Here is a 72089-nt window from a genome sequence, read left to right on the forward strand (position 1 = left end):
TTGGTACAGGTGAGACACAGGAAACTGATGTAAAACTGTCTATATATTTTGTGTCACTTCCTCTCTCTGGTCTCTTCCCCCAGAGAGGTGGCTATGACTGGCAGCATGCTAAGTGTTCCAGCATCTTGGCGTGGCTGGAGCTAATTTCCATTTTGGCGGTGAGTTTTCCTTGATACTATACTGGGAGAAGCTGAGTAGCCTAATTCAGGTGAGGCATCTTTGCTGAGCTCTATCAGAGTTTAGGATGATTCTTTCTCCTTTACCTTCCAAACACCATCCTCTTAAAAAGCCACTAATCTTCTTCAGGGACCTCATGGTGGAGGACTTTGAACTCCCCCTGGCACAGACCAGGCAGGAGAAATCCTACACCTTTTTCCTCTCCCTTCTCCTTAATTCCTTTCCTCTATATTAATTAAAATCACCATAAATTTCCAGTTGACTTGAGTATTTTATTTGGGATATTCCCTGGTGACCAAAATTAATTTAGATTAGGTCACAACCCTATAAATTATCATCATGGGGGGAAATAGACATTCAATAAGAAAGTAGATTTCCAAGCATTCCTGAAGAGTAAGCCAGACATAAACAAACAAACAAAATTGAAGACCAAATACAAAACACAAGAAAAGATTCAAAAGGTAAATAAGAAAGATAAATTTAAGGGACTTCTTACGGTCAAGAAGTTTGTATGTCAACATGGAAAGAGGATTTCTGTAATTCTCAAAATAACACTTAATAGTAGAGAAGATAGAAAGTATATAATCAGAAAGAGGATGGAGGAGTAAGTTGATTATGATGATATGATATATATGTAAATGTGATGATATGGAATGATATGTATGTATGAAATGATATGTATACATATGAATAATATGAAAAAATCAAAGGCTGAAAGAGAAGGTTGCACTGAGAGAAAAGGGAAGATCTCTGAGGAAGGAAGGAATTTAAGATGAAGAAAGAGAGAAAGATCATTATAAAATGTAAAATGAATGACTTTGATTATATCAAATTAAAAGGTTTTTGTACAAACAAAACCAATGCAAACAAAATTAAAAGGAAAGCAACAAACTGGGAGAATATTTTTATAACAATACTCTCTGACAAAGGTTTAATCTCCAAAATATATAGGGAATTTAGTCAATTATACAAAAAATCAAGTGATTCCCCAATTGATAAATGAGCAAGGGCCACAAATAGGCAATTTTTTGATAAAGAAATCAAAACTATCAATAAGCATATGAAAAAGTGTTCTAAATCTTTTCTAATTAGAGAAATGCAAATCAAAACAATTCTGAGGTACCACCTCACACCTAGCAGATTGACCAATATGACAGTAAAAGAAAAGAATAAATGTTGGAGAAGTAGCAAAATTGGGACACTAATACTCTGCTGTTGGAGTTGTGAATTGATCCAACCATTCTGGAAGGCAATTTGGAATTATGTGTGAAGGGCTTTAAAAGACTGCCTGCCCTTTGATCCAGCCACACCACTGCTAGGTTTGTACCTTAAAGAGATAACAGTGTAAATAAAATATTTTTGCAAAAATATTTATAGTCACACTCTTTGTGGTGGCAAAAAAAAACTGAAAAATGAAGGGGTGTCCCTCAATTGGGAAATGGCTGAATAAATTGTGGTATCTGATGGTGATGGAATACTATTGTGCTGAAATGAATAATGAACTGGAACAATTCTGTGTGAACTGGAAATACTTTCAGGAACTGATGCAGAGCAAAAGGAGCAGAAGCAGTAGAACATTGTACACAGAGACTGATGCATTATGACACAATAGAATGTAATAGATTTTTCTACTAGCAGCAATGCAATGATCCTGGAAAATTCAGATGAACTTATGAAAAAGAATGCTATCCAGATCCAGAGGAAGAACTGCAGGAATAGAAATGCAGGAAAAAAACAACATGATTGATCATGAAATTCAATAGGGATATGATTGGGGTTCTGATGTTAAAAGATCACTCTACTGCAAATATAAATAACATGGAAATAGGTTTTGAACATGTAACCATGGCAAAATATTCTAAATGATAAAAAAAACTCCTTGGACTAATTTTTGGATCTGTGTTTCTTATCAACATAACCTAAGTACTTCATTAAGGTTCCCTAAACAGCAGGGACAATTGTTCCAGTTTCCCAACTATACAGGGTTAAGTTTTAATAATCCAGTGAACCACTCCTTTGTAGGTCTCATGTCTGCAACAGAAAAGTATGATTTCTCATATCTTTTTGGGGAATTGTTTATTCTTTGTAAATTTTCAACATTAACTTTGTTTTGTGGTTGTTTTTTCCAATTAAATTGCTGTTTTCATTCTCTTAATTGTTCTCTTCTTAGTTCTGCTTACTTCACTCTGTATCAAATCATGTGAATCTTTCTGTACTTTTCTACATTTATTGTATTTGGGTTTTTTTTCTTAGAATACTGATAATCCATTATATTCCTTTGTCAAAATGTGTTTAGTCCAGTCCCCAGTTGATGGGTATCTAATTTGTTTCAAATTCTTTAGTACCACAAAGAGTACTGCTCAAGATCACAAATTAAGAAAATAATGTAGATTTCAGTCACAGAAAATGTGACTTCAGCTCCAGCACTATCCATTGCATCAATCTATCTCTTATCTCTGGGCTGAAATTTTAATCTAGTATTTTTACCTCTACATTGAACATTTTTTCCCATGAAAACATGTCATTTAAGATAACTTCACAGATTCTATTTCCCTAGGTCTAAGTATTTCTTGATGAAGAATGAAGGAGCAATACCCCTAACCTATAAACCTTTGGTTTATTTTGATGGCAAGAATTTAAGTTTAAAGATATTGGTGGAAGTGATATTTTGGGGCAAGTAGGAATTTGGGACTTCTTCACATCAAGATATGTATTCACTTTTAATTTACCCAGATGTAATCTTAGCCCCAACAAAGAGATATTTTAATATAGATGGCTAAAATGCTATTAAATTTGAAATCAGATAAATATTTCATAGGTTCATCAATATTCACAATTAGAATGAAACTCAAAAGTCATCTGATAAAAACTTTACATGAATACTATTCTTTATAAATCACTTAATATAGGTTCTGTTTGAAGACCCCCAAAATTAAGGAATTCACTGCCTTATTGAATCAGTCCATTCTACTCTTTGGCATTCCTAATTATTAGGGTATTTTGTCATACATCCAGCTAAAATCTTCATGCACAAAACTGTCCATCATTCCTAGTTCTGTCATCTAGGGTGAAAATGACCAAATCTTATCCATTTAACAATACCCCCTCCCTCATCATTGCTAGACACCTACTTACTTTAAAGAATTTTATGCTCCCTACACATGGCATCATTCTCCACACACTTCACTCCATCAAACCTCTCCAATATTATCAGTATTCTTCCCAACTCCATTTGATGTATTATCTTCTCCCCAAAGAATACCACCTCCTTGAGTATAGAAATTATTGTATACTTATATTTTTGTCACCAGAGCTTGGCACTGTGCTTGACACATAGGAATTCTCTTAATAAAAAGTTCTATCTATCTATTTATCTATCTATCTATCTATCTATCTACCTATCTATCATCTCTCTATCAATCATATATACCCCCATTCTGTCCTTTAATTTATATTTTTTAAATAGAAGTATAGGGAGCAATTAGGTGGGTCAGCAGGTTGAGAGCAACGCCTGGAGAAAGGAGTTCTTGGGATTAAATATGACCTTAGACATTTCCTAGCTATGTGATCCTAAACAAGTCACCTAATCTCCATTGCCTACCCTTATTGTTCTTCTTCCTTGGAAACAATATACAGTATTGATTTAAAGATAGAAAGTAAGGATTTAGAAAATAATATTTTTGAATAAATGTAATTTATTTATATAATATAGTAATATTAATATAATAATGTATAGTAAAATAATAAAATATAATTATAAAAATAATTTCAAAAATACAAATAATAAATTAAAATATAGTATATGTATTCCTGTTAAATACTATCCAATGAAATTCAGGCCATTGTTTCTAGACCATGGCTGGTGAAGGTTTTCAAGTTCATATGCCCAAACTGCAACTTCAAGCTGCCTCACCCTCCCAGTTCCACCCCCCATACCCTAGAGAGTGGAGGGAGGAAGTGTTCACCTTCAGAGGCTGTACAGAGAGGAGGGGCATGCAAAATAAAATGTCCTCAGTTGCTGGGAAGTGGGGGAACAGAGCAGCTCCCCCATGCCATCTGAGTATATATGCCAACACTTTGCCAACATTATTCTAAACTATGGAAATTGTGGTTCTTTTATCCAATGTTTTAACAATCTCTCCCATCTTCCAATCATCTTCAAATTTTATATGGTCAGCCATATCTTATCTAAATCAATGATAAAAATGTCAAACTAAGTAGAGACAATTGCAGATTCATGTATCTTGCCATTCAGCCAGCTCCAAATCCAACTACTGATACTATCATATAGCCCACATCTCCTTTCACAAATCTATCAAAAGAGACATAATCAAGTGTCATTAAAATACCAATATGCAACCCATATAATACCATTAGGAATTCTTTGACCTACTGATCTAGTCTACCAGTCAAGAGGAAATGAGGTCAGTCTCACTGACCTATTTTTAATAAACTTAGGTTGCCTCAACAATCTCTGCATCCTTTTTAAAAATGGTCATAAAACATCTTTTTAATAAAACATCACAGATTTTCTCAGGAATTAGAAGTGAAACTCATTGGTCTATGGTTTTAAGAAAACATTTTCTCTGTTTTTGAAAAAATTGGGTCATTTATCTGTCTCCTGTCCTGTGGCACCTCATCTGTTTTTCATAATCTTTTAAAGTTCACAAACTGCAACTAAGTGATCACATCCACGAATACTTTCCAATTGGCTAGGCTATCATTCATCAGTATGGCATGGTGCATAAAGTGCTAGATTTGAGAATCAGGAAGATTCTTAGATCTCTCCTTAGATCTCTCCTCAATCACCTACTAGCTATTTGGTCTTGGATAACTCACTTAACTCTGAGGTTTATCAGTAAAATAGAACATTTCACTCAGTACAGTAGACATCCTTTCATGAAATAAACTAATTAATTAATTAATTAATTAATGTATGGATAGATAGATGAATGAAAAAAATAAATTAGTGAATGAATGAATAATCTAAGAAAGTGAAACATTCCTTTGTCTATCTCTGAGAACGCTCATCTCATTTTTCAAATCTAGTTCATCACCTCTCTATCAAGAGGTTGGGGTCTATTTCATCAGTCTTTTATAGTCACTATTGTTCATTTCTTAGACCAAAATTTAGTGATACAGTGATCCCTCATCTATCATGGGAATTATGTTCCAGAGACCCCTGTAATGGGTGAAAATCCGCAAAGTAGCAGGAGAACAAACAGACTGATGCTACAGTCACTAAGCCAATCAGTACCCAGGATACAGAACACAGAGCTGTTGTCACATTTCATTCCATCAGCCAATAGTAAGTTGTACAATATCACACTGGAAACTTGCATGAATGGTAGTGGCATACTGCATTTCCATTGTGCACAATATGGTATTCATCCACAAAATCCTGTAATATAGCAAAAACTCTGCAATACAGAATTATATGTGTGTGTGTGTGTGTGTGTGTGTGTGTGTGTGTGTATTAAACCTTGATACAGTGAAACTGCAATAAGTGAACTGCGATATAGCAAGGGATGAATGTATTTCAAATTCGTTTTTTTATCTGAGTTTTGAGAATTTTTTGTCCTGGTCCTCTTTGTTACATTCCATATTAATTCAAATAAGTTTTCCCTCATTTTTTCTTAAATAATCATATTTATAATTTCTTTTGGCACAATAATATTCTACTTATTTAATATATGATGATTTTTCAGCCAATCCCAAATTGATGAGTATCTATATTATTACATATTTTTGCTACTACAATAATGCTTCTATAAATATACAAACACACACATATGTCTACCTTCATTTTCTATTTATCTCATCTATGGATCCTTGCTATCCTTGATTTCTTTTAGGATACAAATGAAAAAGTAGAACTGGGTTAAAGGATAGACAGAGATTAATGATGTTTGTTATATGGTTCCAATTTTTTTTCCCAAGTAGACTGAACAAATTCACAGCTCCACTAATCATTAATTCATTTATCTGTTCTCACACAACTCCTATGATTTCCCTTTTACTTTTCCATCATATTTGCCAATCTGATGGTTAAGTGAAATTACAGAGTTGTTTTAACTCACATCTCTATGTATTAATGGGTTTTAAGCATCATGCATTTTTCATCTATCTGTTAATAGTTTTCATTTATTTCTTCATTTGATAATTGTCTTTCATGTTCTCTGACTATTTTTGTATTGGGGAATTATTTTTGTTCTTACATCTTTGTATTCTTAGCTTTTATCAAAGAAATTTACTGTGAAAGTTTTTTTTATATTTTCCATTTCTAATTCATTGGTAAGTTTAGCAATGGCAAAAGGTTTTCTTCTTACGTAATTTAAATATTACATTTTCTCTTTTTTGATGGTCTCTATCCCTTGTTTAAATAAGAATGTTCTCTTTATCCACCACCATGAAAGACAGGGCTTTCCTTTCTTTTCTAGTTTTTTAATGATATACTTTTGTACTTAGATCACATATTCATTTAGGGATTATTTTGGTATGTGGTATGAGATGTTTGTCTAACTTATTTTCAGTCAGACTAATGTCTAGTTTTCCCAACAGTGTGTCATATAGAGTATATACCCCATTAGTTAGTCACACTGAGTTTATCAAATGCTATGATAGTATGTTCAATTATTTCTTAGTTATATCTACTAATCTGTTTGATGGATCAACTTTTCTATTTTTTTAAACAGCAACAAAGAGACTTTTTATGTCTTTTTAGTATAATTAAGATTTGGCACGGCTAGACTAGCTTAATTTTTATGGTTTTTCATTATTTCTTTTTCAATTATTCAGTTGGTTTCTACAGATCAATTTTGTTACTATTGTATATATAGGTCCATAAAGAATTCATTGATATTTTGATATATGAACCACTAAATCTGTAAATTAAATTAAGTGGGTTTGTCATTCATCATTTAAGATGTATTTGAATGACTCAGACATGAAGAATTAATATTTCTAAAATTATTTAACTCTTCTGTATCTATTTCTGTAAAGACTATTTTATGATGTTTATAAATCCTGAGGTAGATAAAGGACCATATATTTTATATATTCTATAATTACTTTGAAAGGATTTTCTTTTTCTACCTCCTCCTGCTGTGTTTTGTAATAAAAAGAAATGCTAGTGATTTTACATTTAATGTATATCTCCCTACCTTACTAAAGTTATTTATTGTTTATATGCTTTTCTTAAAATCCTCTCATTTCAGCTGTTCACAGTTCCCTGTGAAGTACTTTTCTTCTGTCTTAATTGATATCTGCCTGATTCCCTATAAAAATATACTTTCAGAAAACTTTTTTGAAACACAAAAGTTGAGGGACTCTGAATCTTTGTAATATCTAAAATAGACTGATCTCCTTAGGGCTAAGCTGGAGTTTAACTTAGCTGGCTCCATCCTGAGCTTCAAATGTGGAAGGGCAAAAGGCCCTGGAATTTCAGCCTTTGAGCAGCATGCCTGTTTATTCCTCCCCAGAGAGAACTGTCAGAGGGTATTCCGGGTGATAAAAAATGATCTTCTTCCTGGGGACTAGATTATTTCACCTGGAAAATGAAAGTGTCTCTTATTCCTTAAAGCATGTATTAGTGGAACTAGAACTGTTTACTCTCAGTGGTGGAATTGGATGGGGTCTTAGTGACCAATTCTGCATCCTCTTGGAGATTTGCACTTTAAACAGGTTCCCAGAATCCCTGGAAGACACATAAAGCATCTAGTCCCTGTTCTTGGCAGCTACTAATATGCAAAGACCAAGCACCCTGAAAGCAATGGCCCATGCATGGAATCTCAGAATTACAGGGGGCCTAAGAAATCAGCTGTCCATAACAGGAATCTTTCTATATTATTCCAAACATGTAATTTAACATTTTTTTCCAAAGTCCTCTTGAGACAGTCATTTTCATTTTTAAAGAGTTCTTTTTGTTAACTAATTTTTCCTTATATTAGTAACATAAAAATCTGTACAACTTTTACCCATTGTTCTTCCTTCTAGCCTCTGGGGTCAAATGTGATAAGTCTATTCCTTCTTCCCCAAATGATTGCCCACAATCTTCTTCATAATAGCTATATTCCTATTGAAGCCTTCTTTTCTTCAGGATAAACTTACTTGTTCATTCAAGTAACCACCCTGTAGCATGATTTCTTTTTGCCTTTATGGTTGCCACCCTCTGAATAGGCTCCAACTTTACAAAATCTTTTTTAAAAATATGGTACCTAATATTGGATGTAAGATTCCAGCAGAAAACTTTGGAATGATTATGTCCCTTCCTCTAAATACTGTGTTTCTGGTAGTTCAATCTAAGACCTCTTTGTTCATTTGTTCTTGCCTGTCATGTTAGATAGTTAAATAATACTGAGATTAAAGGGTACGTACAGTTTTATAGCCTCTTATGCATAGTTCCAAATTGCCATATAGAATCGTTGGATCAGCTCACAACTGTACCAACAACTCATCAGTGCTCCAATTTTACCACATCCCTTTCAACATTTATCTCTTTCCTTTTCTTTTAAATTAGTCAGCCTGATAGATGTGAAGTGGTATTTCAGAGTTGTTTTGATCTACATTTTTCTAATCAATAGAGATTTAGAACTTTTTATGTGATTATTGATAGCTTTGATTTCTTCTTCTCAAAACTATGTTCATATATTACAATCATTTGTCAATTGGGGAACTCATAAATTTGACTGAGATCTCTCTATATTTGATAAGTGAGGCCTTTCTCAGTGAAATCTGTTGTAAAACTTTTCCCAGTTTGCTTTTTTTCCCCTCTGATCTTACTTTTCTTATTTTTTTAATTAATTTAGGATATTTTTCCATGGTTACATAATTCACATTCTTTTCCTCTCCTCCTCCCCCTCTCCCATAGCCAACAAGCAATTCAATTGGATTTTACATGTATCATTTATCAAGACTTATTTCCATATTATTAATATTTGCAATAGTGATCATTTAGAGTCTATATCCCCAATCATATCCCCATCGACCATGTGATCAAGGAAATCCTTAAATTGGTTTCATCTGTACACAAATTTTTTAATTTGATATAATCAGAATTATTCATTTTACATGTTGCGATGTTCTCTAGCTCTTATTTGGCCATAAATTCTTCCCTTACATGTGGATCTGACAGGTAAGCTACTTTCTATTCCCCTAATTTGCTCATTATATCAACTTTCATGACTAAATCATATACCAATTTTGACCTTATCTTGCTTTAGGGTATGAGATATTGGTCTATACCTAGTTTCTGTGATACTGTTTTCCAGTTTTCCCAGCAAGTTTTGGCAAATGGTGAATTCTTGTCTCAGAACTTGGGATCTTTTAGTTAATCAAACACTAGATCACTATGGTCATTTAACACCTCTATATTGTGGGGGATATTTTTTCATTTTTGTTTATATTTATATTTCCAATATTTAGCCTAGCATTAGGCCTGTTGTAAGGATTTGTCCCTTGTTATTGACCATATCTGATATTTCTATAATGTGTATCTTCTGAGGATAGTGAGGGAATTCAAAAGGGAAATATGTAAAGATCAGTTGAATGAATTCAGAATAGTTAGCCTAAAGGATAGAAGGCTCCTGATAGTGGGGAAAGAGAAGGCATGATCATTGCCATCAAATATTTATTTTTTTGAATTAATTTATTTAGTCAATATAGAACATTATTCCTTGGTTACTAGAGTTACATTATTTCCCTCCCTCCCCTTTCCCCACCCTTCTTACAGCTGACATGCAATTTCATTAGATATTACATGGGTCCTTGATCAGAACCTGTTTCCATGTTGTTGGTGTTTGCATTAGGATGTTCATTTAGAGTCTGTATCCCCAACCATATCCCTTCTATCCATGTAGTCAAGCAGTTGTTTTTCTTCTGTGTTTCTCCTCCCACAGTTTTTCCTCTGAATGTGGATAGTGGTTTTTCTCATAGATTCCTCCAAGTTGTTCAGGATCACTGCATTGCCACTAATGGAGAAGACCACTACATTCAATTGTACCACAGTGTATCAGTCTCTGTGTACAATGCTCTCCTGGTTCTGCTCCTTTCGCTCTGCATCACATCCTGGAAGGAGACACTTCCAGTCTCCATGGAATTCCTCCACTTTATTATTCCTTTGAGCACAATAGTATTCCATCACCAACATATACCACAATTTGTTCAGCTATTCCCCAATTAAAGAGCATCCCCTCATTTTCCAATTTTTGCCATCACAAAAAGCAAAGCTATAAATATTCTTGTCTTGTCTTTTCCCTTATTATCTCTTTGTGGTACAAACCCAGCAGTGCTATGCCATCAAATATTTAAGATTGTTAGATGTACTAGGAATTAGATTTATTCTAGTTGGTTCTAGAAAGCAGAATTCAAACCAATGGGTGCAAATTATAAGGAGATAGCTAGTGTTTCAATGTAATGACCCATGTTTCAGTCAATGAGTTTGGTACCCTTATCCCAAAAGGAATGTACTGCTTCATTAGGTAGTAATGTTCTGTCACTAAATGTTTTCAAGCAGAAAGGTAGATGACTACTTGTTGAAGAAAATCATGAGGTCTATTCCAACTCTAAACAACTGGCATGCTCTAATTTTGTATAAATTCCTGAGTGCAAACTAGGAGTTCATTAATCTCTCCCCTTCCCCATATTACAAAGCAGGAAAGATTGGGGGACAGGAATGTTCAATGGCTTATCTTGGGACCAAGAATAAAACCCGATGCTAGGTAGCACATTGGTTATAGTGCTTGGTCTGGAGTCAGGAAGAACTGGGTTAAATCTAGTTTCAGATGCTTGCAGACTGAGTGATCCTGGACAAGTCATTTAAGCTCTATTTGTCTTATTTTTCAACTATAAAATGAGGATAATAATAGCATCTACTACATAGATTTGTTATGAGGATCAAATAAGATAATATTTGTAGAGCACTTAAAATTCCTGGCACATAGTAGATGCTGTATAAATGCTTATTCCCTTCCCTTCCTTCTCCCATCTCAATTATATTCAATAGTAAATTCCATAGACACTAGAGAGAGCAGTTGATTAATTTTCCCACAAGCTCTATGCAACCCAGACCCTACTCTTTTCTTAAATATGCAAGTTATTATTTAAAAAGCTAGAAGTTAAGGATCTGAGTTATAACCAAATCTGGAAAGCTGATCTGTGATTTGATTTCAAGATGGTGCCCCCACTTGACAGAATTAATATACTTTATTCACTGGCCAAGACATTTCCTTTTCTCTTCGTCAACTTCATATCACCTTTATGAACTCGTCTACTCAGCTCTCCATTGGGCTTTTGTACCTTCTTTGGCCTTTCTGAAATGTACCCTTATTTCTTTAAGATAGGCATATATCTAATACATGCTTTGTGCATGTATGTGCATGTATGCCTCTCTCAGCTGATTCTAAAAAAATTGATTATATATATATGCATATATATAAAATGAATAGTACTATCCCTGTCTCAATTTTTGAATCCTCATTCTGCTGTCTTCCTTTAACCCATCTTCATCTTATAAAAATTATTAGAATGAAGGTGTACATGGTGACCTATTTTCTGTAGAACCTTAACCATTTGATAGGTATGGTTGGGATCAAGGGTAAGAAAAACAGGGTACAGGACTTGGGAAATATCACAATGTAGCACAATGGAACTTCCCATCCCACTCTCTCCAAGCCCATGTGGGGCTTTGCATGCCACAAATACTCAGGAAATGAGTAAAACTGTTGTAGGTCAGATGACTACCTCGGCCAACTGGGCTTTATCCAGAAAAGCAAAGGGGATAATAAATAAAAGTGTCCCTGGAGGTATACTCTCATGAATGCTGAGACAGAGCTTCCCCTTCCTGGGGTGGGCAGACAGTGTAGCTTTGATCTGAGAGAGGGGCCAGGAGTCAGAGCCTGTGGAGTTCTCTTGGCTGGGCCTGTTGACTTGCTGTGTGGCCGTTGAGTGGTTTAGCTGCTCCTCATCTCAGTTTCCTCATTGGTAAAACAGGGATAGGGCTAATGTCTCCATCTCCGGGGTCTGTGACAGCAAATTAATGGAAGACAAAGCCTTAGGGATCCCTTAATGAGGAGAACCATATGAGTGTCAGAGTTGACCACTCCAGGTAGCTTAAACTTTCTTCCAAAATTAATACATGTTCATCTATTTCTCAGACCCACTTTGGGGAACTAAAACAAAAAAAAATGCAACATTTAAAAGGAATAGTCACTGAGATATTTGTGAGGTCTGTGGCAATGTGGGACTCCATTATGAAGCTTTGAGACTGGCCCTTAATTTTGAGTGTGGAATTATGGCTTGGTCTACTATTTTATATCTAGGATTATGGCTCAAGGTTCGAGACAAACCCCCTCTATCCTCTATGGGACTGAAAAAGTTAGAAATCAAAACTAAGTATCTCATTGCAGTTTTCCTTGGATTAGGTCTAAAAAACCTGGCAATGTAAGATGTGAACTCTATGCAGACTAACAACCTGGGCAGCAGACCATCTTCAAGCTGTGTAGATACTATTCTTGTAATACATTTCATATTGGTTGTTGTTGGGAAGAGAAGGGTGGTTCTTTGATGTATTAACACCCCAGGTTAATATCAATAGCAGAAAGATTTGCTCATATGGTATTATAGCTTTTTAATGCTTTATTTTGGATTTCACACACCCCCTTGCCCCTTACTGTGACTCAGTCTTTCAACATTTGGGCTAATGTGTTTTATAACTTTACTTTGTGAATCATTGGTGGGGGGGCATGAGCTAGAATATCAATCTACTGTCTGAGGGCTTAAACTTACCCCACTATTTTTTAATAACTCCAAATTAGCCAAATGTGAAAGATTAACCTATTTTCTTCTCCTCTTCCTATCTTTTTCTCTCCCTTTTTTCTTTCTTTCCTTTCTTTTACATCCTCTCCTTTCCCACTGCCTTGCTCTCACCTCCTCTCCAATCCATTCTCTTCCTTGATCACCTCTTTCTTCTCTCCCCTCTCCTTTCCTCTTGGTTCTTTCTGCCTTTTCTCTCTGCTTTACCTAGTTTCCTTCTCCCTCAGTTCTAACAAAGGAAACCAAGGTAGCATAGTGGATAAAGTATCAGGTCTAGGGTTAGAAAGATCAGAGTTTAAATACAGCCACAGATACTTAATGCCTGTGTGACCCCAGGAAAGTTATTAACTCTATTTGCCTCAATTTCCTCATCTAGAAAATGGACTAGAGAAGGAAATGGCAACCCCCCCCCCCAAGTATCTTTGCCAAGAACATCCCAAATGGAATCACAAAGAGTGACCCATGACTGATGACTGGTCAACAATAAACAGCTCAAACCATTTCCTTTTTTTCTCCAAAAAGTGGAATTATGAAAAATCAGCATTGGGAAACAAGAATGATCAGCTAAGGGAAGAAGTTGGCTTATGTCTATATCATCCTATCCCCCATTTTAGAAACTTCTTTATATTTATTACTTGATCTTTTCCTCCCAGAGGACAGACTAAGCTATTGAAAGACTAGCTGAACTTCTGTCTAAACTTTGATCTTTATTCTAAGATGTGGCCCTTTCTCCAACCCAGGTAATGACAAACCCATGTCTTCCTCAATGAAGCAGAACACTGGTACTGGACTGTGTCATCATCTGCCTCTGATCAAAAAACAGCATATGGGTGGGGGAGAGGCAGAGATCTGTCCTCAGGATGGCTGGGGATGTTGGCAACTCTGGAGAGCTGGACAAGTCCATCCTGTTGAATCCATTGCTTGAGTCCCTTGGCAGTCATTTAATATTATCTTCTCTCTTCTTCCTTGAAATTGTGCTTCCCCTTCTCTTTATATGAGGCATGACTGAATTGGGAGAGGATGGAATGGGAAGAGCAAGAGTGTCAAGATGAATGCAAAGGACAATAAAATGTGACTTTTATATAGGTGATGACACTCCAGTTATGTTGCAAGGCATTTTTTGAGAGAAATTAGTTTTCTGAGCTATGAATTTAAAAAGGACATGGAGCAGGCAACTCTTCCAGGCATGTGGCTGTCAGACTGCTGAGAGGAAACTCCACTTTTACTCAGGATACTGAAGACGTTCTGGAAATTTTATCTCAATAAGATGGCAAAAACAATAACATTAAGACATGATTTAGCACGTAAAACTAAAAGCTGCTCAGTAACCATGTGACATGAGGCTTTCCTTCCTTATGTACTGTAAGATTAAAATTAATATTTAATAACTCTAAGTATTATATTTTATAAGATTTATTAATAATCACTTGAAATAGGAAAAATACAAGAACAAAAGTAAAAGCCTGAGTAAAGACACATGAGAAAAATTCTCCTGCCTGGGACTCACCCCACCTCTACAAAACCAGATCAGGGGAAAAGAGCTCCAAGAGGTGGGGCTACATCAAATTATATCTTCCCTATGGAAGGGCATAGGTAAACACATAAATAGGATGCTGGAATTTGGAGTCCTGCAGAGAAGATTCTAATTATACAATACTTATTTAGAAAATCTAACATGTAGTATTTAGAATCTGATCCATCTTTATCAATAGCATATTGGCCATTAGAGAGGTACCATGGCTTTGTAGAAAGAACACAGACTTGAGAGGAAGGACATTGTAGGTTTATACAAGCAGAGAGTTAGAGCTGGAAAGAACTTTTGAAGGGAAGAGGAAGGGAACAAACATTTAAAAGGCATTTGCTATGTACCAGGCACTGTTCTCAGGGCAAGTATAAGGTACAAATATTTGAGAGTCAAAAGATATGAGTTCAGATACCCCCTCTAATACTTTCTACCTATGTGATATTGAACATATTATTTCTCCTGTTTGTGCCTCAAGGGATTTAATTCATTGGCTTCTAAGGTCCATGATCCTTTTAGTCCAACTCCTTTTATGAAAAGTAAATTGAGGCCAAATGAGGTAAAAATGGCTTACCCAATTTCACACAGGTTATATGTTGTTGTTCATCATTTATTTTTCTAAAAAGGCCAATGGCATTGTTCAGTGATATCTTTTCCTTAAAATTTATTTATTTTTCCAGAATTCATGTAGGAACAATTTTAATAATTATTTTCTGGCATTTTGTGACCCACGTTCTCTCCTTCCCTCTCAATTCTCCTCCCTTCCCATGATGACAGGCAATATGACATGGTTCAGACATGTACTATCATTAAATATATGTTTCCATGTTCATCATTTTATGAAAGAAGACACCTATTAGTTAAACTAGAGAAGAATTCATGAAGGAAATAAAGAGAAGAATGAGTGATGCCTTGACTTGAATGTAAACTAGATTGAAGTTGGGCAGAGTTGCACAAAGTCATCAGTCTTACTCTTTCAGAATCATCAAAGTCCAGTGTCAGGACAAAGCAAAGGTAGAATTCAAACCCAGTTCCTCTGCTTCTATATCAATCATTCTTTATACTACCACCCTAGTAATTCTGTTTCTGGCTCTACCTAAATGCTTATTCTCAGGGAGATCTCTCTCTAGGTCTTAGTTTTGTCAGTTGGAAAATGAAGAATTTTGTTGGTCCATCTCTAAGATCCCTTCTGCCTTTAACATTCTATATTTCTGTACCATGAGAAATGATAGATGAGAAGAATACAGAAAAAGATTGAAAAATATGGATGAATTGACATACAGAGAAGGAGACAGAATCAGGAAAATAACACTGGCAATATCTAAAAGGTAGGGGATCAGGAGCTAGAGTTATAGATTATATCCACCCCTAAGAACCCCTAGAATGTTGAATTATAGCAGCTGTCCCTTTGAACATTCAATCAATCAGCATAAGTGTAGTTGCTTCTCTACTCTTGTATAAATCATCCCTAAACACAGTTGGTAACAGTTTATCTTTAGATATGTGTATTACTCTTCACTCATAGCCAAGCTTGGTCAAGTATCATTGTCCTGATGTCAAATGAGAGGGATAAAGCCTAAGTAATGAGGCTTAGGTTAGAGAAAATCTAGGGAAAGGGAAGTGAGAGGAAGGGAATAAACATATATATATCTTCATTTGATAGCATCCAAACTGGTCTGTTTTTTACCAGCTGCAACTTGAAAAGTCCAAAATCTTGTAGACACATAAATGTCAAGTCCATCCTATCCCTTTCATCAGGGGAAAGTCCTCTCCACTACAACTAATTCTGCCCCCTCTCCAACTGCATTCTACTGGATGAGAGGCAGCAAAAGGAACTATAGATATATATTTATAGATATATATGATATAAAAATGATAGATAGGTGGGCAGATTGATAATTATATACTGAAACAAATGGATGTAGAAAGATTGCTAGAAAGAAGTATATACATAGATAAATAAGCATATAGCTGATAGATACATATATGAAAGATAAATGATAGATACATAAAAGATGATAGCTATATAGAGACAGAGATGATAGATAGAGAGATAGATAGATAGATAGATAGATAGATAGATAGATAGATTCATAAATGTTGTTACTGAGTCATTTCCAACTCCTTTTGATGCCATTTGAGGTTTTCTTGGGCAGACACTGGAGTAATTTACCATCCTTTTCCAGCTCATTTTATAGTTGCAGAAAATGAAGCAAACAGGGATGAGTGACTTGCCCAGGTTCACACAGCTAGTATCTGAGGCCACATTTGAACTCAGGTTTTCCTGACTTCAGGACTAGCACTCTATACCATCTAGATAGATAGATATGTAGATGGTTACACAGAGATAAATAAAGCATTTATTAAACATTCACTTCATACTAGATATTGGGGATACAAAGAAAAATCAAGAAGGACAATTCTTTCCCTGAAAGAGTTTATATTCTAGTGGAAGATAAGCTAGAAGAGAGGCCATGTGGCAGTGTTTATGTAAGGAGAACTGGTCAGAGTTCTCCAGAGACCTGAATTCTTCTCTGAACCATTGTTTACCATTTCTTTACTGTGAACAACTGGCTTTATTCTCTAAGCTTTAGTTTCTTTATTTACAAAACAAGGGTTCTGGACTAGATTCTATTTTTCAAATCTGTCTTTCATATCTTAGGAGGCTATGATTTCCTTTTCTCTTAAAGATTGCCCTCGAGTGAACAGTAACTGAATTTCATTTAAATCAACAAGCATTTACCATGTATTAACAATGTACCAAGTCTTGCATACACATTCACATACACACACACATACACACTTACACCCCAAAACACACCCACTCACACGTCCCTGCCCCCAGGGAGCTTATTTCTATTGGAGGTAAATAATGACCTAAAATGTTGATATATAAGCATATGCAAAATGTGTGTATCTGTAAGGGAGTAAGATAATACATGCAATTGAGGGAATCAGGAAAGACCTCATGTAAAAGGTAGTGTTAATACATGGCACGAGGAAGGAGTGCTTTCTGACAAAGGGAGACAGTCTGCACACAGGAGATGGAGTATTTTGTTGAATGTGAGGAAGCATGATATCTAGTTTGGCCAGTACATGGAGTACAAAGGTTGAAAAGGGGAGGTGCAATACAGTATGGTTCATTTTGCACCTTGGACCTCATCTTTAAAGATAGTCCTTCCTAGGTTTTTTTCTAGAAGACTTCAGAATGCTCTCTTTTATAGGGTTACAAATTACTAGAAAGCCAACAAAGATCCACTGAAAATTCTAACGGTGGCTAATTATGGAATATGGCTATTAATATCTACCCTACTCCACCCATCCTTAATCCAAACCAAGAACTTTTCTGGCCCTCAATCTTTGTTTCCTTTTAACAATACCAATAAGTTTTTAAAAATACTTATTAATCTCATTCTGTTTACAAAGAATTTTGTTAGACAAGAAATAAGATTAGATAAAACATGGTCTCTGCCCTCTTGGAACTCAGAGTCTACATCAGTGTTGACAAAATCAAATAGAAAGAGGGCCAAAGCCTTACATAAGAATCTGTAAAGACACATATTGACTTAGTTTTAAAATCTATTATTATTTTTTAATATATCCCAGTCCTAGCAACACCCAAGAGTGTAGTGAGCCATGCATTCAACACCTCTGAATTAGAACTCTGGCCGGGTCGTATCTACATGTGTGTATCACTTCTCAATTTTCACAGACTAGTCTAAAGGACACCTCAGAAATCATTGGATCACAGATAGAAAACGACCTCTGACATAAATTAATTCAACCCCATTATTCTACAGATCAATAAATAAAGTCTCAAAGAAATTTCTGACTTACCCAGGGTAATGTTACTTAGTAAGCATCTAAAGTAGAATTTGAATGACCGTGTATCTTCCTGATTTTTAATCCTATGCCCTATATCCAATATATGAACATACTTCTTAAGAATCAGATTCCCACTCGCACCCACCCCAACCCCACTACTCTAAGCTACTTCTGAGGATGCTAGAACTGGATGGAATTTCAGAAAGTGATTGTTCATAGATTTAGAGATTGTGCCATGCTAAAGCTGAAAGAGACTTCCCAAATCATACCAGTTCTAAAATTGGAAAGGATTCTAGGCATCAATTAGTTCAATCCTCTAATTCTGCAGGTGCAGAAGCAAAGAACCAAAGAAGAAAGGAGACAATTAATTAACAAACATTTATTAAGCACTTACTCTGTGTCGGGCACTATACTGAGCATCAAGAATACAAAGACAAAAGTAGGACATACTGTCTTCTGGGAGCTTTCATTATTTTAAGGTTCATCAGAGAGAATGAGCTAGTGCCCCTTCGCCTTGTGTTCCTGCCTCCCTTCCCACACAACAAATCATGTAAAATAGATTCCCACATCAGCTATCCTTGGAAATGTATGTCAAATTCTCTCTCTCTTAAGACCATCACCTCTCTGTGAGGAAGTGGGTTGCATGCTACATCATTGATCTTCTGCATCAGATTTCAGTGACTTAAATCCTTCATAGATACTTCCCTTAACAACATCATGGTTATTGTATATTCTCCTGGTTCTGCAACTTTTATTTTTATAGCACAATATGATACAATTTAGCATGATTAGTTCAGCTAATACTAAATTAATAGGAACTCCCTTAATTCCAGTTCTTCAATAAAAGTAGGGGTAGCTAGAGAGCTCAGTAGACAGATCCAGGTCTGGAGATGGGGGATCAAATCTGGCCACAGACCATTCCTAGATTTTTGACTCTGGCCAAGTCACCCTGGTCCATTTACCCCCAATTGCCTAGACCTTACTGTTCCTGTGTCCTGGACCTAATACAAATTATTGATTCTAAGACAGGAGGTAAGCATTTTTAAAAAATAGTAGTTACTGTGTTATTGTTGAGTCTGCATTCAACAGGTTATACACAATTTAGTTACTTTTGGGACATAGTTGCAAATTGTATTCCAGAATGGCTGCACAAATTCCTAGCTCTGTCTACAGCACATTGGGATGACTTTTCCCATAGCCCCTCCAACAACGTTCATTTTCTACCTTTATCACCTTTGCCAATCTGATGAGAATGGGGTAGAAATGTAGAATTGTTATAATTTGGCATTTCTCCAATTATCTGTGCCCATTGTGTTCCTCCTTCATCCTTTCATTTATCTAGGAAGTGAGAAACCAAATTAACTTGAAGGTCCCTGAGACTATGTATGATTCCTTAGATTTCTCTTAGGTATTCCTTAGTAAACTGGCAGCCCATTACAGCTTTCCACTTTTGAGGTCTTGTTGTATCCATTGGCCCAGTGTTCCTGCTATTTCACACTTTGCTTCTGTACCTTTGGAGGGAGGCCACCCTGGCTGGCCTGGTGATTTATGGGCTGATGAGCTTCTCACAAGTTGCTCCATAATATTCTCCTCTGAGATCTTAATCACTGGCAACACCACACTCTAGTCTCCTATTAAAAGGGTCTTTAGAACTTGTACTTTTCTGATCTCTTTTAATCAACTTAACTATAGACAATAGCACAGAATATTAGGACAACAGCCAGAAGATATGAACTCTGGAGATTGTCTTGTCCTACACTCTAAAGTAAGGAATGCCCAAGTAAGGAAACTCCTTCATTCCATGTATAGTAGAATTACCTGGAGGTACTGAAAAGCTTAATGATTTGGAGAGGGCCACATAGTCAACATGTATGAATGGAGAGACTTGAATTTGCTACCAATCAATTACCCTATTTTGCCTTTCTATAATCATAAGGAAAAGGGTTTGGGATTAAATCTATTATTTTACTGATACAGGACAGAAGTATCACACATGGTGGCCTGAGCTTAATGGGGCAGAAATACTTCCAAGTAGGGCATGAATCAGATTAAAATACAATTGAGAGATATTAATTTTAAAATTGAAAATGCACTAGAACACAGAGAATGTTAACATGAGTTTTTTACAAGGCCATATATATAGTCAACAGGAATCCTTGTGTATGGTGTAGTGACTTTATTTCCTTAATTATTTTTTCTCCTTCCTCTCACCATTATCCCTTTCCTAAGAAGGCAGGTAATATGATATAGGTTGTACATATATTATCAGATAATATATACTTCCTTACTCATCATGTTGTAAACCAAGACAACTTACTTATACTAGAGAAAAATTCTTGTGGAAAATAAGTGAAGAATGTAAGGTTTTAATTAGAGTCCATCTACTCCTTCTATGGTAGTGGACATTCTTTCTTGTCATGAGTCCCTTGGAGTTGTCCTGGATCCTGGCCTTCTTGATAATAGTTAAGTCATTCACATTTGATCATCAAATATTATTGTTGTTACTGTGTATTACATTGGCCTGGTTCTGCTCACTTCACTTTATATCACTTAATATAAGTCTTTCCAGGGTTTTTTGTGTATTTTGTCACTTCTTATGGCACAATAGTATTCCTTTCAAATTATATACCACAACTTGTTTACCCATATAAGAATATGAGCCATTCTCCAATTGATAAATGGTTAAACGATATGAATAGTGACCCCATTTCTATTTGAATTTTATATCACTAGAATAGGGAATGCCCAGATGAAGAAACTCCCTTTCCTAAAATAGGTCAGTATCTTCTCTGGCACTTAGAGAATTTTCATTATTACTGAAAGAGAGTAATTTGCCTACGGTCACATGATGATTGTGTTTCAGAAGAGAAACTTAAGTCTAAGCCTTCCTGGTATTGAGGTCCATTCTTTATTTGCCTTTCTTTATAATTATAAAAACACAAAGTGTCAAGACCTGGAAAGGAGATTCAGAGATAGATCATTTAGTGAAACACTATTTTTAGCAGTGAAGAAATGGAGGTCCCAAAAGGAGAAAATCTTTGACCCAAGATCACAGGACTACTTAGTGACCAAGTTGGCATCAACCTAGGTTTCCTATTTTCTATTCAGTTCTCTTCACTATATTTTAAATTTAAAAATTTCAAATTTTCTCCCTCTCAACCCTCCACTACCCCTTGAGAAGGCAAGCAATACAACACTGATTATACATATGAAATAATGCAAAGCATACTTCCATATCAGCTGTGAAAGGGAATTTTTTTTATCTTAACTTAATCAAGTACTTGCAGTACTCCACCCTTTTAACTTAGTCAGAAACTAGGGAATCCTTTTGATAAGAGTTCATACTCTCAGAGGGCAGGAGGTGGATCCCACAGACACTGTTCCCTGGACAGTGCTAGACAAATTGACAGACTTTGATTGATTTCTGTGAAGAGGGGAGAGACAGGAAATGATGTGGAAAAGGGGGTATGAAAGAAAAAACCAACATGGTCTGTTCTCTTTCTTTCATTTGCTTTTGGAGAGACTCATCCCTTGGATTCTGCATTGGTGAGTGGAACTGAAGAGACATGCTTTTACTTGGGGTCATTCTGTGTTGGTGGAACTCTGGCTGAAGACACCACTGGAACTTCTGACTGAGAACTACCAGGACATCCACATGAAGACCAGGACTTGGGGAAGCCCCTGCTGGGGACTGAGCCAGACTTCACTGAAGCAGCACTTAGAGCTGGTAGACTAGAGCAAGCTTTGGCTCCTTCCTATATTTCCAACTTTGTTACAAGGGAATCACTTTAAAAGACTGATATATATTAATTTAAGGTCGCCAAGGAATCAGCTATGTAATTCCTAAATGAAAAAAACTCAAGTCAGCCGTCAGCCTTTTTTGGAGTTTAATTACAATAGGAGCAAGAAAGGAATTAGAGATATATATAGAGAGAGAAAGGGGAGAGAAGGGAATAGGGCTTAAATACCCCTTCTGTTTAGGCTGGGCCAAAAGGCCCAAGCCCTTAGATAGCTGGGGCAAAGAAAAGAGATCAGTCCCTTTCACTCACGTGTCCAAAATGGAGAAACAGTCTCAGAGGCCCCCACCTTCAGCTTCCTTCAGAGCAAGCTTCCTCAGAGCCCAGGAACCACACCGACCAAAAACTCAATCCTCTCCCCCGAGTCTCCAGACCCTCCTATCTTTAAGGACACCATCCAAGTTGCCTCCCCTCAGTCCTCACATCTACCAATCACTCTTCATCAATTTCCCTGTCAATGGAGGCTCTCGCTTAACCCAGGACCGCCCAGAGGTTTCTGGCTTTTGCACATGTCTGTTGAAGGTCATATTTTTCAAATGATTAAATCTATACTCCTTTGCTACAGCCCTTTCTAAATCCTGTTAACTTGAGTATGGTAGAGATTGGAATAATTAAATTTTGATCTAGGCTGCAGCCCTTACTCAATCCTGTTAGGACTGAATAGGGTGGAGATTTATTCCAAGTATCTCCATTGTATCAATTCTAAAATCAATCAAGACTCAAAGAAATTCCTGTTCTATGCTTAAGCATAGGTCAAAGTCCTTTCCATTGTTCAGCAAAGGGTTTCTGTCCTAAAGTAATCTTAAGAAGGGAAGAGAAGGAACCTCCCATGCCAATGGGGTTCCCATTCCAATAGACTATCAGTAAGAAATTTTCCAAGTATGAAATATCCCAATGGTGAAATTTCCAACATTTATAAGTCTAAGGAATTTTGAGGTTTACAACTTTCACTATCTCTACCTTGTTGTAAATAAAAGCTCTAACAGTCATTTTGACTTAGGGGGCTAATATTTTATAAACAGCAGCCACAATATTATTTTAACTCTTATATTGAGTCAAACACAATTTTAATTTGTTACACAGCCATCTTTGCAAAAAAAAAAAAAACAAACACAAACACATACACTCTGCACTCAGAGTTTTTCAGTTTTTGCCCTGAAGATGAATAACATTTTATATCATGGGTTATTTGATTATCCTTATAATATTGCTGTTAACATTTTACAAAATTCTCCTTAGTTCTACTCATTTTACTTTAAATCAGCTCATACAAGTATTCAGAAGTATTTTCGACACATCTGACACCATTCTGATACTTCATTCCTCATAGCACAATAGTATTCCATAACAATCACATATCACAATTTGTTCACCCAATTGAAAGACATCCTTTTAATTTCCAATTCTTTGCTACCACAAAATATTGCTATAAATATTTTATACAAATAGGTCTGTTCCCCTTTTCTTTGATCTCTTTGGAATCTGGACCTAATTGTTGCATTGCTGAGTCAAAGGTATATACCAGTTTATAGTCCTTTGGGCACAATTACAAATTATTCTCCAGAATAATTGGACTAGTTCACAACTCTGCCAACAGTGAATTAATGGCCTTATTTTTTTCCTTATCCCTCTCCAGCATTTGTCTTTATCCTTTTCTGTCATGTAGGTATGAAGTAGTAGCTCAAAATCATTTTGATTTGCATTTCTTTAATCAACAGTGTAAGAATATATTTTCATAAGCCCATAGATAACTTTGATTTCTTCTTCTGAAAACTGACTGTACATATTCTTTGACCACTTATAAGATGAGGAATGAATTCGTACTTTATCAAAGAATTTGCTACAAAAGTTTTTTTTTTCCCTCAGGTTTCTTGTTTTCCTTCTACTTTTGGTTGCATTAGTTTTGCTTCATGCAAAACTTTGTAATTTTATGCAATTTTATTCATTTGACTTTCCATGATTGTTTCTATCTCTTTTTGGTCATAAATTCTTCCTTTGTCCATAGATCTGATAGATAGATTTTTTCAGTGTTCCCCTAATTTACTTATAATATAATTCTTTATATCTAAATCATTTATCCATTTTGACCTTATCTTATTATAAATGTGAGACATTGGTTTCTGCCTAGTTTTCCTAGAAATTCTTGTCAAATGATAAATTCTCACTGTAAAAACTTGAGTCTTTGGGTTTATGTAACATTATGCCTAACAAATACATTTGCCCCTCCAAATAATTTATTTTACTAGTGATTTTTCTCATTATTTGTTTACAAGTGATTTTGCACATCATGACTCAATGGACAAATGTGATTTATCCTAGGTAACTTGTTTCTTGAAATTGAAAAAATAAAATAAAAATAAAGTAGGGAAAGAGTGGGAAACAAATTCAGACTAGGAAGGAATGCTGTAAAAAGTATAGTTCCATAGGATGAAATAAGGTACTCAGTATTTTAGGCATAAGCCAAAGACATTTTGCATAAATTTAGATGAATGCCTACCTCTGAGTTTATCTAGAATTTATCCTGTACATTTATTAAAAACTTATCTTCCACCTTAGAATAAATATCATGCTTTGTTTCATGGTAGAAGAGTGAAAAGGGTTAGAGAATTGGGATTTAGTGATTTGCCCGGGGTCACACAGCTAGGAAGTACCTGATGCCATATTTGAATCCAGGACCTCTCATCTCCAGGTCTGAATCTCTTTCCATTGAGTCACAGAGGTCCCCCCCCCCCAGATGATTCTGCATATTGACTCTCCCATTAGGTTTTGAAGTCCTTGAGAGCTGGCACTGTTTTTTGCCATGCTTTTAATTCCCAACACTTGGAAGAGAATGTGGCACATAGTGTAGGTACTCAATAAAAGCTTTAAAACAACACAACAATAATGAAAAAGACTTACTGAGATTATTGTAACATAAGCATTTCTACTTCAAGAGAATCATAGGTGGGAAACGGCACTCTAGGGTTCTGAAATTCTCATTGCTATGAAGTATTTTCTAGTTACAATTATGATATTCCTCCCAAATAGACAAAAACACGGGATAAAATAAAACATTATTACAGAACTCAGGGTAAAGTTCAATTAACATTGTGCTTCATCAAATGGAACAATAGTCACGTAAATCTTGGCATACCTTTGAACCATCATTTTTCTAAATCATTCAATCCTTTGACTGTCCTCTTTAAGAATTCTCCTTTCCAACAAACTGAGTAGAAATCCTAGCTCTCTTACTTGTTAGCTATATGACCCTCAGAACCCCAATGTCTTTATCTGTAAAAACAGGAATAATAAGAAAATGCCTTCTGTACTTCGCAGAATGGCTGTAAGAAAAAGTCTTTGTGAATCACAGTTTAACAGTTGACCTCATGGATAAAGTATTGGACTTGTTATCAAAAAGACTTGAGTTCAAATACTGCCCCTTGTCCACTGTGGTACAATTGAAAGAACACGTTAACATAATCAAATAAGCTTTTTCAATACCTCTTGACATTACTATGTAATCTTAGGCAAATCATTTAACATCCTCGGGCCTCAGTTTCCCCTTTTATTTAATGAGAAGGTTTTACTATAGGGTCTCTGAGGTCCTTTGATCTGCAATTTTATAAAGCAACTTACTAGCTCTGTGGCCACAGGAGATCACACACATCCTGGCAGAAGTCATTTTGCATCTGGTCTCCAAAATTCTCCAAAGAAAGATATTATAAAGCATACTTTAATAACTAACTTCAGTGTTTAACAAGCATTCTTATGTCTAACCTAAATCCCCCATGCTGTTCTTAAAAGCCAAATAAAGTTTCTTGGCCAAGACCCAAAAACTCCTGTCTCCCCCAGAGACAATGTGACAGCTTGCAGAAGCCCCTTTCCCTCTTTTTCTATGACCTCTGAACTCTGAATTCACTTCATCTCTAGGTGCAGAAATCACAGGACACAGTTGGGGGGGAGGGGTTAAGGCCACCTTCACTCAGTTGCTTCTAAGGAGGCTATCAAAAAGACAGCTTTATAGGACATTTATAGCTGGGCTGATCCTGAAGGACGCAACCACATGGGGCTGGTGGAAAGGCTTTGTGTGTGTTCTGAATGATGCAAGGCAGAGACTGCCTTCAAATCCAGATGGCCCATAATGTCCCTGGGAAAGTTCCTGAAATATCAGTTAGTCAAACAACACTTATTAAGTACCTACTATGTGCCAGCCACTGTGCTAAGTTCTGGGGATAAAGAAAAAGGAAAAAGTTCCAGATCTAAAAGAGTTCCACATTTAATGGAGGAAAGAGTACAGACAAAACATGTACAAGTTCCATTGAGAATAATCTCAGAAGGAAGGTACTCCAATTAAACATTGTTTAGAAAGGCTTTTGTTGCTGATGTTTGGTGTCAGAAGAAAGTGTCAAGTGTGAGGAATAGCAAAGAGGTCAGGGTCACTGGATTACAGTGTTCTTCAGGGGAGAGGGGTAAGTTGTAATAAGGCTATTAAGGGAGGAAAGACCAGATTATAAATGGCTTTAATTTTGTAAATATTTAAAATTTAGTATATTTTATATGTGATCTTGAAGGTAGTGAGAAACCACTGGTGTATGATGAAAGGGAGGGAGTGGAAAGGAGGTGATTTTCAGACTGACATTTGAGGAAGATAAATCTGAGAGGGTTGGGGTGGACTGGACTTAAAGGCAGGGACATCAACCAAAAGGCTACTGCAACTGTCTTGGCATGAGGGGTAAAGGATATACATGAAAAAAGGTAGCATAGAAAGGAACCATTTTATGATCCCTCATATGTAAGCTTCCCAAATGGAAGTTTGAAGAGGACCTCCAGAGGAGCCATAGTGAAGCTCCTCTCCTTGTTATCTACTTAATGCTTGGGGCAAGAGAGACTAAAGGAAAGGCATAGCAAGGAAGAAGAATGGAGAAAGAGATAAGAGAAACTAGGGAAGGGGGTAAAAAGAGAGGAGGATATTGGAAAGTTGGATGCCACCAGAAGGAAAACCAGGGTCTGTGATGGAATGGGATTAATACGTAGAGCTTCTCTCTCTTGAAATCACAAAAAAACCTGAAATTCAGTCATCATATTTATTGAACAGAATGGAATCAAATGGACCTTCTCAGGTGTACAGGTAAGCAGAAAATGTCTGCAGAGAGTCTTCCATCTCTTCCCAGAAGCCTTCATTGGGTTGAATTTCATTGATGATAACAAATTGGGAGAATGCTTTGCTTAAACTTGTACCTTTTTCCTTGATCTGCCTAGTATTCAAATTTTCTTCACCTTGCATTATTAACATTAAATGATCAATTAGGCCAAATCCCTTGACTTTCACTGATTATGGCTTCTAGTATCTGAACATGCCTTTTATCCCCCCAAACCTTGCCCCCAATTCTGTCTTCAATAGAATGATAAACAAGCCCTTTATATTTTTAGCACTTGCCTTTTATCTGGCCCTTCCAAAACTTAAAATATAGAAGATGCTTATTTAGATTATTCCACTGTCCAAATTCCCCTCAAAAAAAAATTAAAAATAGTGACTATGCGTGAACTTTAAAACAGCAAAAAATAGTTAAGGGTCATCCAAAAGCCTGCACCATTTTCTTGATTACTATGATCTGACTTATTTGTTGATGGCCTCTGGTAAGAGGTGACACTGTAAGAAGGGAGATTTTGGTGACTCCTCAATGAAGAAGATACAAGGCCCTACGGAAATAGGTCTTGGTCCTTTGGCTTTGGTGTTTGTTCTATTCTATTTTAGGTAAAGACATTGGGGACTACAGTCTTCTGAATTTTGTAAGATTAGGATAGTGAGTGTTTGGCCATCTTGCCATTCCAGTGCTCTAGTTTTAAAGACAGCCCAACCTCAATCACTCAAGAAGGTGACCTTTGAAGCCCAGTTGAAAGGTGGATAAGACAAGGACTCAACTAGCTATATATGTCTCATCTGAATGTGAATTTGGTGGGATCAAGGTCATATAGAAACTAAACTAAGTTTGAATTCCTAAGAGAACAAAGTGGTATAGGAGAGGGTGATCCCCCAAAGTACTGGAGGAAAATGTTTGTACTTTTGTATCATCTAGGAAGCAAATATCTCCTTGTCAAAGCTAATTAACAAAGTGATTAAAAGGCATTTGATGGATAGACATTGGCAGCTAACAATGGGAGAAACATAGAGGAAGCATATCTGGGTAGAGGCTATTAGAAAAATGACAAGGTGTCCTTTGCAAGCCTGAGGGCCAGGCTCTGAGAAAATATTATTGTTGTTGTTTAGGCATTTTTCAGTCATGTCCAACTTTTTGTGACTCCTTTTGGGATGTTTTTGCCAAAGACACTAGAATGTGGTTTGCCATTTCCTTCTCTAGATCATTTTACAGATGAAGAAACTGAAGGAAAATTGATTTACTCAGGGTTACATGGCTAGTAAGTGCTTGAGGCCTGATATGAACTCAGGAAAATGAGTCTTCTCAACTATAGGCCTGGTATTCTATCCACTGAGACAACTGACTGTCTCTAGGAAAATTAATTTGAGTGTATTCACTTCATAAAAATAAAAGGTGGGGGGAAGTGAAAGGATGAGAACTCTTGCTTTCAAGGAATGAGCATGAATGAGTATGTGGGAAAGGACAGACTCACCTAAGAGGTACATGAAGGAACAAACTTCTAGTTTGGTGGGAAGGAAAGGGAGACTTGGAAAATCAATTCATTAAACATCTACTGATTGACAGTGATGCACAAGATACCATTTTGTACCCTGAGTAAGCATTAGTAAAACAAAACAAAACAAAACAAAGCAGTACAGTAATTGCTCTCAAGGATCTTATAATCTTAAACATACACATTAGGAAAAAGGAGTTTGGAGAAACTCATGTGAACAAATGTTTATTATAGAGAACTTTTTCTAGAAGAAGAAAAAGAATATGTTTTAAAATGTAAAAGGCATGTACTTTTACCCTAACTCATGTAACTGAATCTTGTGAAAATTTCAGTCTCTCCTCCCCTAAATATTTTATAATTTTATTTCATGGGATATTTTTACTCCAAGATTACTTGGTGTTATTTCTTCATTAAGAATAAAGTCAGGGGAATCAAGATAGTGGCGTAGAGGCAGCAAATGTTCAGACCCTTCCTTACTGATTACATACTAAATGCTCCTAGGGGACTGAAAATCAAACCTAACAGCAAGACAGAGCCAAGGAACCATCCTGCTGGACTCAATTTAAAAGGTACACCCCCAAAGCCAGAATTCAAGAACATTCTGGTTTAAGGGGAAGGAAGAAGGAAGGTCCTGGGACCCCTGCCCCACCTAGAACACTAAGCCTCCAGTGGCAGCTGGAACTTCTGGGTGGGCAAAGACACTGGTCTGGAGTGAGTACCTTGTGGGCAAAGCTGTGCTAGGCTCACAGCATCCAACTTGGGCAGTAGAGAAGAAATGAAGAACATGGAGCAGGCAGCAGTTGCAGCAGCAGAGACACTCCATATAGACCCCCCCTTTCCCAAGGTTTTGGCCTCAAGGCATATCCAGCAACCCAGCCAGACTTAATCCCATCAAAGCCTTCAGAGGGCAGGGAAGCTCAAGCTCCAACACCCCTCCCCCCACAGACTACACTGAGAGATTTACTGACAAAACTCCAAGGGTGAAGGCAGAAAGAAAAGCCCAAAACCACAAAAACATGAGAAGAGCAAGAGCTCAGGCAACTGCAGGTAGTAAAAAAGGGGTAAATATGAGCAAACAACAGAAAAAGAAAAAAGAAATTACAACCGACAGCTTCTATACAGGCAATGAACAAAGAGCAAAAGGAAAAGAGAAGGATGAGGGAACACCAAGCAAAAACAAACAAAACAAAAACAAAAAAATAAAAACAGAAAACCCAGCAAATTGGATACAGGCTCTGGAAGAACTCAAAATACAATTCAAAACACAATTAAGAGAGGCTGAAGACAACTGGGAAAAGAACTTAAAAACTAAGATAAGTCATCTGGAAACAGAGGCGCTTGAACTATAACAAGAAAATAGTGTCTTGAAAGCCAAAATAAACCAGCCTGAAAGTGAGGCAAAGGAGATGAAAGATGAGGTGAAGAAGATGAAAGATGACCTCCAAAGAAAATCAGACCAGAAGGAGAAGGATGACCAAAAAGCCAGGGATGAAATCCAGTCTTTAAGAACCAGAATACAACAACTAGAATCAAGTGACTTCACAAGGCAGCAGACACTATGAAACAAAATCAAAAGACTGAAAAAATTTAGGAACATATGAAACACCTAATTCACAAAACAGAAGATTTAGAAAATCTTTCCAGGAGAGACAACTTAAGAATCACTGGTGTACTGGAAGACCATGACAAAAGAAAAAGCCTAGACATCATTCTATAGGAAATTATCCAGGAAAACTTCCTTGATATCCTAGAATAAGACAGAAAAGTGGAGATTGAAAGAATCCACAGATCACCTACTGTATTTAATCCCCAAGTCACAACACCCAGGAATGTTATAGTCAAATTCAAAAACTATCAGACCGAGGGAAAAAAATATTACAAACTGCTAAAAAGAAGTCATTCAGATAATATGGAACCACAGTGAGGATAACACAGGATCTGGCTAGAACTACACTGAAGGACCGAAAGGTATAGAATATAATATTCCAGAAAGCAAGGAAGCTAGGTCTATAACCAAGAATCAACTACCCAGAAAAACTGACTATATTCTTACAGGGGAAAGTATGGTCATTCAATAAAATAGAAGAATTCCAAGAATTTGTAAAGAAAAGACCAGCCCTGAACAGAAAATTCAATGCCCAAGCAAGAATTTAAGAGTCTTCCAAAGGTAATTAAGAAAGAGGGAACAAAGAAAAACAAAACAAACAAAAAAACAAAAACAAAACTTCTTTTAAGGGACCCAATGAGTTAAAATGATATGTATCCCTATAAGAAAAGTGGTGATTGGTAACTCTCAAAAAATGTTATTATCACCTGGGCAGCTAGAAAAATTACACTTACAGGGAACAGTGACAAATCATATAGGATGAAATGCCAAGACATAAATATGTATATAGATATATGTTTGCATAAATACATATATATGTGTATATATATATATATTAATATATATATACAATTAGAGATTTGAAAAAGGTTAATACTAAAAGAAATTGGAAAAGAATCAAAAGAGAGTAAATTTATATATTACAAAGAAGCTCATCGTGGGAGGGGGAGAACATCAATATACTAGAAGGGTAAAAAGATTGGAGATAGGAAATACTCAACTCTTATATGCATTGAAATTGACTCAAAGAGGGAAGAACAATCAAATACATTGGGGCAGAGAATTGATAGTGAAGTAAAAGGGTAACAAACAGATTGGTGAGGAGGGAAGCAATACAAGGGAGGGAGAGGATGGGGGTAGTTTAAAAAGACTGTAAAGAAAATAAGAGGGGGATAAGAAGGGAGGGGGTAGAAAGGGAAGTAAAATAAGGGTGGTAATTAGGGGCACTGATTAAAAACAAAACATGGGTGTCGAAGGAAATAGTGAATGAATAAAAGGCAGGAGTAGGAGTAGAAATCAAAATGCTGGGAAATACACAGCTGGTAATCCTAACTCTGAATATGAATGGAATGAACTCACCCATAAAATGCAAGTGAATAGCAGAGTGGATTAGAATCCAAAACCCTACTATAGGGTGTCTACAAGAAAAACACATGAGGAACTTAGACATGCATAGGGTAAAAGTAAGAGGATGGAGCCAAATCTATTGGGCATCAACTGATAAAAAGAAGGCAGGAGTGTGGCATTTAAAAGAGTGGGAGCCATAAACTGTGGCATTTAAAATAGTGGGAGCCATAAATTGTAAGAGTTAAAATGGTTGAGGTTGTAAACTGTAGTGAGTAAAATAGTTGAAGACTTAAATTGTAGTAGATATAATAGTGGGTGAGTAAATGTGTGACCACAGAAAATATGTTTTCACTACATTGTCTTGTTTTTAAATCAAATATAAGGTGGTTGCCAGGAAAATATTTCCAATTATGAATATACCCAAGTCAACTGGGTTTTATAGAGATTTTTAATTAATAATACAATGAGGAATCAAAGAAAGAGAGAGAAAGAGAAAGGAAATAAATGAGAAAAGAATAGGCCAGTCCAACCCAGGCCTAAGCCCTAAAAGAAAAGATCAGTCAGTCCTAATCACTCACCATAAGATCTGTTCAAGCGATTATTCAGGGGGACAGAGTCTCCCCAGAGGGAGTTCCAGCCAGAGTCAACCTCCCTTGAAAGACCTCCTTAGAGATTGTCTCTCAAGAGCCTGTATATCTCAAGAGACTTTTCTCAACAGTCTGTCCTTTTTCTTATATAGCGCATTTTCTCCTATGTTACCTCCCCTAACATGTATGGGGTGCTCAGGGAGGGATAATATCTCTGGTATGGAGGGCTTGTCATGCCCTTCTAGGGCAGCTCTCCAGCCACTGGCCCTCACCTGACACCCAGCTCTCACTTGTGGCTCCTAGTAGCTGCTAGCATGCAGCAGCAGCCACACCCCGGGCAACGGCTTTGACAGGCCGGCTAAACCTTGTGAGAGTAGCCATCGGGTCGACGTCAACCCCAGTGAACTAGGGCTTTGCTCACCCAGCATGTGAAGACTGCTTTGGCGGAACAGGCGAAAGAAACCAACAAGAAGGTTCAACGGCTGATATGGCGATGCAGCAAGGCACTGTGGAGTGCTTAGGTCGTGGTGGAGCACAAAAGACAACACGGCCATCCAATGCAGCTGAGGAAGTCTCCAGGTGTAACGACTTTTCATGCCAATGGACCTAGGCTTCCAACGCCGAGAGAGTGGGACTGTCTCTGTGCATCAACTTTTCCACTTAAATCTTCATGCACAGGTGACTTTGTGCACAAAAACGCACAAAGACAATAGTCATCCTCAGTTCGAGAGACAACCAACAATCTCCCCTAAGTTCTTCCATCTACCAATCACAGTAGAAGTTTTCCAAAGGACAGCCCATTCTGAATTCACACCTGAGTAGATTAATCCTTTTAGTAATCCACACCTGAGTAGGTTAGAATCTCTGTAAGTTTTTTCCTCTTTGCTCCTTTTAAGTTCACAAGTTGCCTGACCTTTATAGGTACTTAGCACCCCTTTGTAATTAATTCTAAAAATAGGCATGGCTTAAGTATGGGTGTAAGTATTTTTCATTGTTCAGCAAGGAGTTTTCTCCCCTAAAGCAGTCTTAAGTACGGGTGGAGTAGAGGTCTTCCCATTTTTTATCTAAGTAGAGTTCTCACACTTTAGATGGGGAATGGTCCCTAATAGGGAATTGTCCTAATGGAGAATTCCCCAATGGGGAATTTTTTAATATTCACAAATCTGAGGAATTTCACAATTCACAGGAGTTGCAATCATGATATCTGACAAAGCCAAATTAAAAATAGATCTAGTTAAAAGAGATTGGGAAGGTAATTACATTCTGATAAAAGGCAGTACAGACAATGAGGAAATATCAGTACTCAATATGTATGCACCAAATGGCATAGCATCCAAATTTCTAAAGGAGAAACTAGTGGAGCTCAAGGATGAAATATAGAAAAACTATACTAGTGGGAGACCTGAACCTTCCTCCATCAGAACTACATAAATCAAACCAAAAAATAAATAAGAAAGAGGTAAAAGAAGTGAATAAAATCTTGGAAAAAATAGAGTTAGTAGATATGTGGAGAAAAATAAATAGGGACAAAAAGGAAAACACCTTCTTTTCAGTAGTACATTGTACATTCACAAAGATTGACCATGTTTTAGGGCATAAAAACATTGCAAATAAGTGCAAAGGAGGAGAAATAATAAATGCAACCTTCTCAGACCACAATGAAATGAAAATAACAATTAGTAAGGGTACATGGAGAGGCAAATCAAAAATTAATTGGAAATTAAACAATATGATTCTCCAAAATTGGTTTGTTGAAAAACAAATCATAGAAACTATTAATAACTTCATTGAAGAAAATGACAATGATGAGACATCCTTTCAAAATCTATGGGATGCAGCCAAAGCAGGACTCGGGGGAAATTCATATCCTTGAGTTCATACATTAACAAATTAGGAAGAGCAGAGGTCAATCAATTGGGCGTGCAAATTAAAAAACTAGAAAGTGAACAAATTAAAAATCCTCAGATGAAGACTAAATTAGATATCAAAAAAATCCAAGGAGAAATTAATAAAACTGAAAGTCAAAGAACTATTGATTTAATAAATAAGACTAGAAGCTGATACTTTGAAAAAAATAAAATAGATAAAGTACTGGTCAATCTAATTTTAAAAAGGAAAGAAGAAAAACAAATTGACAGTATCCAAGATGAAAAGGGAAGCATCAACTCTAATGAAGAGGAAATTAAGGCAATCATCAAAAACTATTATGCTCAATTATGTGGCAACAAATATGGCAATCTAGGTGATATGGATGAATATTTACAAAAATATAAATTGCCTAGAGTAACAGAGGAAGAAATAGATTACCTAAACAATCCCATATCAGAAAAAGAAATTGAACAAGCCATCAAAGAATTCCCTAAGAAACAATCCCCAGGTCCAGATGGATTCACAAATGAATTCTACCAAACATTCAAAGAACAACTAATCCCACTATTATACAAACTACTTGACACAAATAAGCAAAGAAGGAGTTCTACCAAATTCATTTTACAACACAAATATGGTACTGATCCCAAAGCCAGGCAGGTCAAAAACAGAGAAAGAAAACTATAGACCAATCTTCTTAATGAATATAGATGCAAAAATCTTAAATAGGATACTAGAAAAAAGACTCCAGCAAGTGATCATGAGGGTTATTCACTATGACCAGGTAGGATTCATACCAGGAATGCAAGGATGGTTCAATATTAGGAAAACAATCCACATAATTGACCATATTAACAAGCAAACAGATAAAAATCACATGATTATCTCAATAGATGCAGAAAAAGCCTTTGACAAAATACAATACTCATTCCTATTGAAAACACCAGAAGGCATAGGAATAGAAGGGACTTCCTAAAAATAATAAACAGTATATATCTAAAACCATCAGCAAGCATCATCTGCAATGGAGACAAACTAGAAGCCTTCCCAATAATATCAGGAGTGAAACAAGGATGCCCATTATCACCTCTATTATTTAACATTGTACTACAAACACTAGCTGTACCAATTAGAGAAGAAAAAAAAAATGAAGGTATTAAAATAGTCAATGAGGAGACCAAGCTATCTCTCTTTGCCAATGATATAATGGTCTACTTAAAGAACCCCAGAGAATCAACCAAAAAGCTAGTCAAAATAATAAACAACTTTATTTAATTTTTTAATTTTATTTAGTCAATTTCAAACATTATTCCTTGGTTAAAAAAATAATATTCTATTCCTCCCTCCCTTCCCCCTGCCCTTCCTGTTGCCAATGCTCAATTCCACTGGGTATTATTACATGTGTCCTTGATCAGAACCTATTTCCATGTTATAATCAACAACTTTAGTAAAGTTGTAGGATACAAAATAAACCCACATAAGTCATCAGCATTTCTATATATCTCCAACACATCTCAGCAACAAGAATTAGAAAGAGAAATTCCATTTAAAATCACCCTAGACAATATAAAATACTTAGGAATCTATCTGCTGAAACAAACATAGGAAACATATGAACACAACTACTATAAAACACTCTCCACACAATTAAAATTATATCTAAGCAATTGAAAAAATATTGATTGCTGATGGGTAGGTTGAATTAATGTAATAAAAATGACAATGCTACCCAAATTAATTTACTTATTTAATGCCATACACATTGAACTACCAAAAAAATGTTTTACTGAATTAGAAAAAAAAAACCATAACAAACTTCATTTGGAAGAACAAAAGATCAAGGATATCCAGGGAAATCACGAAAAAAAAAAATAATGTGAAGGATGGAGGCCTTGCAGTCCCAGATCTCAAACTATACTACAAAGCAGTGATCATCAAAACAATTTAATACTGGCTAAGAGACAGAAAGGAGAATCAGTGGAACAGTCTTGGGGTAAGTGATCTCAGCAAGAGAGTTTATGATAAGCCCAAAGATCCCAGCTTCTGGGACTAAAACCCACTATTTAATAAAAATTGCTGGGAAAATTGGAAAACAGTATTGGAGAGATTAGGTTTGGATCAACATCTCACCCCCTACACCAAGATAAACTCAGAATGGGTGAAAAACTTGAATATAAATTAGGAAACGGTAAGCAAATCAGTTGAACACAGAATAGTATATATGCCAGATCTTTGGGAAAGGAAAGACTTTAAAACCAAGCAAGAGCTAGAAAATCACCAAATGTAAAATCAATAATTTTGATTACATCTAAATAAAAAGGTTTTGTACAAACAAAACCAATGCAATCAAAATTAGAAAGGAAGACTTCCGGGTAATTATGGCTGCAATCTAGACGCTACACGCTTCCTCTCCCCGGCACCGAACAAAATAGACTACATCAAAGGAGCATAAAAATCACCTTTGGCGGAACAGGACTCCCCAGTATCCCACAGAGGTGAAGGTACTTGGGGCTTGAACATTTCCACACTATAATAAGAAGGAGGTAAAGTTTGCACAGAAAAGTGAACTGAGCCACCCTTCCCTCACCCCTCCTCCCCCACCAAACCAGAGTGAGCTACCTGAGCACTCATCCGGACAGCGAGTGAGTGGGCAACGTCTCTGTCTAGGGGGGGGGGGGGGCGGGGCACTCCAGGGTCCTTGGGATCATAGAGATTCAACCAAAAAGCTAATCGAAATAATCAACAACTTTAGCAAAGTTGCAGGATACAAAATAAACCCACATAAGTCATCAGAATTTTTATATAATTCCAACACAGCTCAGCAGCAAGAACTAGAAAGAGAAATCCCATTCAAAATTACCTTAGACAAAATAAAATACTTAGGAATCTATCTCCCAAGACAAACACAGGATCTATATGAACACAACTACAAAACACTTTCCACACAACTAAAACTAGACTTGAACAATTGGAAGAACATTAACTGCTCATGGGTAGGACAAGCCAATATAATAAAAATGACCATCCTACCCAAACTCATCTATCTATTTAGTGCCATACCCATGGAACTTCCAAAAAATTTTTTTTTACTGATTTAGAAAAAACCATAACAAAGTTCATTTGGAAGAACAAAAGATCAAGGATATCCAGGGAAATAATGAAAAAAAAAATACAAAGGAAGGGGGTCTTGCAGTCCCAGATCTCAGACTATATTATAAAGTAGTGGTCATCAAAACAATTTGGTACTGGCTAAGAGACAGAAAGGAGGATCAGTGGAATAGACTGGGGCCAAGAGACCTCAGCAAGACAGTATATGACAAACCCAAAGATCCCAGCTTTTGGGACAAAAATCCACTATTTCATAAAAACTGCTGGGAAAATTGGAGGACAGTGTGGGAAAGATTAGGTTTAGATCAACACCTCACACCCTACACCAAGATAAATTCAAAATGGGTGAATGACTTGAACATAAAGAAGGAAACTATAAGAAAATTAGGCGAACACAGAATAGTATACATGTCCGAACTTTGGGAAGGGAAAGACTTCAAAACCAAGCAAGACTTAGAAAGAGTTACAAAATGCAAAATAAATAATCTGTATTACATCAAATTAAAAAGTTTTTGTACAAACAAAATCAATGTAACCAAAATCAGAAGGGTAGCAACAAATTGGGAAACAATCTTCATAAAAACCTCTGACAAAGGTTTAATTACTCAAATTTATAAAGAACTAAATCAATTGTACAAAAAATCAAGCCATTCTCCAATTGGCAAATGGACAAGGGACATGAATAGGGAATTTTCAGTTAAAGAAATCAAAACTATTAATAAGCACATGAAAAAGTGCTCGAAATCTCTTATAATCAGAGAGATGCAAATCAAAACAACTCTGAGGTATCACCTCACACCTAGCAGATTGGCTAACATGACAGCTATGCAAAGTAATGAATGCTGGAGGGGATGTGGCAAAGTGGGGACACTAATTCATTGCTGGTGGAGTTGTGAATTGATCCAGCCATTCTGGAAGGCAATTTGGAACTATGCCCAAAGGGTGATAAAAGACTGTCTGCCCTTTGATCCAACTATAGCACTGCTGGGTTTGTACCCCAAAGAGATAATAAGGAAAAAGACTTGTACAAGAATATTTATAGCTGCACTCTTTGTGGTGGCCAAAAATTGGAAAACGAGTGGATGCCCATCAATTGGGGAATGGCTGAATAAATTGTGGTATATGTTGGTGATGGAATACTATTGTGCTAAAAGGAATAATAAAGTAGAGGAATTCCATGGAGACTGGAACAACCTCCAGGAAGTGATGCAGAGCAAGAGGAGCAGAACCAGGAAAACACTGTACACAGAGACTGATACATTGTGGTACAGTCGAAGGTGATGGACTTCTCCATTAGTGTCAATGCAATGTCCCTGAACAATCTGCAGGGATCTAAAAAATACTATCCACAAGCAGAGGATAAACTGTGGGAGTAAAAACCGATGAAAGGCAACTGCTTGACTACAGGGTTGGAGGGGATATGACTGAGGAGAGACTCTAAATGAACACTCTAATGAAATTCCAACAACACGGAAATGGGTTCGAGTCAAGAACACATCTGATAACCAGTGGAATCATGTGTCGGCTATGGGAGAGGGAAAGGTGGTGGGAGGGGAGGAGGGGAAGAAAAGAAAATGATCTTTGTTTCCAGTGAATAATGTTTGGAAATGACCAAATAAAATAATGTTTAAAATTAAAAAAATAATTAGAAGGGAAGCAACAAATTGGGAAACAATCTTCATAACAAAAACCTCTGACAAACATCTAAATACTCAACTTTATAAAGAGCTAAACCAATTATTAAAAAAAAGCCATTTTCCAACTGATAAATGGGCAAGGGACATGAATAGGCAATTTTCAATTAATGAAATCAAAACTATTAATAAGCACATGAAAAAGTGTTCTAAATCTCTCATAATCAGAGAAATGCAAATCAAAACAACTCTGAGGTATCACCGCACACCTGGCAGATTGGCTAACATGATAGCAATGGAAAGTAATGAATGCTGAAGGGGATGTGGCAAAGTTGGGACATTAATGCATTGCTGGTGGAGTTGTGAATTGATGCAACCATTCTGGCTGGCAATTTGGAACTATGTCGAAAGGGCATTAAAAGACTGTCTGCCCTTTGATTCAGTCATAGCACTGCTGGCTTTATACCCCAAAGAGATAATAAAGAAAAAGACATGTACAAGAATATTCATAGCTGAGCTCTTTGTGGTGGCAAAAAATTGGAAAATGAGGAGATGCCCTTCCATTGGGGAATGGCAGAACTAATTGTGGTATATGTTGGTGATGGAATACTATTGTGCTAAAAGAAATAATAAAGTGGAGGAATTCCATGGGAACTAAAATGACTTCCAGGAATTGATTCAGAGTGAAAGGAGCAGAACCAGGAGAACATTGTACAGAGACTGATACACTGTGGTACAATCAAATGTAATGGTCTTCTCCATTAGTGGCAATGCAGTGATCCTGAACAACTTGGAGGAATCTATGAGAAAAAACATTAACCACATTCAGAGGAAAAACTGTGGGAGTAGAAACACAGAAGCAAAACAACTGCTTGAATACATGGGTCGAGGGGATATGGCTGGGGATATAGACTCTAAATGAACATCCTAATGCAAACACCAACAACATGGAAATAGGTTCTGATACAGGATTCATGTAATACCCAATGAAATTGCATGTCAGCTACAGGATGGATGGAGAAGGGTAGGGAGTGAAATAATGTGATTCTTCTAACCAAGGAACAATGTTCTAAATTGACTGAATAAATTATTTTTTTTTAAAAAAGAATAAAGTCAGGTAAAATTTGCATTGCCAAAATTCATATGGTTTTGACTTCTATGAATCAAATTTCTATGAATGAAACTTCTATGAATTTCTCTTGTTTTGAGAGTAAAAAATGTCTATTCACATAGGAAGTCAAATATTTTTTAAAAAGCTTACACTTTTGATTGAGATATCTACAGTATAGATGATTTGAGTAATCAAGAACCCTTCATTTGTTTTGAAGTAATTTATTTTCTATGTGTGTGGGTATGTGTGTGTGTATATGTGTAGGGATCAGGGGAGATAAGTGTCCTTTACTCTGCCATCATTGCTCCAAGCATACAATTCTTCAAGTTCACTTTAAGAAAGAACAAGGGAATGGGGCAGCTGGATAGCATAGCGAATTGAGAGTCAGACCTAGAGATGGGAGGTCCTGGGTTCAAATCTGGCCTCAGACACTTCCCAGCTATGTGACACTAGGCAAGTCATTTAACCTCCATTGCCTAGCCCTTACCACTCTTCTGCCTTGGAACCAATACAGAATATTGATTCCAAGACAGAAAGTAAGTGTTTAAAAAAAGTGAATGAATGAACAAGGGAGATAATTATTCCTCTACAACAATGCTGAAGAGGACTATGACAGAGTGGGAACCAAAGATTCTCTCCTTCCCCACTGAGCCATAGGGAGAGATACCTTCAACTTATCTGGGGTATGATAGCCAAGGGAACTGTGATACCACCTCCTGGCTGTATGTGCTACATGTGTGGAATTCTGGTTGCTTTCAAATTGAGTGGGTTACAAGTGAAGGCATTTGGGTGAAGGCTAAGAAGTATTTATCTACATATAGGTGCTTCAAACAATGTCCTTTTACACATAGCAATGTAAGGGAGGGTATAAGCTTCTTGGATAACCCTGATCATGATACAGTGGCAGCTGAGCTGGCACTTCAATACTCTGTGTAATGTCATTGTGGCAAAAAATGGACAGAGAGGTATCTACCAACTGCCCCCATTCCTGCATAAATAAACATGTGAATGACTTATCTTCCATAGTTTTATACTGGCCTGTCTCCAAGACAAGGTCAATAAAACCTTGAGTTAATTTGGCACTACTTTAGGTACATACAATATCCTTTATTTTGTAACTCTAAGACATAACTAATAAAAATCCAGTATCTTTTGAAGCAGCTAGAGGACACTTAAGGTTCTTAACCCAAGGTAAATTTGCTTCAATTTCCTCCTTAGTGAAATGCATATATTAATAACACTGACCTTATAGAAAGGTTCATGAAAAGAAATTAAGATATTCGTTTTGTGCTATATAAATGCTAGCAATTATAATGTTCAAGATATGCAAAGAAGTGACATATATATGTGTATATATATGTATGTATATGTCATTATCTACTAGCTAAGTGATCCAAGCAAATAAGTAATTTTCAAAATAAGAAATGCAAATTCAATAATCAGAGGGAAATGCTTTGAATTACTGATATTAAAAGAGTTTCAAATTTTAGAAACTCTGAGGTTTTACATTATACTCATCAAATTGGTAAATAAGATAAAAACCACTATAGGAAGATAGGTACACTAATTCATCATGGATAGAGAACTGAATTGGTCCGATAATTCTGGAAATCTATTTGGTATTTCATGAAAAAGAATTTAAGCAGTTCATGTGCTTTGACTCACTACAGGACATATATCCCAAAGAGTCAAAAATAAGAAAGAGGAAGATTGAATATATACTTAAATATTTTTTCCATAACAAAAAAGGAACAAAATTAACTATTAATTATACCTTAAGTAAGTAGGGACTATTATGGCTAATGACATTTTTTAAACTCTTACATTCTGCTTCAGAATCATTACTGTGTATAGGTTATAGGGCAGAAGAGCACTAAAGACTAGACAATGAGGGTTAAATGACTTGGCCAGGGTCACACAGCTAGGAAGTATATGAGGTCAGATTTGAACCCAGGGCTTGCCATCTCCAGGTATGGCTCCCCATCCACTGAGTCACCTAGTTGCCCTCATTATAAGGTCTTAATAAATTTTTGTTGATTGATTGTTTGACTATAAATACAATGAAATACTATTGTTGATGTTATTCTTCAAACTTGAAGAAAATCAATGGCATCATGATGTTGGGATGAGGGTACTGGGTTTTTCACTGTGGTTGACCATTCCAACATGTGCTCAGAAAACTCTACCACAGGTCAAGCACAAATAGTCTGTTAGTATATTTGGGGCGGACATGTCTCTAGATTTGTTCATCTCACATGTCCTTTGTGCTATTGAAGTTCTCTTTTGCTCGTAGAGCACAGCACCCTCTTTGATGTGGGCATACCATGTTGGGTAATACTGTGCCAACATCCCCCATGTCATAAACAATACTAGAGTTCTTCAAAGAGATCTTGAGAGAAACCTTGTACCATTTCTTCTGACCTCTGTATGAGCATTTGCCTTGTTTCAGTTCTCTATAAATTATCCTTTTAGATAAATGTGTGTTTGATATTTGGCCAGATGACCAGCCCATTGGAGTTTAGCTCTGTCCAGGAGAGTTTTAATTCATCTCAAGAGAAAATCTGTGTCCTGAAGAAATGACAAATATTAGAATTTGGAGAAACACTGGAAAACTTGTATAGATTGATGCAAAGTGAAAAAAGCCAAACAAGGATAATGTTATATTCAATGTCTTTATGATATAATGAAAACAGCACTATAATGAAACATTATTAAAAGACTCATCTTCCCCAGGAAAACCAGTAAAACCATATCCTTCTCAATAGAGTTTAGGGATTATAAGTACAGAAGATTTCATAACTTCTCTGATATAGTTTTATTTTTTCTGATTAAGTGTTCTTATTTGTTTGTTTAAGGATAAGAAGAAAAAGCTTATAAGTAGAATAAAACACCAAATAAAAATGGTGGATGCCAGAAGGGTAGAAAGCTTTGGATCTTCTGGTATTAAATCAAGTCTTCTCAAGAAATACTCCTATATAGTTCAAATGATCCTCACATGGCATGGACTCAATGTTTTTCTTTTCTTTTCTTTTTGTCCAGCAAAAAAAAAAAAAAAAAACTTATGTTCTTTTTTCTTGTTTGCAACTGGTTTATTCTTTTATTTAATTGATTAACTAAATACAGAGTCCAGGTAAGCTTCACTCATACATGAATGATGAACCTGAGTCCAGGAAAAATAAGTCTTTATTTTACCCTCAAAGGACACATAGTGGCACTCAAGTCTAATGTTTAAGGTCTTTTGGCTCTCATTAAATTCTCTGTCTACTATGCTATTAGGTAAGGCCACCCAGCTAAAATCTTTCTTGGGCCAGGAAAATATGGATAGTTAGATGTTGATATTGATGCTGATGAAGAGGATGTTGATGACGTAGATGTTGATGGCATAGATGATGTTGTTGGTGATACTGATGTTAATGCTCTAGTTAATGTTGATGATGATGTTGATGTTGATGGTGATATTGATGTTGGCAACATTGATGATGATGTTGCTGATGATGTTGATGATGATGATGATAATGATTGAATTTGGAGTTGGATATTTTCTTCCTATTTGAACCTTTCTGACCCTTCCCACTGTAATTATTAAAACTTTTTTGAAGATTGACTCCAATCTCTTTCACCCTTCCACTGTATTGGTCTTTCCCCCTTCCTCCTTCCATGTACTTCTTTATGAAACATAATATTACCTCATTTTATTTTTTCCCATTTCTCATAGTATTATTCTCTTTTTTACCCCGAGTTTATGTTTCTGTTATGTTTCTGTTATGTTATGTATTTGTTTCCCTTTCTCAATTACCTTTTGGTGATTCTCTTGAGTTCTGTAGTTAGGCATCAAATTTATTTGTTTAAGTCAGGTCTTTTCTTTAAAAATGTTTGGAAATTAGAGAAGATAAAGGAATTGAAGGCATCAAAATAGGCAAGGAGGAGACCAAGTTATCACTCTTTGCGGATGACATGATGGTCTACTTAAAGAATCCTAGAGATTCAACCAAAAAGCTAATTGAAATAATCAACAACTTTAGCAAAGTTGCAGGATAAAAAATAAACCCACATAAATCATCAGCTTTTCTATATATCTCCAACACAGCTCAGCAGCAAGAACTAGAAAGAGAAATCCCATTCAAAATCACCTTAGACAAAATAAAATACCTAGGAATCTACCTCCCAAGACAAACACAGGAACTATATGAACACAACTACAAAACACTCGCCACACAACTAAAACTAGACTTGAACAAATGGAAAAACATTAACTGCTCATGGATAGGACGAGCCAATATAATAAAAATGACCATCCTACCCAAACTTATTTATCTATTTAGTGCCATACCCATTGAACTACCAAAATACTTCTTCACTGATTTAGAAAAAACCATAACAAAGTTCATTTGGAAGAACAAAAGATCAAGGATATCCAGGGAAATAATGAAAAAAAAACACATATGATGGGGGCCTTGCAGTCCCTGACCTAAAACTATATTACAAAGCAGCAGTCATCAAAACAATTTGGTACTGGCTAAGAAACAGAAAGGAAGATCAGTGGAATAGACTGGGGGAAAGCGACCTCAGCAAGACAGTATACAATAAACCCAAAGATCCCAGCTTTTGGGACAAAAATCCACTATTCGATAAAAACTGCTAGGAAAATTGGAAGACAGTGTGGGAGAGACTAGGAATAGATCAACACCTCACACCCTACACCAAGATAAATTCAAAATAGGTGAGTGACTTAAACATAAAGAAGGAAACCATAAGTAAATTGGGTAAACACAGAATAGTATACATGTCAGACCTTTGGGAGGGGAAAGGCTTTAAAACCAAGCAAGATATAGAAAGAATCACAAAACGTAAAATAAATAATTTTGACTACATCAAACTAAAAAGCTTTTGTACAAACAAAACCAATATAACTAAAATCAGAAGGGAAACAACAAATTGGGAAAAAATCTTCATAGAAACCTCTGACAAAGGTTTAATTACTCATATTTATAATGAGCTAAATCAATTGTACAAAAAATCAAGCCATTCTCCAATTGATAAATGGGCAAGGGAAATGGATAGGCAGTTCTCAGATAAAGAAATCAAAACTATTAACAAGCACATGAAGAAGTGCTCTACATCTCTTATAATCAGAGAGATGCAAATCAAAACAACTCTGAGGTATCACCTCACACCTAGCAGATTGGCTAACATTACAGCAAAGGAAAGTAATGAATGCTGGAGGGGATGTGGCAAAGTGGGGACATTAATTCATTGCTGGTGGAGTTGTGAATTGATCCAACCATTCTGGAGGGCAATTTGGAACTATGCCCAAAGGGCGACAAAAGAATATCTACCCTTTGACCCAGCCATAGCACTGCTGGGTCTGTACCCCAAAGAGATAATGGACACAAAGACTTGTACAAAAATATTCATAGCTGCGCTCTTTGTGGTGGCCCAAAACTGGAAAACGAGGGGATGCCCATCAATTGGGGAATGGCTGAACAAACTGTGGTATATGTTGGTGATGGAGTACTATTGTGCTAAAAGGAATAATAAAGTGGAGAAGTTCCATGGAGACTGGAACAACCTCCAGGAAGTGATGCAGAGCGAGAGGAGCAGAACCAGGAGAACATTGTACACAGAGACTAATACACTGTGGTATAATCGAACGTAATGGACTTCTCCATTAGTGGCGGTGTAATGTCCCTGAACAACTTGCAGGGATCCAGGAGAAAAAAACACCATTCATAAGCAAAGGATAAACTATGGGAGTGGAAACACCGAGAAAAAGCAACTGCCTGAATACAGAGGTTGAGGGGACATGACAGAGGATAGACTCTAAATGAACACTCTAATGCAAATACTATCAACAAAGCAATGGGTTCAAATCAAGAAAACATCTAATGCCCAGTGGACTTACGCGTCGGCTATGGGGGGTGGGGGGGAGGAAAAGAAAATGATCTATGTCTTTAACGAATAATGCTTGGAAATGATCAAATAAAATATATTAAAAAAAATAAAAATAAAAATGTTTGGAAGCCTTCTATTTTATTAATTGACTATGCTTTATTAATTTCCCATACAAGAATATAATCAATTTTGCTGGGTAGTTGATTCTTGGCTATGGACCTAATTCTCTTGCTTTCCAGAACATCATATTCAATACCTTCCAGCTTTTCAATGTTGATGCAGCCAGGTCCTGTGTTAACTTAACTGTGGTTCTATATCTGAATGATATCTTTTTAACAGCTTATAGTATCTTTTCCTTGATCTGGTAGTTCTTGAATTTGGCTGTAACAACCCTAGGCATTGTTAATTGGGGATTAATGCAAGATGTGATCTGTGGAATCTTTCAATCTCCACTTATTTAAAAATGTTAGGGCAGTTTTCTTGGATAACTTCCTGTAGAATTATATCCAGACTTTTTCTTTTGTTATGATTTTCCAGTAGTCCAATAATTCTTAAATTGTCTCTTCTAGATTTGTTTCCTAGGTCTTTAGTTTTACTGATGAGGTGTTTCATATTTTCCTCAAATTTTTCATTCTTTTAATTTTGTTTTAATAGACTCTTGTTGTCTTGTGAAGTCATTTGCTTTAGTTGTTGGATTCTAATTTTTAAAGACTGAATTTCATGCCTGGTTTTTCAGTTATCTTTCTCCTTCTAGTTTGTTTTTCTTTGTAGCTCATCTTTCACTTTCTTTGTCTTGTCTTCAAGCTGATCAATTCTGACTTTCATGACACTATTTTCTTGTTTTAGTTCAAGTGCCTCTGTTTCCAGATGACTTATTTTGTTTTTTAAGTTCTTTTCCCAATTGTATTCAGCCTCTCTTAATTCTTTTTTGAATTGTACTTTGAGTTCTTCCAAAGCTTGTGTCCAATTCAGTGGAGTTTCTATGTTTTCACTTGGTGTTCCCTGATCCTCCTCTGTTCCATTTGTTCTTTGTTCAATACTTGGAAAGAAACTGTCAATTATAATTTCTTTTTTTCTTTTCCTGTTGTTTACTCATATTTTTTCCTTCTTTTTGCCCTGTCACTGGCTGTAATCTTACTCCTATGATTATTTGATAGATCTGTGGGTTTTGGCTACTCTGTCCTAAAGGGGCTTCTTCTCTGCTCTACTGATTGGCTAGATTAAGCTTGAGGAGGAGGGGGTAGCTGATCTTTGGAGCTGGATATGCTGTGAGGTCAAAACCTTGAGAAGAGGAGACCCAAGATGGAGAGGGGTGGTTATGACTAGACTGCCTCCCTCCTAGCCTCTCCTCCAGCTGCCTTCCTGCCTGTTGTGGCTAGATCCCTGAGCCTAGAATAGCTGTTGCATCAAGGCACTCTCTCCAGGTTGGAGGCCTTACCCTGAGATTCCAATGACTTCCAAAGACACAGCACAGTAGGTGGGGGAGAGGCTCTGGGACTTTCCTTTTTCCTTTTCATTCAACCCAAAAATTCAGCCTTCTCTGAGTACCTTTTATGTTGAATCAAGCAGGAGAGTCCCCTAGCTCTGTCCTGCTGTCATATTTTATTTTCTGTCCCTTCAAAGCACTTTGTTTTTGATTGGTGTGGAAGGGTTTTCACAAAGGTCTGGACTTCTGCTGCCTCTAAGCATCCATCTTGACTCAACTCCCCTCTGATATATTTCTTTATAGTTGGGTTTGGCTTAATTATTTTGCTTTGTCAAGAAGAGGGTTTAGACTTCTGGGTAATCATGGCTACAATCTAGATGCCATAGTCTTCCTCTCCCCGGCACCAAATGAAATAGACTACATCAAAGGAGCATAAAAATCACCTTTGGAGGAACAGAAGGACTCCCCAGTACTCCCCAGTACACCACACAGAGGCGAAGGTACATGGGGTTTGAACATTTCCACACTACCACACTACAATAATAAAAAGCTTGCACAAAAATGTGAACTGAGCTTCCCTTCCCCCCCACCTCCCCCACCAAACCAGAGTGAGCTACCAGAGCACTCACTGGGACAGCAAGTGAGTGGGGAACATCTCGGTCTGGGGGGGAGGGCACTCCAGGGTCCTTGGGATCTGGGGACTGCCAGGAAAAAAACATCTCAGGGTGGTTTCACGGCAGAATCCTTCGCTGAGCACAGGGGGCCCAGGGAGCCGTACTTGGGGTGGTTGCGCAGAGCATCTGGGCAGAGCTAAACACCAGGGGTGGACCACGTGCTGATTATCTGGGCAGAGCTGAACACCTGGGAAGTTTGGCTGTGATCATGGGCCCAGTGCTCTAAGAAACCTCGGAAGCTGGGAAGAACTAGTCTGAGGCAACCTAAATTCACAGAAAACCCACCCATATCAATCAGACCCCAGACCAAAAAGGAAAGGGGAATAAAACCACCAAAGGGGTGGTTCACATGGCCCAAACTCAAGCCTCCAGGAAGAAAGGTAAAAAGGTAAATTGAAAACTTTTATGGTGGAAGTACCCAAGGAAAAGAAGAGAATGAGGATGAAATAAAAAAAATCAGAACATGCCTCCCAAATTGGAAACTATCAAAAAGCTCTGGAAGATCTCAAACTGGAACTTATCCAAAAGATGGAAACCTGGAAAGAAAAATGGGAGAAAGAGATCAGCAGTCTGAAAGATAAGACTGCTCAATTGGAAAAAGAGCTCGAAGCATCCAATAGAAGGACAGACAAAGCTGAAAAGCAAAACTAGTCCCTAACGACCAGAATTAAGCAACTCGAAGAAAGTGAGATCATAAAACAGCAAGAATCAATAAAGCAAAGCCAAAAAATTAATGAATTAGAAGAAAACATAAAATATCTCATTGAGAAGGTCATAGATCTGGAAAACAGAGGGAGAAGAGACAACCTCCAAATTATCGGTCTCCCAGAAAACCCAGAGATAAACAATAAACTCGATATTATTCCACAGGTGATTATAAAAGAAAATTGCCCCTACATTCTGGACCAAAGGGGCAAAATAGAAATAGAAAGGGTTCATAGAACACCCTCTATACTAAATCCCCAAAAGACAACCCCTAGGAATGTAATTGCCAAATTCAAGAGCTTCCAAGAAAAGGAGAAAATCCTACAAGAAGCCAAGAAGAGGAGCTTCAGATATAGGGGGGCTCCCATAAGGATCACACACAACCTAGCGGCTAACACACAAAGAGACCACAAGGCATGGAACACAATATTTAGAACGGCAAGAGAGCTGGGTCTCCAACTAAGAATCAACTACCCAGCAAAACTGACTATATACTTCCAGGGGAAAGTATGGGCATTCAACAAAATAGAAGATTTCCAAGCATTTGCTAAGAAAAGACCAGAACTTAGTGGAAAATTTGATATCCAAGCACAGAAAGCAAGAGAAACATGAAAAGGTAAATATGAAAGAAAGGGAAAAGGAGATAAATCTTATCTTTTTCTTTAAGTCAAACTCTCTTCTATAAGGATTACATTTACATCAAATTATATATATTAATATGTGGGGAAAATGTTTTGTGTAACTCTCAAAAATTGTATGCATCATAAGAGTAGTGGGAAGAAACATTCATAGGGAAAGATTGGGACATTAAGAAGATTTGGGGAAAGTGACAGCAAAGAAAGAAAAAGGGAGGGGGGAACCATTGATAACACTAAGATTTACTTCAAGAAATAGGGGGGGACTTAATAGAATAATCTTTCCCATATAAAGATACACATGGGAAGGGGAGGAGAAGAACTCTCATATGAGAAGGAGAGGAAGAAAGTGTGAAGTGGAATTACTTAAACCTTACTCTCAGTGAAATCAAATAGGAGAGGGAAAGAACATCTAGATACAGTGGGATCCTGAATTCTATCTTATCCAACGGGGCAAGAAAGAAAGGAAAATTAAGGAGGGGGAGGGGGAAAGGGGTATAAAAAGGGAGGGAAGGACAGGGAGGAGGGGAAGGGAGCATAAAAAGGGAGGGGCTAGAAAGGGAAGCATCTCAAGGGAGGGGACTAGGGGGACTGACCTAAAGTAAATCACTGGTTCAAAAGGAGATAGCTAAAGAAGAAAGGTCAGAACTAGGGGAAGATATCAAAATGCCAGCGAATCCACAAATGACAAACATAACTTTGAATGTGAATGGGATGAACTCACCCATTAAACATAGACAAATAGCAGATTGCATTAGAACCCAAAACCCTACCATTTGTTGTCTTCAAGAAACACATATGAGGCGGGTTGGCACTCACAAGGTTGGAATTAAAGGTTGGAGTAAGACCTTTTGGGCCTCAACTGATAGAAAGAAGGCAGGAGTTGCAATCATGATATCTGACAAAGCCAAAGCAAAAATAGACCTGATCAAAAGGGATAGGGAAGGTAAATATATTCTGCTAAAAGGGAGTATAGACAATGAGGAAATATCACTAATCAACATGTATGCAACAAATGGTATAGCATCCAAATTTTTAATAGAGAAACTAGGAGAATTGAAGGAGGAAATAGACAGTAAAACCATATTAGTGGGAGACTTGAACCAACCACTATCAAATTTAGATAAATCAAACCAAAATATAAACAAGAAAGAGGTAAACAAGGTGAATGAAATCTTAGAAAAATTAGAGTTAATAAACATATGGAGAAAAATAAATAGGGACAAAAAGGAATACACCTTCTTTTCAGCACCACATGGCACATTCCCAAAAATAGATCATACACTACGTCACAGAAACATGGTACTCAAATGCAGAAAAGCAGAAGTAATAAATGTAGCCTTTTCAGATCACAAGGCAATAAAAATATTGATCGGTAAGGGTACATGGAGAGCCAGATCAAAAATTAATTGGAAATTAAATAATATGATACTCCAATATCGGTTAGTTAGAGAAAAACACATAGAAACAATTAATAATTTCATTGAGGAAAATGACAACGGCGAGACATCCTTTCAAACCTTATGGGATGCAGCCAAAGCAGTACTTAGAGGAAAATTCATATCCCTGAGTGCATATATTAACAAATTAGGGAGGACAGAGATCAAGGAATTGGAAATGCAAATCAAAAAACTTGAGAATGAACAAATTAAAAACCCCCAGAAGAAAACCAAACTAGAGATCCTAAAAATTAAGGGAGAAATTAATAAAATTGAAAGTGACAGAACTGTTGAGCTAATAAACAAGACTAAAAGCTGGTACTTTGAAAAAACAACTAAAATAGACAAAGTACTGGTCAATCTAATTTAAAAAAGGAAAGAAGAAAGGCAAATTAACAGCATCAAGGATGAAAAGGGGGCTCTCACCTCCAATGAAGAGGAAATTAAGGCAATCATTAAAAACTACTTTGCCCAGATATATGGCAATAAATATACCAACCTAGGTGATATGGATGAATATTTACAAAAATATAAATTGCCTAGACTAACAGAAGAAGAAATAGATTTCTTAAATAACCCCATATCATAAAAAGAAATGCAAAAGGCCATCAAAGAACTTCCTAAGAAAAAATCCCCAGGGCCTGATGGATTCACCAGTGAATTCTATCAAACATTCAAAGAACAGCTAACTCCAATACTATACAAACTATCTGACATAATAAGCAAAGAGGGAGTTCTACCAAACTCCTTTTATGACACAAACATGGTACTAATTCCAAAGCCAGGCAGGCCAAAAACAGAGAAAGAAAATTATAGACCAATCTCCCTAATGAATATAGATGCAAAAATCTTAAATAGGATACTAGCAAAAAGACTCCAGCAAGTGATCAGAAGGGTCATCCACCATGATCAAGTAGGATTTATACCAGGGATGCAGGGCTGGTTCAACATTAGGAAAACCATCCACATAATTGTCCACATCAACAGGCAAACCAACAAGAACCACATGATTATCTCAATAGATGCAGAAAAAGCCTTTGATAAAATACAACACCCATTCCTACTAAAAACACTAGAAAGCATAGGAATAGAAGGGTCGTTCCTCAAAATAATAAACAGTCTATTTCTAAAACCATCAACTAATATCATCTGCAATGGGGATAAACTAAATCCATTCCCATTAAGATCAGGAGTGAAACAAGGATGCCCATTATCACCTCTATTATTTGACATTGTATTAGAAACACTAGCAGTAGCAATTAGAGAAGAAGAAATTGAAGGCATTAAAATAGGCAAGGAGCAGACCAAATTATCGCTCTTTGCAGATGACACGATGGTCTACTTAAAGAATCCTAGAGATTCAACCAAAAAGCTAATCGAAATAATCAACAACTTTAGCAAAGTTGCAGGATACAAAATAAACCCACATAAGTCATCAGCATTTCTATATATTTCCAACACAGCTCAGCAGCAAGAACTAGAAAGAGAAATCCCATTCAAAATTACCTTAGACAAAATAAAATACTTAGGAATCTATCTCCCGAGACAAACACAGGAACTATATGAACAAAACTACAAAACACTTTCCACACAACTAAAACTAGACTTGAACAATTGGAAGAACATTAACTGCTCATTGGTAGGACGAGCCAATATAATAAAAATGACCATCCTACCCAAACTCATTTATCTATTTAGTGCCATACCCATGGAACTTCCAAAAATTTTTTTACTGATTTAGAAAAAACCATAACAAAGTTCATTTGGAAGAACAAAAGATCAAGGATATCCAGGGAAATAATGAAAAAAATACAAAGGAAGGGGGCCTTGCAGTCCCAGATCTCAGACTATATTATAAAGCAGCGGTCATCAAAACAATTTGGTACTGGCTAAGAGACAGAAAGGAGGATCAGTGGAATAGACTGGGGACAAGCGACCTCAGCAAGACAGTATATGACAAAGCCAAAGATCCCAGCTTTTGGGACAAAAATCCACTATTTTATAAAAACTGCTGGGAAAATTGGAGGACAGTGTGGGAAAGATTAGGTTTAGATCAACACCTCACATCCTACACCAAGATAAATTCAAAATGGGTGAATGACTTGAACATAAAGAAGGAAACTATAAGAAAATTAGGTGAACACAGAATAGCATAAATGTCAGACTTTTGGGAAGGGAAAGACTTTAAAACCAAGCAAGAGTTAGAAAGAGTTACAAAATGCAAAATAAATCATCTGGAATACATCAAATTAAAAAGTTTTTGTGCAAACAAAACCAATGTAACCAAAATCAGTAGGGTAGCAACAAATTGGGAAACAATCTTCATAAAAACCTCTGACAAAGGTTTAATTACTCAAATTTACAAAGAACTAAATCAATTGTACAAAAAATCAAGCCATTCTCCAATTGATAAATGGGCAAGGGATATGAACAGGCAGTTCTCAGCTAAAGAAATCAAAACTATTAATAAGCACATGAAAAAGTGCTCGAAATCTCTTATAATCAGAGAGATGCAAATCAAAACAACTCTGAGGTATCACCTCACACCTAGCAGATTGGCTAACATGACAGCAAAGGAAAGTAATGAATGCTGGAGGGGATGTGGCAAAGTGGGGACACGAATTCATTGCTGGTGGAGTTGTGAATTGATCCAACCATTCTGGAGGGCAATTTGGAACTATGCCCAAAGGGTGATAAAAGACTGTCTGCCCTTTGATCCAGCTATAGCACTGCTAGGTTTGTACCCTAAAGAGATAATAAGGAAAAAGTCTTGTACAAGAATATTCATAGCTGCACTCTTTGTGGTAGCCAAAAATTGGAAAACGAGGGGATGCCCATCAATTGGGGAATGGCTGAACAAATTGTGGTATATGTTGGTGATGGAATACTATTGTGCTAAAAGGAATAATAAAGTAGAGGAATTCCATGGAGACTGGAACAACCTCCAGGAAGTGATGCAGAGCGAAAGGAGCAGAACCAGGAGAACATTGTACACAGAGACTAATACACTGTGGTACAATCGAAGGTGATGGACTTCTCCATTAGTGTCAATGCAATGCCCCTGAACAATCTGCAGGTATCTAAAAAACACTATCCACAAGCAGAGGATAAACTCTGGGAGTAAAAACACTGATGAAAAGCAACTGCTTGACTACAGGGTTGAGGGGATATGACTGAGGAAAGACTCTAAATGAACACTCTAATGCAAATACGAACAACAGGGAAATGGGTTCGAGTCAAGAACACATGTGATAACCAGTGGAATCTTGTGTTGGCTATGGGAGAGGGAAATGTGGTGGGAGGGGGGGAGGGGAGGAAAAGAAAATGATCTTAGTTTCCAGTGAATAATGTTTGGAAATGACCAAATAAAATAATGTTTAAAATAAAAAAAAAAGAAGAGGGTTTAGTGGGAGGTGGGAGCTGGAGAAGCTTGGTAAAACACTGTATATTTAAAAAAGAAAAGCATTAATAAAGTTTTAATAATTAAATGAGGAAACTCTTTATAAGAGGCCACTGTGCAAATGAAAGGAAAAGAGAGAAATCTCTTGGTCATTATATTTCTATTTCCAGTAGCTACCATCAAGTCATTAAATTAAAGGTCCCTATTTTTGAACCATCAGTCAAATCAACCCTTACAACACACACAGATTGACTAGTTTTTCCCTAAAGGCAAGTCTATAAAATAAATTTTAAAAAAATAATAAAAAACACACCAAATTCAACTTTACCAGGTATATTTTACACAGTGCAAACCTTTACTCTCAAATTAATAAAACCTGTAGCATGCCAACAGAAATCCAATTACTAAAAGCAGCCCTATAAAGAAACCCTAAAAAAGTAAACTGTGTGATGTGTGGGAACAAAGAGGGAGAGAGGACTTGTGACTGCACACATACATACACAACTTCACAGACTCATGCCTATAGAGTACAGGAGAGGGGGAAGAAAAGGAAGAATCTAACATAGATCTTGCCCATCGTAGGAATTCAATAAATGTTTATTATTGATGGTAACAAGAATGGATAGTAATTACCCATGTTAATTAAAGGAATGATAGCCTAAAAGATCTAGAAAAGATTATCTGAAACCATTTTTCCTTTGGTTTATTTGGAATCATAAAATGTTAGAGATAATATTCATAGGACTTAATAACTACAATTATTATTGTTGTTATAGTGCTTTAAGGTTTGCATAGAGTTTTTCAAATATTGTCTCATTTTATCCCCATAACAACCCTGGAAAGTAGATGGAATTATTATCTGCATTTTTGACAAGAAGAAAAAACTGAAGGAAATAGAGGCTAAGTAACTTACTAGTAAATGTCTGAGATTTGATTTGAACTCAGCTTATCTTGACTCCATTCCAGCATCCCAACTTCTGTAAAACCTAGTTACCTACTAGCAACTCCAACTCAAAGTGTACTGTAGCTGATTATTTCCATTCTACAGATGAGAAGACTAAAGGTCAAAGAAATGAAAGGTTTTTTCAATAGTCATAAAATAAGTGTCACTGGCAGAATTGAGATCCAAATTTTTCCTGGCTCAAACTCCAGCACTATTTCTAATAGACCTTGCTTACTCTCTATATTTCTTTGGGAGAGAATACAATTTCCTTGAAGGCAGGAACTATGGTATTTTTTGTCTGTTCCCAGCATATAGCATAGTGACTGTCACATAATAGATGTTGAATAAATATTTGATTTATTGAGTGGTTTGCAATGATTAAGAGCTATAGAAGGTCGGCTCTTATTATAGGCAGCCTGCTTTCATAGGCCTTAGCTAATAAATGCTTTTCAAGGCAAGTTTCTATTTAGTCGGGCATAGACTTTTGTCAATGGAAGGTCCCCGAAAAAGAACAAGAATGAAAATCAGTAATGTAATTCCTCCTCATTCAAATCTGAATTTGTTATAAAAAGCTGGTAGAGAATGCAATTTGCCTGGTTCCCAACCTACCCTGCCTGGCAGACTCTAAACTTCAAAGTAAATTTGAACCTCATGAGATTTGAGTTCATTTCAGGCAAAATGGGGCTTCCTGTTCCTAAGAAAAAATCTTACAAATAAGGCTGAAAAAGCTTCTTGCACATCAAATGGCTCTTACAAAATAACATTTTGACGAGTTAAGTGTAAATTAATCAGAAACATATGGACTCAATTCCCCTTAAGATAAATATGGGTTTAGAAATTAAGATGAGAGAAAAAGGGACTTGTTTCAAAATATGTTCTGGATTGGGCAAAAACCAAAAGTTTGGATACATTGGCCTAAACCAAAGGAGCCTTACTTTCTGTAGCAATTATCTAGGGTGTATTAGAGCAAATAATTTCACTTGCATTCTTCTCTTCCTTGCATCCTATGGACACTTTAAGTCATCTCCTCTCTAAGCCAAAGGTTTATTCAGTTCAAGGGAAAGTTGGATTCTATCTTTTCATTAGTCTTAATTTTTTTCTGCTAGATGTCAACTCTCAATGACTACAAAACAATTAAAGTAACAATAATATATATATGGACCTCAGGAGTGATCTGTTATTCATCTTTCATCTTTTAAAAGGATTATAGAGGTAATGTTTTTACTTGCTCAGGAATTGAATTTAAATGAGGGAGAATTGCACAAAGTTGTCAGCCTCACTCTCTTCTAGAATCATCAAAGTCCAGTTGCAATGATCTAGAAGATGACTGTGGCATCTTCATTGTCTGACAAAGCTCTGAGTATTCCATAGCACCAGCTTCATCCATTTTCATGATCATTGAAACAAATTGTTCTCATCTCTTCATTATACCAGGAGAAGTCTTCTTCACATACTTGGGGGCAGAAATCTCCTTAACTCACCAATAGATTTGAGGCCATAACCTGGTTTAGCTCATCTGCTGAGATTGTTTTACCAGGTCATTTAATCTGAGACTCAAACAAAGTGCAAGTCCCTTATACAAGATCGCTTACAAAGGGTCATCCAAAACCTTAATTGAAAATATCCAGTTATAAGGAACCATTACCTTTAGTGAAATCGTTATCTTCTATTTGCCCAGTTCTAATTTTTAATGACTGAATTTTTTGCATGACCTTTTGATTTTCCTTTTGTATTTGGCCCATTATATTTTTCATGGCACTCTTTTCTTCATTGGATTTTTGTGCCTGTTTTTTCATCTGACCAATTTTGCTTTTTAAGCTATTGTCTTTTAATTTTTTCCCATTGTCTTCAACCTTGATTTTTGTATTCCTTTTTGAGTTCTTTCAGAGCTTGCAACCAATCCCCCCCCCATTTTATTTTAATTTTGCATGTATTTGCTTGGATCTCAGCATCTCCTATTGGTTCTGTTCTTTGGTCTTTTTCCCCCATAGAAAATTTCAAAGATCATGTGGTTTTGTTTTTGTTTTGCTGCTGCTTGCTCATTTTTCTGCCTGTGGACTGGGAAACTTACAAGCTGCTTTCCAATTCTGTCTTAACTTCTGGCTCACAGTGTTTCACCCTGGGGTTGTCTTAATTGCTACTGTGGAGACTGGAGAGGGCTCTGCACTATGGATCTCTGGACCTCACTACCAGGGCCTGGGACTTCCAGGGGTGGGTCTGAGATGCTCTTTTGTTGGTGTAGCCTGTGACCCAGGCTCCTGAATTTGGCCTATGACAAGGTTCTGAGTTTGCTGGGATAGGTCAGCCAACACTCCTCTATGTGCATTTTTGCTTCCAGTTCCCCCAAATATCATGGAAATCAACTCTCTCTGCCTACCTTTCACGTTGTATTCAGTGGGATGGCACTCTCACTTGTCCTGCTTCAACTCCTGTCCTTTTGAGGCACCTTTTAAAAATCAGTTGGAAAGACTAGTCAGAGCAGTTTCAGACTTTTGATGCTTAAGCTGCCATCTTGGCTATTTCCTTTTTAGGCTCCCATTTTATTTTAGGATAGCTTTAAAGCATAAATTCTATGTGTTATATGGGAAAGGAGTGACTCAAATGTTGGTCAAGACTCAGGTAAGAGGACAAATCTAACTACAGACAACTTAGGAAGTTGTACTAAATGCAACAAATGTCTTCTTCCTTAGCCATCCTTCTTGCCCTCACACACACACCCCTAGTCCTAGATATCTCAAAGTTTAGCCTAGGGTTTAAAATATAAGAGGTGTCACTCATGCATAATATTTAATAAGTTTGTCACATATTTGGATCATTAATATTTCCCCCACCTAGAATTCACTCCAGGGAATTCTCTAAATATCCCTTGACCATAATGTAATACGTAAAATGTTTATAATCTGCTTTCCTACTTCAGGTTCCCCAAAAGAAAACCATGTTTTCATTAAATTTTAAAATATACTTCTCTTACTAAAAATAATAATAAAACAAAATATTGAGACTCCCCCAAACAACTTGGTATTGTTCAGATAAAAGAGCAAGCCAACTTTCCAGAAGTCCCTATTTTTGAAGCCCCTATTAGGAGCTCAGTTTACTATATTACTTCCTCTCCCCAGGTAGGAAGATTTACAATCAGATGAGGAGCCAGACTGCTTTCACTAGTCAAGGACTCTCTAAACCCCACAGGCAAAGTCTCATGGAGAAAGGGAAGGAATCATGTCACCAGCTTCTCAACTAGCAAAGGTGGTCTAGAATCCCATGAATTCTCATTCCAGGCATGGGGCACTTAATGGTTCTCAGTGTTCCCTGTATGACTTGGCAGTCAAAGAGATGGAGAGAAATACAAAAGAGAGAGGAGAGAGAGAGGGAGAGGGAGAGGGAGAAGGGGAGAGAGAGAGACAGACAGACAGAGAGAGAGAGAGAGAGAGAGAGAGAGAGAGAGAGAGAGAGAGAGAGAGAGAGAGAGAGAGAGAGAGAGACTGGCATGATTCTCTGAGTTCTATCTCCCTAACCTTTCATGGTGAGGTTTAGAAAAATAAGAGTTCCATTATATTTTTTTAAATACCAATGCCACTTTTCAGTTCTATTTACTTGTTAATCCCATGACCACTTATGTGCCCAGATCCTAAGAGAAATCATCAGAATGCAAAAGAAAGATCTTTCTTCAAAAACTGGAATTATTCTATGAAATCTTGCTTCATATATTAGTCCAAATCTGCCCCTTTGTAACATCTCCATTATTTCTAGTTGTCCCTTCTAGGACCAAGCAGAAAAATATCTCTTTGATGTGGGGAGTCCCTGTCCTCCAAGTTAGATTATTTGATATATAACAAATTAGATCAGATGGAATCAAAGCAATGAGATCCAACATAAAGCAGATTCTCTGTCTAGCAGTTACCTATACCTTGTGGGCCCACAACTAGTATGTTGTTCAGACAACCCTAGAAGCATTAAATAGATTAGAGTTTCCAATTGTGCATCCTATTCTCCCACACCTCTGAGACATGATCTCAAATTAAAAACTAAAAACAAGGAAATTCAAAATTCCTCATATGAACATCAGCCATTCAGTTTGTGTAATTCAACTGAATTAAAACAGATACCAAGTAATTTCCCCTTTTGGGGCCCATAATTGTTTTACTTAAAAGCTTTCTGGTGAGAGATCAAAACCATAGTTCCCTAGATAGAGTTGCTTTGCTTTCCAAATGTTTTAGATTAGTCCCTGAACAGCGCTGCCTCAGAAAACAGAGGAGATCCCTGTCGACTGGAGCTATTGAGAAAGGTGTCATGGGAAGGAAAGGGCAGGAGCTTGATTTTATAATAATTTTATAATGAGAAGAATAAGATTTAGATGGATAAAATACCTTCCAAATGCCTATGCTACACTATTAGAATCTTATTATTAATTGTTTTATAGCCCTTCTGGAAGCATGATCTTCTCAACTGTTGTAGTACCCTGGTCTTATCCTATTATATTACTTAATGGGTCCTCCAGACTATTAAGTAATTCCATATAATTCATTTCAGTGAAAATCTATAACATGGTCAACACTATGATCATCTTTATTTTAAGGAAGCTTTGAATATAATTGTAATGACAGGATATAAATTCAGGGAAATACAAGAAATGTATAGTACTTTGCACATAATAGGTGCTTAATAAATATTTATTGGTTTAGAGTTATAACTAAATGTAAAAATGGATTATCAAAACATTAAATGCTACAGGATTTTAAGCAAGAAAGGAAGGAAACACATTTATTAAGCATCTAACTATATGCTAGGCTCTGTGCCAACTGCTGGAGATAGAGAAAAAAATAAAAAAGAAAGACAGCCCCTTACCTCAAGAAGTATTACAGTTTCCATTACAATGGAAAAAGACAAGACATAAAAGAAAGGGAGGTAGGGAAGAAGTGTCTGGTGTGTGGGAATGGCTTTGAAATCTAGAAGGCAGGAAGAAGACTAAAAGTGGCATAAAGATCTACTTTAGTCCCTCCACAAAATGGAGTCTCAAGAAAGAATTCATCAAAAGAAAAGGGGGAATAGACCTTACAATAGAATGTTTCCTGACAAGAAATCTATAAGGGTACTTAAATGACACTTACGGAAAGGAAGTCACAGGTGCTAAATTAAGTTCCAGGACTAGACAGACAACTACAGGGGCATATTTTGAAGCCTAGAGGAAAAACTGGCAAGGCAGAGACTGTATATTAATATATACCCAATGTACTGGCTAATAGCATAATACAATATAATAATATAGTCCTGTGTATTCCTTTTTATCCAGCAGCAGAAGTAAAAAGAAAGTATAAATCTTATTCTACTCTGTGAAAGAATAGCTAATCTTCTTTCAAGTCTCCATTTTCCTTCAGTCAGATTACTTTAACTGAAATCTATGTAGTTAAATGTTTTCAGTGCTTTCTGGCAATATGTATGGATAGTCTCAAATGTAAATACTCTTTGCTTTCCTTTCTGGTTTTTTTCAAGATTTGGTTCATCCCTCACCTCTAGATAAAAATCTACAACAAGATATAAGAGATCTCTTCTTTTGATCCTCTGAGTCAGTGGTCCTTAGCTCCTTTGGTGAAGTCTGGTGAAGCTTATGAATTCATTCTCAGAATATTATCTTTAAAATAAAACATATAGTATCACAAACTAAACCTATTAAACTTGAATAGCTATAAAATAATCTGGAGTGATAGATACATACACACACATAAACACAAACACAGGAAACAGAGAGAGAAAGAAGAGAGAGAGAGAGAGAGAGAGAGAGAGAGAGAGAGAGAGAGAGAGAGAGAGAGAGAGAGAGAGAGAGAGAGAGAGAAACAACTATTTTAGAAGATGACAGATTAGAGGCATCCTAGCTGATCTCTCAACATTTCCCTCAAAAAAACTATAAAATAATGCCTCAATTCAAAATTTGAAGTGTCAGATCAACAAAAAGATCAAGGTAAGACATTTTTTCTAGTCCAAGAATATTTAGGATATTAGCAAATGAAGTTTGTGATGCCAGGGTGGATATCTGTCCAGAACCCATATAAACAGTGACCACCATAGCAGCGGCAGCAGGAGCAAGGACTCTCAACCTAGTGATTGTAACAGACCTAGTTAGGCAAATGGTCAGAAAGAGATTATAAGGGAACCTTTCCTGGTACCACATACCCTGGCAACTCTTTTGCCTATATGCAGTTCCAGGTTGCAGTGGGGTAGAGAACAGCACCAGGGGTCAGTCACAGGGGAACAGGGGCCCAGATTCCAGTTCTAAATCAAAAAGTAGTGTTAGAATTTATGGCCACAGAGCATCAGGGGTCTGGACAGCATTGGCAAACCCTTTAGAGACTATGTGCCCAAACTACACTTTCAAGCTGCCTGTGAAGCCTCAATATTACCACAGAGAGTAGAGGAAAGAAGTGCTCACACTGGTCTGCTGAACAGAGGGAAAAGGCAGGAAAAAATGTCCTCAGGCATGGTGGAAAGGGGAAATTAGAGCAGCCCCCTTCAAGCTGCCAGGGCATGCATGCCACATGTTCACCAACACAGGCCAGGAGAACAGGGACCACATCTCTCTGTAGATGACACTACCTTGGACACACCCCAAATTTGCAAACCTCCATCATGAGAAGTCCTGTACTTTGACAGAATGCCCATTGCCACTCCCCACCCCCACCAGTGAGCAGAGCCAAACTTTATCATAAATTTCAAAGTTAAAACAGCTACAAATGAAGCCTCAAAGAAAAATACTAAGTGGATCCAAGCCCAACAATAAGTCTTAAAAGGGTTAAAGAAAGAGATAAGACTGGCAGGAGAAAAATCACAAAAAGACATGGCAATGATAAAAAAAAATTATGAAAAGATAATTAATAGTTTGGCAAAAGAGGCAGGAATATTACCAAAAAAATAACATCTTAAAAATGAATTTGCCTAATTGCAAAAGAGCTACAAAAATTCACTAAAAAAATCCTTTAAAAAAAGAAAAGAAAGAGCCAAATTATAAATGAGGCAAAAATCTCATTCAAGAAAATAATTACCTAACGATTAACATTTTAAAAGTGGAACCTAATGATTCTATGAGACATCAAGAAAAAATAGCCCAAAAGAATGAAAAAAAAACAGAAGAAATTATATAATTAATCATCAAAAAAGCAATTAACCTGGAAAGTAGATCAAGGGGAGATAATTTCATAATTATTGCACTACCAGAAAGTCATGATCAAAAAAGGAAACAAAACATCCTATTTTCAGAAATATCAGCAAAAAGTGCCCTAATATCATAGATATGGAGGATAAAATAGAAATTGAAAGAATCCACTGATCATTTCCTGAAAGAAATCTCCAAAATAAAATTCCCAGGAATATATTATAGCTAAATTACAAAACCCTCCAGGTAAAAGAGAAACTATTTCAAACATCTAGAAAGAAACAATTCAAATATCAGTTAACCATAATAAGGATCACACAAGATTAAGCAACATCCAATATAAAACAGAAAAGGGCTTGGAATATGATATTCTGGAAGGGAAAGGAGCTAGGATTATAACCAAAAAATATATAACCTACCCAGTATAATAGTTAAAATTAAATCATGAGACTGCTGGTAGCTTTATTAAATCAAAGTAGCAATAGTAAAGAGAAGGAAATGTAGGAAAGGAGTAGAGAGTTTATTAACTTACTACCTTATTTGCCAGAAGACAGAGAAAGAGGAGAAAGGAGGGAGGGAGGGAGGGAGGGAAGGAGGAAGAGAGAGAGGGGAGAGAGACAGAGAGAGAGACAGAGACAGAGACAGAGACAGAAAGAGAGAGAGAGAGAGAGAGAGACAGAGACAGAGACAGAAACAGAGAGAGAGAGACAGAGACAGAGAGAGAGAGAGACAGAGACAGAGACAGAGAGAGAGAGAGAGAGAGAGAAGGCCTTTGGTCTCACCTAATAAGCAGTTTCTCCACCCACTAGATCTCACATTTCATATCTCAAGAACCAACCATAATTCCTTAATTTTCCTGGCACTGCCTTGTGGGGCAGTATCTGTGGGATCAGTTTCCCATCTCCTTGGTTTCAACTTCCTTTCTATGAGGGTTTGTCTATACACTAACATCTCAATGGTAATGACCTCCAGGCTACTAATTGATGATGTCACATCAGAAGGAAATACCCTTCCCATACCAGTGAAACTAAATATAATCCTTCATTAGAATAAAAAGATATTTAATGAAATAAAGGACTTTCAAGTATTCTTGATGAAAAGACTAGAGCTGACTACAAAATCTGACATTCAAAAAAAAAAACTCAAGAGAAGTATGAAAAGATAAGAATGAAAGAGAAACCATAAGAGTATCAATAAGTTAAACTGTGTTAAAGGGAGTTTACAATATCAGAGGCTATGTGTATGGGTTGATTACACTGATATTATTTTTTTAATATTAACAAGTGTGAATTCTGAGGATTGGAGCCAAGATGGCAGAATAATACTCAGCAGCCCTGTGCCATCATGAGAATGCTCTCTGAACAAGAACAAAATATTGCCACAAAATGAATACAACAGTAAAAGAACCAACAAGGAGACAGAGTAAAACAACTTTCAAGAAAAGAAAACCCGAAAAGGTAAGCAACAAACATCTTGGACACTGGGGTGAGAGGCAAGAAGACCTAGCAAAAAACTATAAAAAGGTGGGAAGATCAAGCTAATAGCAAGCCACACCTTCACCCCACATCTGCTGTCCAAGGTTCAGGAACCTATGCCCAAGCCAACATCCAGAATCTGAGACCCTGCCTGAGCAAATAAAGTTACAAACCAACCTACACCCCTTGAAATTTCAAACCTTTGGAGAAATATAGAGCCCCAGTCCAGGGGATTCTAATCTGGGCTTCAGATAGGGACTTAATTCACACTTTAGGGTGGATCATAGTACTAAGTATTAAGTATGATATTTTTGCCTAAAGCTCAGAGTGGAGCTCCAAAACAGGACAATCAAGGGTGTGCCTGATTGGATCAAATACACAAACCAAAAACTTAAGACTAAGTCTGAGGCAAGTCTTTAAGCTATAAGCTTATAATAAGCTATAATTTCAAGAGTCAATTGATTCAGCAGGGGGAAGGGGCTCTCAGCGTCCTCAGCCCTCAGACCATCAGATCATCTCTCCCCCAAGCCTATCTATAATTAGATAGGGAAAATGAGCAGACAACAACAACAACAAAAACCTAACTCTAAAAAATGTTGAGGGAGACAAAGAGCAAGGAACAGACACAAAAGGGGACAGTGAAAACAAAGGAAATACAACCAAAATTGAAATGAAAAATATGGAATGAACACAGATTCGGGAAAAACTCAAAAGAGGATTTCAAAAAAGAATTAAGAGAGGCAGAGGAAAAGTGGGGAAGAGACATGAAAGTGATGCAAGAAGAAATGGTCCAACTGAAAAAAGAGAACCAAAAACTGACAGAGTAAAATCAGACTTTAAAAATCAAAATTGATCATTTAGAAACTAATAATTTCATAAGAAATTAAGATATAATAAAGCAGAAGCAAAGGAATAAAAAATAGAGCAGAACATAAATATCTTATTTAAAAAAACAATTAACCTAGAAATATAGATCCAGGAGAGACAATTGGAAAATTATCGGATTACCTGAAAGCCATGATCAAAAAAAAAATACCTTGGATATCATATTACAAGAAATTATCAAAGATAACTGCCCAGAAATCCTTGAACAAGAAAATAAAATTGAAATTGGAAGAATTCACAGATCACCTCCAGAAAAGAAATACTTAAATGACAACTTCCAGGAATATAATAACCAAATGCAAGAACTACCAAACCAGGGAAATCATACTTTAAGCAACCAGAAAGAAACCATTCAAATGCCATGGAGCTACATTCAGGATCACACAGGACCTAGCAGTTACTACATTAAAGGATCGAAAGACATGGAATATGATATTTAGGGAGACAAAAGATCTGAGTTTACAATCTAGAGTCACCTATCCAACAAAACTGACTATATTCTTTCAGGAAAAAAATGGACATTCAATAAGACAGAAGATTTCCAAACATTCCTGAAGAATAAGCCAGATCTAAATAAAAAAAAATTGAAGTTCAAACATGAGACACAAGCCAAAAATATAAATAAGAAAGAAAAAAAATTAAGAGACTCATTAAAGTTAAAATGTTTATAAGTCTATATGGAAAGAGGATTTCTGTAAACCTCAAAAATTATCCTTAATAGTAGAGAAGATAGAAAGAATTTGCTCAGAGAGTGGAGAAGTAAGCTGAATGTGATGATATGAAGTATTTGAAAAAATGATGATATAGAATGGTATGTATGTATGATATAATATGTATGCATATTAGTGGTATGTAAAAAATCAATCAAAGGCTGAGAAGACTGAGAGAACTGAGAGAAAAGGGAAGAAAGAGATAGAATTGGGTAAATTATATAATATAAAGAGGCATGAAAAAAGGATTATAAAGAGGGGAGTATAAGGGTGATGATGGGAAATGCTTAAACTTTACTTTCATCATGAAGAACTGAGAGAGAATAAAACAAATATACCCAGTAGCATATAGAATTCTATCTTACGGACTTCCGGTTAAGATGGCGGCTTAGAGAAAGCTGAAGTTCAGATCTCCGGAAAACCCTTCCCGACCGATCTCAAACTAGAAGCTCCTAAGGCGCCGAAATTCAAAACGATCAACAGCACAGACCCTGGGAACCCTCCTCTTGGACCTGGACCCGGTTCAAAAGGTACGGCTCCCCTTAAAAGCCAGAACCCGAGATCCCTCGGACCTCAGGGGTAGGAGCGCAGAGTCCAAGGCTCCCGGAAGCGGCAGCCGCGCCGGGCTCAGAGAGCAGGGTCTGAGGAACAACAACCCTCAGGGTCTTCTACCCAAGTCCCAGTCCGGGTGAAAGTTACTGCCTGGGGCTTCCGCTGCAAAGAGCAGGTCGGTCAAAGAGCCGGTTGGTCCGGGTGAAAGTTACTGCCTGGGGCCTCCGCTGCAAAGAGCCTGTTGGTCCGGGTGAAAGTTACTGCCTGGGGCCTCCGCTGCAGAGAGCTGGTCAAAACAACAGCAACCCTCAGGGCGGGCAAGACAGCCTCACGGGCTGGATCCTGCTATCCAAGTCTCAGTGAAAGTCTGTGCTCTCGGAGCTTGGGGAAGCGGCAGCCCATCCCCCCGCAGGCCGACGAAACAGCCTCACGGCCAGGGATTCTGAAGGCAACTTCCGGAAATCGAGCCAGGGGGAGAGTGTGGCCTCGTGGTCCGACCCTTCCATTCCAGTTCCAGTGAGGCATATTCAGTTTAACCCAGGGAACACTCATAGAACCAACATCTGCCCAGGACTAAAGCCTCTGATCACCAGACAAAGACAAGAAAAGCCAATCCTCCACGTTCAGAGATGACAAACTCCACAGAAGCACAGAAGCCCCAAAATACCAAGAAAAATAAGAAGAAAGGGGCGACTCTGGACACATTCTATGGAGCCAAAATACAAAATACAGAGCAGATAGAAGAAGATATACAAGAAAATTCTCCAAAATCTTCCAAAGGAAATAGAAACTCTCCACAAACCCATGAAGAATTTGAATCAGAAAGGACCAAAAAGATGGAAGCCCTCTGGGAGGAAAAGTGGGAAATGATGCAAAAGAAATTCACGCATCTACAAAACCAGTTTGACCAAACTGTAAAAGAAAACCAGGCTTTAAAGCAAGAACTAATAAAGCAAAGCCAAAACACCAAGAAATTAGAAGAGAACATAAAATATCTCACCGACAAGGTGATAGATCTGGAAAACAGGGGGAGAAGAGAAAATTTAAGAATAATTGGACTCCCAGAAAAGCCAGAAATAAACACCAAACTGGACATGGTGATACAAGATATAATCAAAGAAAATTGCCCAGAGATTCTAGAACAAGGGGGCAATACATCCACTGACAGAGCTCACAGAACACCTTCTACACTAAACCCCCAAAAGACAACTCCCAGGAATGTAATTGCCAAATTCCAAAGCTATCAAACAAAAGAAAAAATCCTACAGGAAGCCAGAAAAAGACAATTTAGATATAAAGGAATGCCAATCAGGGTCACACAAGACCTTGCAAGTTCTACGCTGAATGATCGTAAGGCATGGAACATGATCTTCAGAAAGGCAAGAGAGCTGGGTCTCCAACCAAGAATCAGCTACCCAGCAAAACTGACTATATACTTCCAAGGGAAAGTATGGGCATTCAACAAAATAGAAGACTTCCAACTTTTTGCAAAGAAAAGACCAGAGCTCTGTGGAAAGTTTGATACCGAAAATCAAAGAGCAAGGAATACCTGAAAAGGTAAATATTAAGGAAAGGGGAAAAATGTTATCTTCTTTTACTCAAACTCTCTTCTATAAGGACTACATTTATATCAACCTATGTATACTAATATGTGGGGAAAATGTAATGTATAAATAGGGGGTAAAGAAAGACCAAATAGAATAATGGTTCTCACACAAAGATTCACAGGGGAAGGGGAGGGGAAGAAAACTCCTATAAGAAGGAGAGGAAGAGGGGGGGGGGTTACTTAAACCTCAATCTCAGGGAAATCAACTCTGAGAGGGAAAAACATCCAGATCCATTGGGATCTTGAATTCTATCTTACCCAACAAGGGTAAGGAGAAGGGAAAACCAAGGGGGGGAGGGGGAGAGGGAGAACAAAAAGGGAGGGAAAGAGAGGGGGGAGGGGGAGGGAACAAAAAGGGAGGGACTAAAAAGGGAAACATCAAGGGAGGGGACAAGGGGGACTGATTCAAAGTAAATCACTGGACTAAAAGGTAGAGCCGAAGAAGAAAAGGTTAGAATTAGGGAAGGCAATCAAAATGCCAGGGAGTCCACAAATGACAATCATAACTTTGAACGTGAATGGGATGAACTCACCCATAAAACGTAGACGAATAGCTGAATGGATTAGAATCCAAAACCCTACCATATGTTGTCTTCAAGAAACACACATGAGGCTGGTTGACACCCACAAGGTCAGAATTAAAGGATGGAGTAAGACCTTCTGGGCCTCAACTGATAGAAAGAAGGCAGGAGTGGTAATCATGATATCTGATAAAGCCAATGCAAAAATAGACCTGATCAAAAGGGATAGGGAAGGTAATTATATTTTGTTAAAAGGGACTCTAGACAATGAGGAAATATCATTAATCAACATGTATGCACCAAATAATATAGCACCCAAATTTCTAATGGAGAAACTAGGAGAATTGAAGGAAGAAATAGACAATAAAACCATACTAGTGGGAGACTTAAACCAACCATTATCAAATTTAGATAAATCAAATCAAAAAATAAATAAGAAAGAGGTAAAAGAAGTGAATGAAATCTTAGAAAAATTAGAATTAATAGACATATGGAGAAAAATAAATAGGGATAAAAAGGAATACACCTTCTTCTCAGCACCACATGGCACATTCACAAAAATTGACCATACATTAGGGCACAGAAACATAGCACACAAATGCAAAAAAGCAGAAATAATGAATGCAGCCTTCTCAGATCACAAGGCAATAAAAATAATGATTAGTAATGGTACATGGAAAACCAAATCTAAAACCAATTGGAAATTAAACAATATGATACTCCAAAACCGTTTAGCTAAAGAAGAAATCATAGAAACAATTAATAATTTCATCAAGGAAAATGACAATGGCGAAACATCCTTTCAAACCTTTTGGGATGCAGCCAAAGCGGTAATCAGAGGCAAATTCATATCCCTGAAAGCTCATATTAACAAACAAGGGAGAGCAGAGATCAATCAATTGGAAATGCAATTGAAAAAACTCGAAAGCGATCAAATTAAAAACCCCCAGCAGAAAACCAAATTTGAAATCCTAAAAATTAAGGGAGAAATTAATAAAATCGAAAGTGATAGAACTGTTGATTTAATAAATAAGACAAGAAGCTGGTACTTTGAAAAAACAAACAAAATAGACAAAGTACTGGTCAATCTAATTAAAAAAAGGAAGGAAGAAAAGCAAATTCACAGCATTAAAGATGAAAAGGGGGACAGCACCTCCAATGAGGAGGAAATTAAGGCAATCATTAGAAATTACTTTGCCCAATTATATGGCAATAAATACACCAATTTAGGAGAAATGGATGAATATATACAAAAATACAAACTGCCTAGACTAACAGAAGAGGAAATAGAATTCTTAAATAATCCCATATCAGAAATTGAAATCCATCAAGCCATCAAAGAACTTCCTAAGAAAAAATCCCCAGGGCCTGATGGATTCACCTGTGAATTCTATCAAACATTCAGAGAACAGTTAACCCCAATACTATACAAACTATTTGACATAATAAGCAAAGAGGGAGTTCTACCAAACTCCTTTTACGACACAAACATGGTACTGATTCCAAAACCAGGCAGGTCAAAAACAGAGAAAGAAAACTATAGACCAATCTCCCTAATGAATATAGATGCAAAAATTTTAAATAGGATACTAGCAAAAAGACTCCAGCAAGTGATCAGAAGGATCATTCACCATGATCAAGTAGGATTCATACCAGGGATGCAAGGCTGGTTCAACATTAGGAAAACCATCCACATAATCGACCACATCAACAAGCAAACTAGCAAGAACCACATGATTATCTCAATAGATGCAGAAAAAGCCTTTGATAAAATACAACACCCATTCCTATTAAAAACACTAGAAAGCATAGGAATAGAAGGGTCATTCCTAAAAATAATAAACAGTATTTATCTAAAACCAACAGCTAATATCATCTGCAATGGGGATAAACTAGATGCATTCCCAATAAGATCAGGAGTGAAACCAGGATGCCCATTATCACCTCTACTATTTGACATTGTACTAGAAACACTAGCAGTAGCAATTAGAGAAGATAAAGGAATTGAAGGCATCAAAATAGGCAAGGAGGAGACCAAGTTATCACTCTTTGCGGATGACATGATGGTCTACTTAAAGAATCCTAGAGATTCAACCAAAAAGCTAATTGAAATAATCAACAACTTTAGCAAAGTTGCAGGATACAAAATAAACCCACATAAATCATCAGCTTTTCTATATATCTCCAACACAGCTCAGCAGCAAGAACTAGAAAGAGAAATCCCATTCAAAATCACCTTAGACAAAATAAAATACCTAGGAATCTATCTCCCAAGACAAACACAGGAACTATATGAACACAACTACAAAACACTCGCCACACAACTAAAACTAGACTTGAACAATTGGAAAAACATTAACTGCTCATGGATAGGACGAGCCAACATAATAAAAATGACCATCCTACCCAAACTTATGTATCTATTTAGTGCCATACCCATTGAACTACCAAAATACTTCTTCACTGATTTAGAAAAAACCATAACAAAGTTCATTTGGAAGAACAAAAGATCAAGGATATCCAGGGAAATAATGAAAAAAAACACATATGATGGGGGCCTTGCAGTCCCAGACCTCAAACTATATTACAAAGCAGCAGTCATCAAAACAATTTGGTACTGGCTAAGAAACAGAAAGGAAGATCAGTGGAATAGACTGGGGGAAAACGACCTCAGCAAGACAGTATACGATAAACCCAAAGATCCCAGCTTTTGGGACAAAAATCCACTATTCGATAAAAACTGCTGGGAAAATTGGAAGACAGTGTGGGAGAGACTAGGAATAGATCAACACCTCACACCCTACACCAAGATAAATTCAAAATGGGTGAGTGACTTAAACATAAAGAAGGAAACCATAAGTAAATTGGGTAAACACAGAATAGTATACATGTCAGACCTTTGGGAGGGGAAAGGCTTTAAAACCAAGCAAGATATAGAAAGAATCACAAAATGTAAAATAAATAATTTTGACTACATCAAACTAAAAAGCTTTTGTACAAACAAAACCAATATAACTAAAATCAGAAGGGAAACAACAAATTGGGAAAAAATCTTCATAGAAACCTCTGACAAAGGTTTAATTACTCATATTTATAATGAGCTAAATCAATTGTACAAAAAATCAAGCCATTCTCCAATTGATAAATGGGCAAGGGAAATGGATAGGCAGTTCTCAGATAAAGAAATCAAAACTATTAACAAGCACATGAAGAAGTGTTCTACATCTCTTATAATCAGAGAGATGCAAATCAAAACAACTCTGAGGTATCACCTCACACCTAGCAGATTGGCTAACATAACAGCAAAGGAAAGTAATGAATGCTGGAGGGGATGTGGCAAAGTAGGGACATTAATTCATTGCTGGTGGAGTTGTGAACTGATCCAACCATTCTGGAGGGCAATTTGGAACTATGCCCAAAGGGCGACAAAAGAATATCTACCCTTTGACCCAGCCATAGCACTGCTGGGTCTGTACCCCAAAGAGATAATGGACACAAAGACTTGTACAAAAATATTCATAGCTGCACTCTTTGTGGTGGCCCAAAACTGGAAAACGAGGGGATGCCCATCAATTGGGGAATGGCTGAACAAACTGTGGTATATGTTGGTGATGGAATACTATTGTGCTCAAAGGAATAATAAAGTGGAGAAGTTCCATGGAGACTGGAACAACCTCCAGGAAGTGATGCAGAGCGAGAGGAGCAGAACCAGGAGAACATTGTACACAGAGACTAATACACTGTGGTATAATCGAACGTAATGGACTTCTCCATTAGGGGCGGTGTAATGTCCCTGAACAACTTTCAGGGATCCAGGAGAAAAAAAACACCATTCATAAGCAAAGGATAAACTATGGGAGTGGAAACACCGAGAAAAAGCAACTGCCTGAATACAGAGGTTGAGGGGACATGACAGAGGATAGACTTTAAATGAACACTCTAATGCAAATACTATCAACAAAGCAATGGGTTCAAATCAAGAAAACATCTAATGCCCAGTGGACTTACGCGTCGGCTATGGGGGGTGGGGGGGAGGAAAAGAAAATGATCTATGTCTTTAAC

Source organism: Monodelphis domestica, chromosome 2 (genome assembly GCF_027887165.1).
Source record: "Monodelphis domestica isolate mMonDom1 chromosome 2, mMonDom1.pri, whole genome shotgun sequence".
Lineage (NCBI taxonomy): Eukaryota > Metazoa > Chordata > Mammalia > Didelphimorphia > Didelphidae > Monodelphis > Monodelphis domestica.